General features: G+C 41.2%; 4 protein-coding genes and 1 pseudogene across 4 annotated transcripts; all 5 read right to left on the reverse strand.

Moving 5' to 3' along the window:
- Nucleotides 1–24317: 24317 nt before the first annotated feature.
- Nucleotides 24318–26180, reverse strand: LOC145973275 (uncharacterized). Its single transcript, XM_083102535.1, has one exon. It carries the CDS (start codon nucleotides 26178–26180, stop codon nucleotides 24318–24320), a length of 1863 nt encoding a protein of 620 aa, XP_082958661.1.
- Nucleotides 26181–26405: 225 nt separating this feature from the next.
- Nucleotides 26406–27860, reverse strand: LOC145973276 (uncharacterized). Its single transcript, XM_083102536.1, has one exon. The coding sequence runs from the start codon at nucleotides 27858–27860 to the stop codon at nucleotides 26406–26408; it is 1455 nt and encodes a 484-aa protein (XP_082958662.1).
- A 10-nt stretch (nucleotides 27861–27870) lies between these two features.
- LOC145973277 (uncharacterized) lies at nucleotides 27871–29325 on the reverse strand. The gene has a single exon (XM_083102538.1). The coding sequence runs from the start codon at nucleotides 29323–29325 to the stop codon at nucleotides 27871–27873; it is 1455 nt and encodes a 484-aa protein (XP_082958664.1).
- A 1918-nt stretch (nucleotides 29326–31243) lies between these two features.
- Nucleotides 31244–35024, reverse strand: LOC145973278 (uncharacterized; annotated as a pseudogene).
- A 21956-nt stretch (nucleotides 35025–56980) lies between these two features.
- LOC145972824 (uncharacterized) lies at nucleotides 56981–57601 on the reverse strand. The gene has a single exon (XM_083101810.1). The coding sequence runs from the start codon at nucleotides 57599–57601 to the stop codon at nucleotides 56981–56983; it is 621 nt and encodes a 206-aa protein (XP_082957936.1).
- Nucleotides 57602–72089: the final 14488 nt, after the last annotated feature.

The following is a 72089-nucleotide window of genomic DNA, read 5'->3' on the forward strand; positions in this document are numbered from 1 at the left end:
CTAGCCCCGTTTTTACGCGTATCGTAGCGTCGTTTTCGCGGAAATGTTTTTATGTTTCCCGGTTTCGGATGGAATGTTCTCGGGAACGCCGTGCCGACGAGAATTCTCGTCCGAGGTAGCTCTCCTCTCTACCTCGAGTTAGATGCACCGGCGTTTAGGCGGTCGGATGTTAGAACGATATCGAGATCTCTCGATCGAACCGGAGTGCACTCTGATTCGGTTTCTCTCGGTCGGAAGGATGCTCAGATGGAAGGAGCCTATGTCAAGAATCGAGAGTGCTCGATGGAGGAAGAGTTCTCTCTACCCCCGGATCTTGAAAGCTGGCTAATTCTTTGGAGCGATCTAGGTTTCGGATCGTTTCACTTGCGTCAGCGGATAGGAAAAATAGGTGCTTAATTCGCCGAATGCGGCCTTTTACCGGCTAATTACCCGCGTCGGTGCGCGGCGGTATTACCCCTTCCGAACGGGTTTCGGAAAAACGGTACGGTCGGACCCGTTCGGGGGGGTTCGGGAAGTGCGCCGAACGCGGGTTTTCGCCGGTCGGCGGTTCGGGCCGCATCGGCGACGCTTGGTTCTTTTCGGCTAATTTAGCCTAACGGCTGAAAGCCGTTTATGCGGTACGTGTTTAAAACGTTTAAAAAAATGTGGGCGCACCGCGCCCCTGCCTCTGCCCGGCGGGTGTTCTGCCGGGCGGCAGCTTCCGGCGGATCGCATGCCGGGAAAACGATGCATCTCAAGGGGGTACACGGGGTGCATCGTTACATCACCCCCCCTTAGAATTGTGCCTGAATTCGAGGCACTTTGCATGCTCGCTGTTCGGAGCGGCGGTCGGACGGATGGATCCGTGGACGGACGGACGGACGGACAAGCGGACGGCCGGAATCTTTCAATCAATTTTCCGCTTGTAACGGAGCTTTCCGTCCCTGGAAAAACGCAGGACGTTCACCGTCCCTGCGGCGTTCGCGGCTTGTAACGCCGGCTTACATGTACCGCGAAGTGCGGTACCTCCACGATGAGACCGGGCTCTATTTCGACCTTGATGGGCTGTTAAGGGCCTCATCGGTCGCAAGATCTCCTCCTTCGGCCCGGTTGTCGCCTTTGCTGGTGGTGGCGGTGGCCTCTCGAAAGGCTTCGTCGGACGCCTGGCTGGTGGTGGCGGCGGTTGTGCCAGGAAAATCTCCCGCTTCCTGGCGTTTTCTCGGTTGGAACGCTGAACTATCGTTCCGACTCGGGGCGGCCGCGACTGCGGCGGCTGCTGCGGCTCAGGTGGCGGAGCCGGTGGCGCGGGTTACGCCTCGGTGTCGGCGGATTCGCCGAGGTATGCCTCGATTGCTCTCAGTATGTCCTCGCTGGTCGACATGTTGAGCTCTTGTGACGCTCCGGCTCGGATTAGTTGTCGTTGTCTCCTTCGTTGTCGGTGTTGTTGTTTACCGTGTCGTCGTCCTCTGTGTCGTCTCCTTTTTCGGTTGCCGGTTTTAAATCTTGTGTATATGTCGCAACCACTTTCCTCGGTTATTTCGGAGATCCACGATTACCGGCGAAATTAGCCGACGGACCTCGTAAGGCCCGCTGTATTTTGGCGCCAGTTTCGCGTTGAAATTGTCCGCTTTTTTCGATAGGTGGTGGCTTCGTCTCCGTACCCACTCGCCCATTTTTGATTTCCAGGCTCTCCTCCTCAAGTCGTAGAAATGTTTCTGCTTCTCGAAAGCCCTGGCGAGGTGGATCTTGACTAATTCGTTCGCGTCTTGCAACTGTTTTTTGATCGTTTCGGGAGCTGGTGCTTGCTCGTTCGGCGGGTTGTTGGCCACTGGCGAAATTAGTTCGCGGCTGCAATTCAAAAACGCGGGTGTAAATCCCGTTGCGTCGTGTACTGCCGTGTTATATGCGAACTGGAGCGCCTCTAATTTCTCATCCCAGGTCCTTTGATCTTTCCCAACGTATTGGCTGACCATCGTTTTAATTGAGCGGTTAGTCCTCTCCACTGGGTTGCAGTGTGGCGCGTATGCTGGTGTAGTTATATGCCTTATGTTGCACTCTTCTAGGCGTTGCTCCAGTTGTCGTGAGCGTAATTGAGTGCCGTTGTCTGACAGGATGCTCTCCGGTTTTCCGTGTCGTAAGATTATTTTATTTGTTACCGCTTGTGTGACGGCGTCGGCGGTGGCTCGGCGCAATGGCGTGAGCTCTGTCCATTTGGAAAACCGGTCCTGCATTACTAGCAGCCACGTGTGCCCTTTTCTTGATCTCGGCATTAGTCCGATCAGGTCGATGCAGACCTGCTGCCAGGGGCATTTCACCTCGGTCGCGTGTAGTTTTCCCGCCGATTTTTCCTGGGATGCCTTGTAGCTCTGGCAGTTCTCACAATTTCGGACATATTTCGCGATGTCTCTGAACATTCCCGGCCAATAGTGCCCTTCGGCGATTCTGGCTATTGTTTTTGCAATGCCGAGATGTCCTGCTGTTGGCTCATCGTGATATATCCGCAGCACTTGTTACCGTACCGGTGTCGGAACGCACAGTTTCCACTGCGCATCGCCGCTCGTCTCCTTGAAGTCTAGCGTGTGTAAGATGTGTCTGTACAATTTTCCTTCGTGTATTTTGTACTCTGGTCTGGCGGCTAGATCCTGTCGCACCTCCTCCATAATACGGTCGTACCACCGGCAACGTCGGGTGTTGATTGCGCAAACTTCGGGGTATCGTGACAACGCGTCTGCCACGCGATTTTGTACCCCGCGACGGTACTTGATGTCGAACTGGTATTGTTGTAACTCGAACACCCAGCGTCCGAGTCGTCCGGTCGGTGAGTCTAGTTTCTGAAGCCATTTTAAGGCTTGATGGTCGGTTATTACTGTGAAGGCGTAGCCTTCCAGATAACTCTTCATCCGCCGGATTCCCCAGACGATCGCTAGGCATTCGAGTTCGGTCGCGGTGTAGTTTCGTTCTGCCGTATTTAATGTTCGACTCGCGTATGCTATTACCCGTTCGCCGTCTTCGTGCTGTTGCGTTAGCACTGCACCGAGGCCGGAGGTGCTTGCATCGGTTTGCAGCACGAAGCGCTTTGTAAAATCCGGACAGGCTAAAACTGGGGCGGAGACCAATTTAGCCTTTAGCGTACGGAATGCCTCGGCCTGTTCCGTTCCCCACGTCCAGCGCGCGTTCTTTTTCGTGAGTCGCGTAAGCGGCGCGGCGATTTCGGAGAAACTCGCAATGAATCGTCGATACCAAGAGGCCATCCCAATGAACTGCCGAATTTGTTTTACGGTTCGTGGTTCGGGCCAGTCGGCCACGGCGCTAACTTTTTCGGGGTCTGTTCTAATCCCCTCCCTATCGATGATGTGCCCAAGATATTTTAATTTATCGACGCAAAATTTGCACTTGTCTGGGTTCAGCCGTAGTTGTGCATTTCGAAGGCGGCGGAAGGTCTCGGTGAGCAGCTCGAGGTGTTCGTTGAACGTTTTACTGATAACTATAATATCGTCCAAATAAACAAAGACGTGATGTTCTAAATCCAGCCCGAGGACTGTGTCCAATAATCTCTGAAATGTGGTTGGTGCCGAACGTAATCCGAACGGCATTACCGTAAACTGGTAAAGCCCTTTACCCGGAATTGTGAATGCGGTTATTGGTCGGCTTTTCGGCGCGAGTGGCACTTGCCAGTATCCGCTCTTCAAATCGAGCGTGGACAAATAGCGTGCTTCCCTTAGTTTGTCTAACATCGCGGTAATTTGCGGTAGCGGGTATGCGTCTTTGTGCGTCACGTCGTTTACTCGTCGGAAGTCGATGCAAAACCGAAACTTTCCATCTTTCTTTTTTACTATCACGATGGGAGAACTCCACGGGCTATGTGATGGCTCGATTACGCCTTGTTTCAACATCTCGTCCACCTCTTGGTTAATAATGGCCTGCATGGCCGGATTGCGTGGTCGGTACCTTTGTTTGATCGGTGTACTGTCTCTTAGTCGAATGTTATGTTCGACCTTGTTGGTGGGCCCGCGGACCTCTTCGAATTTGCCGAGTTCTATTTCCAAAAATTCTTGTAGTTTCTCTTTCTCGTTTGTGGTTTGCACTGCCAACCCTCCGGTCGCACTGCATTTCGGCAGCCACTTCTTTATATATTTTGGCGGGGGCGGGACCCCTAATTGCAAACGGAACTGCAGGTCGATCCCGATAATCACCTTGTCCTCCATATGTGGGAGGATAAAAAAGTTGTGACTTATCGTTTGATTTCCTACTCGCAGCGGAATTTCCATATACCCGTGTGTCTCGCCCGTGGCCCCGTTTGCTAGACACACTGCCCCCTTATCTCCTATAATTTGGAAACCTTCTGTGGACAGGACTTCCGACGTGTGGTGGTTGATTAGCGAAATTTCCGATCCACCATCTATCAGGGCGTTGTATTTTCGTCCCTGCATCTCAATTTCTATGTGCGGTCGCGGTGTAAATTTTATGCGGGGCTCGGAGTTGTGTTCGCGGCCGCGTTTCCTCCGGCCTCAGAGGCGTTTCCCGCCTGCGGATGGCAGTTCTTCGTGAGGACTCCGTCCCGGCCGCACTGTGAGCAAAACTTTTTTGCTTGCCTCCGGCACTGCGCGCGCGTGTGTCCTCTTTGTTTGCATCGCCAGCAACAATCTTTTTTATTATACACCGATGCTACTGACGATACCGCGGTGTCTTTTTCTCGCTTCGTTGCCTCCTTTTGTTCCTGAAGTATATCTTCGAATTCCGCGGCCCGTGTTTGTAAATCCGCTATATTTTGCACGTCATCGATCCTCACGTAATGCTTATAAGCCGGGTTCATGTTCTCGTAGATCATGTCAAGCTCGTCCCCCGGCCCGACGCATCAAAGTCATCATAACCGTGACGTATTGTGCAAATTTTTCCGTCGGTTGTTGATGTCGCCCCATAATTTCACGACGTAATGTGGCCGCGTATCGGCGTGGCAAAAATTGTCTCCGGAAATCGCGTTCAAAACCGTCCCACGCATCCCAGGAATCTCGATAATTTCTAAACCACAGGAGGGTATCTCCTTTTAACAATTCCGGGAGCCCTTGTAAAAGTTGCGTCGGTGAGAACCCGTATGCCTGTCTCAATTCCCCTACCCTTTCCAAAAATGCGGCAGGGTCGCGGCCATCAAAGTGGCATCCCCATTTACGTATTTGATTTATTGTTTTCCCCTCGTACGAAAAACCTATATCCGTGGCGGTGGGTGTCCGAAATTCTACGTTTGCCGGTGGGGCTAACAGGCGAGGTATCGCCCCTTGGGCGCCTACTTCCCGCGCGTACGCCTCGAGTGCGTTAACTTGTTCAGGATGTTCCTTTGCGAATCGGTTTATTCGTTTGCGAAGTTCCTCCAATGTACTTGCGTCTCCTAAATTAAGCGCTTTCGCCATTGCGATTAACTGTTCTTTATTCAGTTTATATACCCACGATCTCATCCTTCTCACTCACACGTTTTCTCGTATTCCGGTCCTTAGACTGTTCGGGCGCCAATGTCACGGACGACTTCCGCGCGATTTGCCGTCGGATAGTCGGAGTCGGGATCAGAGTTCGGTGGGCGGTCGAAATAAACGAGAGCGTGTGTAAATGAGAAAAACAAAAGAATGATAGTTTATTAAATGTTACACTGTTGTTCGTGTCGCGTGGATATAATAGGCGAGCGCGAACTACTCGTTGATTCGTTCGCCTCCAATCAGTTTCGGTTCGCGACATGTGCGGCTTTAAGTCGCGTTCTGATATATCTCGCCACGCGTTCGCACGATATGATACTTGTATACCGCACGTGTTTACAATTCACCGCGGTCAATGACCGTTTGACGTAGCGCGTGTCCCGGCGGTTTTTGTCGCGCGTCTGGGCGATAGGTCTAGCCCCGTTTTTACGCGTATCGTAGCGTCGTTTTCGCGGAAATGTTTTTATGTTTCCCGGTTTCGGATGAAATGTTCTCGGGAACGCCGTGCCGACGAGAATTCTCGTCCGAGGTAGCTCTCCTCTCTACCTCGAGATGCACCGGCGTTTAGGCGGTCGGATGTTAGACCGATATCGAGATCTCTCGATCGAACCGGAGTGCACTCTGATTCGGTTTCTCTTGGTCGGAAGGATGCTCAGATGGAAGGAGCCTATGTCAAGAATCGAGAGTGCTCGATGGAAGAGTTCTCTCTACCTCCGGATCTTGAAAGCTGGCTAATTCTTTGGAGCGGTCTAGGTTTCGGATCGTTTCACTTGCGTGAGCGGATAGGAAAAATAGGTGCTTAATTCGCCGAATGCGGCCTTTTTATGCCGGCTAATTACCCGCGTCGGCGCGCGGCGGTATTACCCCTTCCGAACGGGTTTCGGTAAAACGGTACGGTCGGGCCCGTTCGGGGGGGTTTGGGAAGTGCGCCGAACGCGGGTTTTCGCCGGTCGGCGGTTCGGGCCGCATCGGCGACGCTCGGTTCTTTTCGGCTAATTTAGTCTAACGGCTGAAAGCCGTTTATGCGGTACGTGTTTAAAACGTTTAAAAAAAATGTGGGCGCACGGCGCCCCTGCCTCTGCCCGGCGGGTGTTCTGCCGGGCGGCAGCTTCCGGCGGATCGCATGCCGGGAAAACGATGCATCTCAAGGGGGTGCACGAGATGCATCGTTACAAAGAAATGGGCCATGGTGCAGAAGAGGGAGGAGGAGCTCGAGTACGAGCTAGCCGAAACTCCTACCCAGGGTAGGAGATATCGCCTCCAGGATGGTGGAGCAGTCGGTCAAAATCTTTAAGATTGCCGACTGCTCCAATAGTATGAAAGGCAGCCTGGTTAGGGAGCTGCCGGGGGGCTGTAGCACTGGTTCGGGCAGCCACCAGTGTTTTGGCCGCCAGGACCAGAGAAGTCCGTAGGGAGGGAGACACTGATGAGCTCCCCAAGATAATTGGGGAGCTCAAGGCTGAAAACACCCGGCTCAGAGGGGAGATGGAGTATATAAAGACTCGTGTCCCCCCTCCGATTGTTCCCCCCCGCTCCGACAATGGCTCGGCAGAAGCACTCCTCCGCTGCAAAGAGGAGAAGGGTTGCCGAATTGACGGACTCGGAGGGGGAGGGAAAGGGTAAGACCCCCCTCCCCTGGAGAATATGGTGGCCTTCCCTCTTCTACCGTAGAGAGGGGAGAGGAGGAGGGAGGATACAGGAAGGGGAGCCCCCCAAAAGAAAAGGCCGTTCGTCAGAACGGGTCTGACCCTGAGAGGGGTAGAGAGGCAGGTGGACCCATATCCACCTGGCCTCGAAGAAGGGAAGAGGGCCGAACACGACGCGCTGATGTCGGCTCTGACTCCTGTCTTGGAGATGAGTCTCCAAGGCAACAAGGAGGGGTATAGGGTGTTGTTGGCGCAGTTGAACTCTCTGAAGAGTCAGCTGTGCGCACTGAAGGGGGAGGATTATACTCCCTTCCCGATGCCCACAGACACGGCATCGTATGGCTTCGGCCGGGGTTCACTCCCGGCCGGGCCACCAACCGAGTCCGCTCCAGCCAAACCCGTCTCCCTGACACTAGAGCAATATGTGTCCCCCTCGGTCATCGACCGGGAGGCCAAAGCCTCCAGGTCTCAGAGGGGGAATGCACAGATGCAGAGGGAGGCGGGGCCTCCGGTGCCTACCGTCACATTGGCGGAGGTACCAGTGGCGGTAAGAAGAAAAAAAAAGGAAGAAGAGGGGTAAGCCAGCTGCCCCTCAACCCGGTCCGGCCGGCCGGCCAGAGGAGGGGAGGGAACCAAAGCCCCCTCAACCCTCCAAAGGCGACCAGGGACCCGGGAAGAAGGCAGGAGAAGCCCCCTCTCAGAAGGGTGGCAAGACGGCTACCGTCGTCAAACTGGACCCACCGCCCCCCATTAAGGGGAACAAAGAGTGGACGACGGTGGTAAGGAAGGGAGCCGGTAAGGGGAAGGCTCGGGCCGAGGCGGTACGCGCCGGTGACGCCCCCGCTCAGACCAAGCCTAAAGAGGCTGGGAAGCCTCTCCAAGCACAGGCTCAGCCCCTTGCCCCCCCTGCGAAGAAGGGGGAAGAAAGGGAAGGAAACGAAGGACACCGCGCACGGCCGCGATCGTTATCACGTGCCTGGACGGGAAGTACAAGGAAGTCCTCAGGCTGGCTATGGATCAGGTCGATCCGGCCAGCCTGGGGATAGAAGGAATGTCGGCACGTAGAGCCGTCACGGGGGCCCAGATCTTTGAGGTCGGGGGCCCCCAACACCAGGAGAAGGCCGACGCACTCGCCAAGCGCGTCAGCGAGGCCCTTGCCGGGATCGAGGGAGTTAGGGTGACGCGCCTCTCTCCCACGGCGGAGATCCGTATTAGGGATCTCTGCGATGCCGTGAAGGAGGGGGACCTGATCAAGGCCATAACCTCTGTCGGCAAATGCGCCCCTGAGCAAGTCCAAGTTGGACCCATCGGGGCAACCGGCAGAGGGTTGGGTACGGCCTGGGCGAGATGCCCCCTGGCGGTGGCCAACATCTTGTCTGCCGCTGGGAGGCTCAAGATCGGGTGGACGAACGCCCGCGTCGAGGCACTGGAGGCCAGGCCCCTCCAGTGCTTCCGATGCCTTGGCAAGGGCTATGTGAGAGCCCAGTGCCCGAGCGACGTGGACCGGAGCGCGCAGTGTTATATGTAGGTGCGGACGGCCCGGTCACGTCGCGAAGGACTGCGCGCGGCCGCAACAATGTCCGGTCTGTTTAGACCTAGGGCGACCGGTCGGACACCGAGCTGGATCGAGGGCGTGCAACGCCCCCAAAGGGAATAAGGGGGGGGGGGTAAAACTCAAACGAGTAAGCCCGCCACCTCCCGCAGGGGGAAGGACCATAATCCCCCAGCCCCCGAGAAGGATATGGCGGTAGCCTCCACCTCCTCCACAGTGGAGGAGAAGATGGAGACGGAGCCACTCCCGCTCAGGGAGGAGAAGGAAAGGGGCGCGAAGAACGCGCCCGAGGAATGCTTTCCACGCATCGACGTGGAGGGCACCCCCATGGAGGTGGCAATGGAGGAGCCGTGTAATCGCGCGTAGATATGGCCACACGGATCCTCCAGGCCAATCTCAATCACGCCCGTCAGGCGCAACATCTCATGATGCAATGCCTGGCAGAGCGTGGTTTGGGATTGGCGATTGTCGCCGAGCCGTATCGGATCCCCGAGGATAACCCATATTGGATCGGGGACACCAGCGGCACGGCGGCGATCGTGAGGGCGCCGGTCGATCTCTCCCCCCTCTCCAGACCATTGGGAGAGGGGAGGGATACATCGCAGCGATGTGGGGGCCCTATCACGTAATATCGTGTTACGCCCCCCCGAGATGGGATTCCAATGGGTACAACGCGCTCCTTGAGCGGGTGGGGGTGATCGCTGATGACATCGTCGCGACACCCCCGATGCCCTTATCATAGTGGCCGGGGACTTCGCGTTGAAGTCCCCGGCCTGGGGCGATACCCGCCGGAATCCCAGGAAGCAGCCCCTGGAGGATTGGATCAGTGATGCAAGATCTTCTCCGCAAGCAACATGCCACGCGTAGTGGAGAGGATAACGGAGATGTGAGCGTAAGCGTACGTGTGAGCTCGGCGCTTCGGCGAGCTTCGGATAGAAGAAGAGGACAGAATACAGTTTTCTGTTTCTTTCTTACCAAGCAGGCAACGAAAGCGACGGGCGCTGCTCGCTCTTCGATATCTCAATATGTTTCTCTCTCACAACTTTTCTTTGTTTTATATTTTTGTTACAAATATATATAAACATGTACATACATAAACGTATAATATATTTATAATGTATATATTACATATACAGGGTGTCCTAGACCACCCGTACACCCCTTTTCTTTCAAAAACTAAGCATTTTAAAGAAAATTGTTTCAGACAAAAGTTGTTTGGTTTTGAGGGGGCCATAAGATGGTACCATTGGTTTGACCTTGAAGAGTCATTTGAAGGTCACGTGAAGGTCACTTCAATTTTTTTAAATGGAATACCCTATATATTTTTGCACATTCTTGTAGCTCATCTCGAGAGCTTTCCAAAACACTATAATTAAGTTAGTTTTCATTAAGTACTTTCCGAGTTATGAGGCTTGAAATAATTTCTTAATTTTACGTAAATCATAAAATAACTTGTAAAATATTCATTTTTCGATTATTTTACCTTAATACTTTTATGTACAAAATAATAAGAGGAATCAATTGGTGTAAAAGAAACACAGTTATTTTTAAGAAAAAATATGTAATTGTTAATTACAAATTACATATTTTTTCTTCGAAACAACTGTGTGTTTTCTTTACACCAATTGATTCCTCTCATTATTTTGTACATAAAAGTATTAAGGTAAGATAATCGAAAAATGAATATTTTACAAGATATTTTATGATTTACGTAAAATTAAGAAATTATTTCAAGCCTCATAATTCGGAAAGTACTTAATGAAAACTAACTTAATTATAGTGTTTTGGAAAGCTTTCGAGATGAGCTACAAGAATGTGCAAAAATAGATAGGGTATTCTATTTAAAAAAATTGAAGTGACCTTCACGTGACCTTCAAATGACTCTTCAAGGTTAAACCAATGGTACCATCTTATGGCCCCCTCGAAACCAAACAACTTTTGTCTGAAACAGTTTTCTCTAAAATGCTTAGTTTTTGAAAGAAAAGGGGTGTACGGGTGGTCTAGGACACCCTGTATATACACACACATACACACACGTTTTGTAATATATTAAATATAATTAATTTTTTATATAAATTATTTAAAATATGAAATTAAGAAAAATAATGAGGGCCGACTTTCCACACCACCCATGAGGTATCACCAATGGCGCGTTAGGTTTTTTATGTGGACCTTCGCCTGAAGCCCTATTATACCACATTGTTTTATAATATATTTTAGGAGGAAAAAAGGATAAAGGAAGAAAGTATGGGAAAGTAAAAATAAATACTCCCTGAATTATTTTTTGTTAGTTATTTAATAATTATGAAAATATTTAATATAATTTATAATTTAATAATAATAGTAATGTTTAATAATGGTCGGGCCTCCTCGGCCTCGGCCGCCTCTTCGGCCTCGTCCGCCTCCCCTGCCTCAATTATTTCGGGCGACGCCCCATCCGCCTCTGGTGCCCTGGTTCCGCCGGGCATACCACCGGGCATGGGACTGGCCGCCTCCTCTTTTTTTTTGGATTATTTTCTGAAAAAAATTAATAAATTATAATAATGCATATATATATATATATATATATATATATATATATATATATATATAATTTGATAAAATATAATTTAAATATATAAAAAAATAATATACTATTTTGCTGCTGCGGCGGCTGCGATGGCTGCGGCGGCTACGGCGGCTGCTGCTGCTGTTGCTGCATGTATAATTGCAGTTGCTGATGCATCAATTGTTGCTGATGCAACAATTGATTAATGTCCCAATTGATTAATGTCCCAATTTATTCACTCTAATTTTAATGTTAATTTAACAGAAGGCAAATATGTAAATAAATAACACAAGTAATATGTAAAAAATTAACACAAAAATGTAACATTTGAACGTTATTGTGTTGTTTTAACTCTTAGAAATGGTGAATATTAACTCAATGCAGAAAAGTCAAAATAACACAACGACAATATGTTACATTAACATAAGAGTATGTTAAAAATTTAACACAAAAATTTCTACACAAGAAAAATCTACAGAAATACAAAATGTTTTTTACCGTGTACAAATATATAATGATTTACTTACGAGCCATTATGTTGACGTTCAGTCCAAATCCGTTTATCACCGTCCTTTCGTGTACTGAGAATGAGGCACACTCGGCATTTGTTCATTTGTTTATATACGTGCCTTGTGAAACCTTGGTGTTCAAGAGACTATCACGATCCCGATTGTGAGTTATTATTTAAAATTTCTATATATCTTTATCCTTTTGACCCTTTATCTTCTTTTATTCACTCTTCTTTAATTCTTTGTTTCTGCCTATTTTTTATTTCATAAAAATGTGCGATGAATTAAAAAAAATCTAAGCGAAGCTTTTCAGAGTATTGGCTCAATGATGAGCGAATTAAATGTTGGATACGCAAAGTATCTTTTGATGAGAGCTTGTATCATTGTACAATATGTAATAAAAATATTTCGTGCAATACACATGTTTTGAGACATGCGAATTCTGTGAGTCATAAAAATAATATTAAAGAAAATACTTCATCTTTAAATACTGATAATAACAATTCAGATAAAAAAACATCAGAAAAATGTAAATTTAAAGAACAATGGCTAGATATTGAATTATTTAAGCCATGGCTACGCAAAGTGTCACATGACGTAAATTTATTTTTTTGTTTATTTTGTGATAAATCCATGGTTGCTGATTTGTCGAAAATTTATCGTCACGCAGAAAGCACATATAGAAATATGTAAAATTAAAACAGAAACAAAGAATACGAACGAAAATGTAAACGTAGTAGATGATTCACTTTTGTCGTTTGAAGAGCGAAAGAAAATAGCAGAAATTCGGTATGCTGCATTAATTGCTGATAAAAATATTTCGCATCAAACTGCAAAAGAAATCCTCAGTTTTTTTCAGCATATAGGAGAAGATCCTAATGTGTTAAAAAGCATGAGCATGAGCCGAACAAAATGTAAAAACATTATTACAAATGTTTTGTGCCCGGTCGAAACAGATCGTGTCGTCAATAAGCTTCAAAATACAAAATTTAAAATTTTTATTGACGAAACATCTGATGTAACAAATAATAAATGGGTGACTTTTCTTGATTGATACGTTGATCCAGAGACATTAGATATTCACTCACAATTAGTTAAATTAATCAATATTGATGCCAAAGATTCAAGCGCAGAAAAGTTGTTTGAGGCATTTAAATGTGAAATGTGGAAATTACAGATACCGTTTATAAATATCGTAGCCTTATCATGCGATAATGCTTCTGTTATGACAGAAAAACATTTATCGTTTAAAAAAAAATTGGAAGAAATATGTCCACATTTATTAACATTTTCATGCCCATGCCATTCTTCTGCATTAGCAGCGCATGCTGCTTGTTCTAAAATGCCTGCATATTGCGAGGAATTTCTAAAAAAAATTGCTACTTATCTCAATAGCAGTCCAAAACGTACAGCTTTTTCGGGAATTTTGTGAGTGTTTCCAAGAAACAAATCGCAAAATATTGAAATTATGTGATACACGCTGGCTTTCGCACTATTTATGCATCGAAAGGCTTCTTGAATCTTGGGATACAATTAAATACTTTCTTACTGAAATGGTTGTAAGTGAAAAAACAAATTCTGGAGAATATCTATTGTCTATGATGGACAACGTAGAGATGAAAGCTTATTTCCTGTTTTTAAAATACGTTTTAAATTTCTTTAATGCATTTAATGCATTCTTTCAAGCATTAGAAACAAGGATTTATTTATTACATCCAAAATCTAGAAACTTTCTTTTCCAAATCTGTCGAAATTTTTTAAAAGAAAAATATTTAAAACCATTTTTTACAAATATTATATTCTCACTAAAAGAAAATCAAAAAGTTATAAATGAAATTATTTTGGGATCAGAATGTGAAGAATATCTAAACGAATTAACACTTAAAGGTCACATAAACATAGTTAGAATTGTTCAAGAGAACTGTTTAACATTTTATGTGACTGCTGCGGAAGAAATTCGTAAAAGATTACCTATAAATAACATGTTTTTATCAAAGTTACAAGTTTTTCGACCATACATAACTTTATTTGATAATAATAGAGAAACATCATTCAATGGTGTTTCTTTTATAGCTAAAACTATTGGCGGTTTTGATGAAAATGGTTTAAAAAAAGAATGGATTGCTTTACCATTAGATTTTACAATGGAAGAAAAACAAAGCTTTTCTAAATTAAATTTCGACAGCATGTAGAAAAAAATTTTATAAAATCGACACAATAATTTTACTAAATATTCTAATTTAACAAATGTTATAAGTACTATAAGATCTCTTCCAAATTCAAATGCCGATCCAGAATGTTTTCTTTTTTAAATAATTTAAAAACGAAAAACCGTAACAAGTTTTCGTCAACTACTGTTAATGCTATTTGTGTATTTAAATCGGCATTAAAAACGAGGGGCGAAACAGCTATAAAAATGAAAATTGACAAAAAGCATTTATCTCTTATGTCAGCGGACAAATTATATGTTCCCGCTGCTATGAAAAATAAAAGTATTTTAAGGATACATGCTGCGGATACTAACATAGCTGGCCCCTCATCTCAATAATAAATTTATTAAAGACATTACGCTTGTAATAAACATCTTGTCTGTCTAACAGACACCATACTTGTAAGAAGCAAGAATATAAAATATATCTTGTCTGTATAACAGACACCATATTTGTAAAAGCAAGAATATAAAAAACATCTTGTGTGTGTGTGTGTGTGTCTGTCTGTATAACAGACACCCAGATACTTGATTAAACTAAAGTATAAAAAATATTTTGTCTGTCTAACAGACACCATACTAGTAAGAAGCAAGAATATAAAATATATCTTGTCTGTATAACAGACACCATATTTGTAAAAGCAAGAATATAAGAAACATCTTGTGTGTGTGTGTGTGTGTGTGTGTGTGTGTGTGTGTGTGTGTGTGTGTGTGTGTGTGTGTGTGTGTGTGTGTGTGTGTGTCTGTCTGTCTGTCTGTCTGCATAACAGACACCCAGATATTTGAATAAACTAAAGTATAAAAAATATTTTGTCTGTATAACAGACACCATACTTGTAAATGACAAAATAATGCAATGTGTAATAGGGCTCCAGGCGAAGGTCCACATAAAAAACCTAACGCGCCATTGGTGATACCTCATGGGTGGTGTGGAAAATCGGCACTCATTATTTTTCTTAATTTCATATTTTAAATATATAAAAAAATTAATTATATTTAATATATTACAAAACGTGTGTGTATGTGTGTGTATATATATGTAATATATATATTATAAATATATTATACGTTTATGTATGTACATATTTATATATATTTGTAACAAAAATATAAAACATAAAGAAAAGCTGTGAGAGAGAAACATATTGAGATATCGTAGAGCGAGCAGCGTCCCGCGTCGCGCATCGCGCGTCGCCCGTCGCTTTCGTTGCCTGCTTGGTAAGAAAGAGACAGAAAACTGTATTCTGTCTTCTTCTATCCGAAGCTCGCCGAAGCGCCGAGCTCACACGTACGCTTACGCTCACATCTCCGTTACCCTCTCCACTACGCGTGGCATGTTGCTTGCGGAGAAGATCTTGCATCCTTGGATTGGATGAGCGGGCACGGCCACGGCTTATTAAACACGAGCCGTGCCAGCACATATGTGCGGCCGCAGGGGGAATCATTCATTGACATTACGATGGCCTCCCCAAGTGCCGCGCACAGAGTCAGCAGCTGGCGCGTGATCGAGAATCTGAGGGCGGAAACCCTCTCAGATCATCAGTACATCGAGGTAGTCTTCGGGACCGCGCGTCAGCCGGTGCGACGCCCACCCTCCGGGGGCGAGAAACGTTGGGCCCTCACCAAGTTCGATGACGAGAAATTGGAGATCGCCCTCATGGCCACCACATGGGGATTGAAGGACGAGGAGGAGGGAGAGTGGGACATCCACCGAGAGGTGGACTGGCTGCGGGACACAATGCATCGCATCTGCGATGATGCGATGCCCCGCGCCAAGTCCCACCCCCCCAGGCGGACCACCTATTGGTGGACCGACGAGCTGGCGGAGCTTCGTCGCTCGTCGGTCCAGGCTCGCAGGGCCCTCTCGAGGTTTCCGAGAAACGGGGACGAAGACGAGAGGGAGGAGGCCCTGGCTGCGTTCAGAAGAGCCCGATGCGCCCTTAGTAGCGCTATTAGAAGGTCTAGGGAAAAATGTTGGGACGAGTTACTCTCGTCCCTAAACACGGACCCATGGGGGCGTCCATACAAGATTGTATTCAAAAGGCACAGAGCCTGGACGCCCCCGGTGACGGAGACCCTGGAGCCGCAGCTCCTCGGCGACATCGTGGATACCTTCTTCCCACGTTTGGTGGAGGGGTCCACGCTAGAGTGGGGTCCAGATCTAGACGGACCCCACGAATTGACCGAGGAGCAACTGGTCTCCGGGGTTAAACTTTCCCGGGCCGTCCGGAGGATCGGGCCTCGTAAGGCCCCAGGTCCGGACGGCATACCGAGAAAGATATGGGTCCGTGCCCTAGACTTTCTGGGCGCACGTCTGGGGCACATCTTCGACAAGTGCCTCAGACGCGGGCAGTTCCCCCAGCAGTGGAAGAAGGCCAAACTGGTCCTTCTTCCCAAGGCGGGCAGAGAAGCGGGTACCCCATCGGCATACAGGCCGATATGCCTGCTGGATGAGGTGGGTAAGATTTTCGAGAGGATTCTCGCGACCCGCCTCATCCAGCACCTGTCCCGGAAAGGAGACCTCCACGAGGAGCAGTACGGCTTCCGCGAGGGGAGGTCGACTCTAGGGGCCATCAAGCGCGTGAGATCCCTCGCGGAGGCCGCGACGTCGGAGGGCAGGGTGTGCATGGCGATATCGCTGGATATCAAAAATGCGTTTAACACCCTGCCCTGGGACCAAGTGGGGGACGCCTTGCGCGAGCGCGGGGTCCCCTGCTACCTCGTGGGGGTCATAAAGGAGTATTTCCGGGACAGGAGTCTGGAGTATGTCGGCCGGGATGGCCGACATACCAGGGGTATCCGCTGCGGCGTCCCGCAGGGGTCCGTTCTGGGACCCCTACTCTGGGACCTCGCATACGACAAGGTACTCTGCCTGCCGCTCCCCCGCGGCTGCAGCGCCATTTGCGGATGACACGCTCATTGTGGCCGTGGGGGATAGCTGGGGGGACGCAGCGGCCAGGGCCGAAATTGCGGTGGCACGCGTGGTGAGAAAGATCACTGATATGGGTCTCCAAGTGGCGGTGCCGAAAACGGAGGATCGCCTCCGTTCTTCCATAACAAAGCCTCCGGAGCACTGTCGCCAACCCATATCAGTGTCGGTGAAACCTCCATCCTGGTGGAAGACCGATTAAAGTATCTCGGTCTCCTGCTGGACGGTACATGGACGTTTGGGCATCACTTCAATGCCCTTGCCCCCAGGGTGGAGAGGGTCGCGGCGGCACTTGCCCGACTCCTTCCAAACCTTAGGGGTCCGGATGGTCGAGTGCGCCGAATGTACATGGCCGCTATTAATTCAGTGGCCCTGTACGGCGCACCCATATGGGCGGCAGACCTGGCGGCCAGACGGCAGGCGAAGGATCGCCTTCGCCGTATGCAAAGATGCATGGCCGCCAGAGTGGTGAGGGCGTACAGGACGGTGTCGCACGCTGCGGCAACCGTCCTGGCAGGATGGCCCCCCCTGAAGCTTCTCGCTTCGATGTACGCCGAAGTATATCGGTGCGAGCGGAAGACTCTAGGGGCCATAGGTGGAAAGCTGCCGCCCAAGGCCAAGAAGATCATCCGGATCCATGCCCGGCGGTCAATGTTGGAGAGGTGGAACACTCTCCTCTCCGACCCGCGTACAGCGGGTCAGAGGACCGTCGGGGCCGTCCGGCCCTGTCTTTCCAAGTGGATCGACAGGGCTCAGGGGTAGGTTACATTCCGGTTGACGTAGGTGCTGACGGGGCATGGTTGCTTCGGCAAGTACCTGCGTCAAATCAACCGGGAACCCACCACGGCGTGCCCCATCCTGTGTGACACGGCGCAGCACACCCTCGAACATTGCGAGGCGTGGTGCGAGCAGCGCCGTGCATTCAGGGTGATGGCCGGGGAGGACCTCTCGCTGCCGGTCTTGGTAGCCAAGATGGTCGGCAGCGAGGAGGTGTGGAGGGCTGTCGTCGCCTTCTGCGAGGAGGTGGTGTTGCAAAAGGAGACGGCGGAGCGTATCCGCCGTCGGGAATTGGCAGCGCCACCAACACCGGCGGGGGGCGGCGGCAGCGGTCGCGGACAGTAGCGACGAAGAAGAGGGGGAGTCCGAGGGGGACGAGGGGGTTGTACGAACACCCCCCCTCCATCCCCTCCGGCCCCAGCAGTCAGGAGGAGCCAGAGACTCGCGTTGAGGAGGGCTATGTCCCTCCCAACACAGGGGAGATGAGACGCGGGGGGAGGCAGCGTAACGCCTCCTCCGTAGCCTACTCCCCACGCGAGCGCCGATCTGCACCCAAGCGGGATGGCGAGGAGGTGAGAAGAGGACCCAGTCCCTTCTCCCTCCTCACAACGTCAGAGGAGCGGCGTTGGAAGAGGAGAGGGAGTTACGGCTCCCTCGACCCCGAACAAAGGGCGGAGTTAGCAGTAGAAGGGGGGGACCGAGTACCTCCCCTGGAATGCACGGGGGGCGTCCGCGGACGCCCCGCTGTGCGATTCCCTCTGGACCCGGTCGCCGAGGGCGGGGTCCCGAGGTGACCAGGCGGGTCCACGAGGAGGGTGGGAGAATGGTATGGCCCCATCCCCCCACAGTTAGGAAGGAGGGGGGGAGGGCTACGCCCTCCCCCGGGATGGAGACCTGGCGGTCAGCACCAAAAAGGCCGCCGGGTCCTAAGCGCGGAGGGGAGACCAGTCGGGGATGCCGATGAATTGCATCAGCTAGTCCCGGGTCCCCGCTTGCCCCTCCAGACGCGCGGAAGGCCATCCCTGGGGTTTTAGCGGGTAAACTGGCGTTTATGGCCGGGAGTCCCGCATAACCCCCACCCCTCCCCCGAGGGTGCGGGGGTATGCATAAAGCATTTCCCCAGGGTTACCAAAAAGAAAAAGAGATTCCCATCTTAAGGGAATCCCTCAATCTATCTTTTTTATCGACAAAACACTGTAATTTTTAGGCATGTGCCATTTTTTGTCTACATAGAATTAAAAATCCTTTTCTACGGTTGAAGTAGAGATGCAAACGGACACGGGGAGGCCAATTATATACTGAGAAAGAAAAAAAGTATAAAATTATATATTTATCAACTTCTTAGATCAACATGGCGTCTAAAGCTATCACCTCATAAAAATATTAGCCTTGTATAAATGTTTTGTAGCTTTTATGCATAAAACAATAGCATACCCAATAGCGAACTGCACAATAAAAACTTGAGGAACTGTGAAAATTGAGTTTAGTAATCTAATTAATAAATGGCACATGCCCAAAAATTTCGGTCCGTATATACCTGAAATATCGGTAAAGTAGAGTAGAAAAAGCAGTGCATCTTCTTTATAAATAACGTGATAGAGAAAGATACGGGATGAGGATTAGATGAGGGCGCTGTAATCGTGTAAGAGTTCGCCGTTCAATGAGAGATCCCCTTAAACGGGTCATTAAATTTAAGGGCCAGCGCACAAACATTGCAGTAGCGCCTTACGCCACCTTACGTAAGAACCTTATGATACATGACACGTAAACCAATCCTACGGCAACGCACAAGAAATTCTTACGTTACGTTAATTACGTTAATTAACGTAACGTAAGAATTTCTTGTGCGTTGCCGTAGGATTGGTTTACGTGTCATGTAACATAAGGTTCTTACGTAAGGTGGCGTAAGGCGCTACGGCAATGTTTGTGCGCTGGCCCTAAGGGTTGGCTGGAGTGACGAGCAAACTCCGAATTGATATTGGAGACCTCAGGCGGTGACAATGCAAAACTTCGGTTTCAGGATTATCAACTTGAGAAATAAATTCTAGGTCTCTATGTAGAGGTGTATGTCCGTATACGTACAAATACCATTGCATTGCTCGCGCGGACGCACCGTAGAGAAGAAAGAGAGAAAAGGATCAACAATCATGCTATCTTTGTTCTAGCATATCGTTTTACGGCCGAGATATGGCCTGAAAATGCTTCTGGCCTCTCGTGGCAGTAATGCAATAAGATTAACGAGTGCTCACTTTTTGTGAATTTTATATTTGCATACATACATATGTGTATAAATATATTTAAATTATAGTTAAAATTGTATATATACGATTAGATAATATATGTTGATGATTAATAACAATAGGCTTATAGATAATAGGGTGAACAAATATACAATATGTAAGGGTGACATCCGATTGACCACGTCGCCAATTGGCCAATTCAAAATAGGACTCTCTGACTGGTCAATCGTTGCTGGTTAGGCACAGGTCGATATAATTGGCTGTGGTCAATCGCAACGTAGTCAAACGAGGCACTTCCAATATGTAAGACACGGGTGTCTATTAGACTTGGTAATTCGTTGCTTTCTCACATTATCGATACTTCGCATATCATGTCAGTGGTATAGAGAGATAACATGATATTAATTTTTATTTTATATTATTTTTACTCCCGACTGCTGTCAACAATAACATAACGTGAGAAAGAATCTTTTGCATAGCCACATAATTATGATTATATAGTATTTCTGCAATCATAGAAGTTTATATATTTGTTGTGTAGCCAAGAATCATTGTAGAAATATCTAATCATGATTATATGGCTACGCAGAAGATTATTTACTCTTGCATTGTTATATTATTTATGTAAATGTTTATATATTTGTAGCGTAGCCATAATAATAAATAATACAACAATAATATAACATAATGTGAGAGAGAATCTTCTGCGTAGCCACATAATTATGATTATGATTATATAGTATTTCTGCAATCATAGAAGTTTATATATTTGCTGCGTAGCCAAGAATGATTGTAGAAATATCATATAATCATAATTATATAGCTATGCAGAAAATTATTTTCTCTCATTACGTTATTCTCTCATTATATTATTTATTATTATGACTATGCTGCAAATAAAATAATTATTATTATGACTATGCTGCAAATAAAATAATTATTATTAATAAATAATACAACAATAATATAACATAATGTGAGAGAAACCTTTTGCGAAGCCATAAATGATGATATGATTATGATGGTATGATATTTCTACAATCATTCTTGGCTATGCAACAAATATATAAACTTCTATGATTGTAGAAATACTATATAATCATAATTATGTGACTATGTAGAAGATTCTGTCTCGCATTATGTTACATTATTAGATACAAATTATTACATGCATATTATATAATAATAAAAACAAAATGTAAAAAATATAATTGTGAAATAATAAAAAAGTAATAATAATATATATAAATAATAAATAAAAAAGTATAAAATAGAAAAAACAAAAATAATAATAATGATAAATAAAATAATAAATAAAAAAAAGTATATAATAAAAAACAAATAATTTAAAATAATAAAAAAAATTAATTTAAAAAATAATAAAATAAAAACAAGTAAAGAAGTAAATAAACTACAGCTTTTAAAAGAATGAAATAAAAAGTTTTTTAGAAAAAAAGTACTCCCGACTGCTGCCAACAAAAAGTATAAGATAAAAAAAAACAAAAAAAACAAAAACAAAAAAGTAAATAATAAAAAACAAGAATTTAACAAATATTTAATAATAAAAAATGTAAGATTAAAAAAGTTTAAAATAACATTAATATCTATTTGTGAGTACTAATAATTAATAATTAAATTCAAATTAATATTAAATATTACATTTAAAAAATTATACATGAGGGAAGTAATAATTATTATTATTTCAATTTATTCATATTTGAATTTACTCTTTCCACATATAATTTATTATTATTAATTCCACATTTTACAAGAGCAGTCGGGAGACGCCGCGTTAAAGCTCTAAAACATATTTAAAGTTCGTCAAAATTGGTGATCGCACTACTTGATACTCCTCTTGTAAGGGTGTTCCGTATGTGTACATGAGTGTATGTATGTATGTGCGTATGTTTTAAATCTAGCGCGGCGTCTCCCAACTGCTCTTGTAAAATGTGGAATTAATAATAATAAATTATATGTGGAAAGAGTAAATTCAAATATGAATAAATTGAAATAATAATAATTATTACTTCCCTCATGTATAATTTTTTAAATGTAATATTTAATATTAATTTGAATTTAATTATTAATTATTAGTACTTACAAATAGATATTAATGTTATTTTAAACTTTTTTAATCTTACATTTTTTATTATTAAATATTTGTTAAATTCTTGTTTTTTATTATTTACTTTTTTCTAGCAATCATAATCATGGTTTTATAAATTAATAATGATATTTTTTCAATTATATCGATGTCATATAAACATATATACTGGGATATAAATATTAGTAATATAAAACAGTTAATGAGTAACACGTAATGGCGAGGTGTAAGATGTTCAGTCTATCATCATGTAGACTTAAGTTCGAGTCCATGTACGTCAGAATTTTTGTGTAATAATTTATTTTAAAAAATATTTACTTTTTTGTAAATTTAAAAATAATTTTTAAAACATTGAAAATATTTTTGCTCATTATAATTATTTATAATTATATATATATATATATATATATATATATATATGTTTATATAATACTTTTTATTTTTTGAATTCCATTAATGTATCTTTGATAAGGTAATAAATTGATAACAACTGTAAAAAGAAAAAGATATTAATATTATAAATATTCTTTTTAAATTTATAGTTTTTCCAGAGAGAATACCTTTTAATATATTTTAATTTATTTTTTTTATATTTATATATTCAAATGTATTATTAGTAGTATAGCTAGGCGGGTTCTAACCCAGGTCCTCTCAGGAGGGGTGAGGCGCGAGGGGAACCGCGGCGCGGGGGGAGTGACGTCACGCGCAAGGAAGGAGAAATTGCCGCGCGCGGTGAGTGACGTCACACGCGGGGAAGGGGAAATCGCGGCGCGACCGATAGACGAGGGAGTCCGCGAGGAGAAGGGGGGATCCGCGGAAGGAGAACGGTGCGAAGGTGTGAGAACGATAGCGCTACGTGTGGGAAAAGGATAGCGCTACGTGTGGGAAAAGGATAGCGCTAAGTGTGTGAAGAGGACAGTGCGACAAGGATAGCGTCAACGTACGACAAGGATGACGTCAACGTGGGACAAGGACGACGCATTGTAGGATGGCGCATAGGTGGGAGAAGGACGACGCAAAGGTAAGTGAGTGAGTGATAGCGACGAGCATATGAAAGAGAAAGAACGATAATAGCGCAAGACAACGCGTGCGAAAGAGAGAACGGTAGCACGTACGAAAGAGAGAACGATAATATCGCGAGAACAACGCGTGCGAGAGAAAACGATAATAGTGTGAGACTTATAACTAGCGCGAGAGAGATAGCGCAAGGGATGGGAGCGCAAGGGAAAGGTGTGTAAATAATTGCAATTTTTTCAATTACAAATATATAAAATTTATTTGTGTGTAAATACATTTTGTGTCATAACGCGTGCGAGAGAGATTACTATACTTATTCTATCTAAGCGCGAGAGAAAGAGATAGCGCGAAAGAACAATGACGAGTGCCGAAGATAGAGAGACTTATGATTAACGCGCGAGAGAGAACGCAACGAAGATATCGCGAGACTTACAACTAGCGCGAGAGAGATAGCGCAAGAGATGGGAGCGCAAGGAGAGGCGTATCAATAATTGCAATTTTTTCCTTTTTTTTTTAAATTAAAATATATAAAATTTATTGAAATGTGTGTATGTAAAAATGTGGCGATCCTGCCAGGATTGACCGGGAAGTGAGCGCGGCACGATTGAAAGAGAGCGATAAGTCGAAATATATACCTATGTACAAAGTTTTTATTCTGTTTCACAAATGTAAAGTCTAAATATATTTACAGTCTTTTTAATTAGCGGACAAAAGAATAACTATTTACAAAGAAAAGTATAACTATAATACGATAAAAAATTCAAGCTGAATTTTTTGAAACCGCAAGCAACGGAAAGATTTGATCAACTCCGCGAGCAACGGAAAAGCACTTTTAATATCTGAGAGCGAGACTGAGCGCGTCGGAGACTTTTTAACAAAAGGCGCAGCGCTCGTCGATCGCATCAATTTATACTCAAACCCTTCTCGAAAGATCCCGATTTTTCACGAACTCGACTGTGGCCGAGACAACGGTTAAATTTTAAGATCTAACGTGCTATTTGTTGCTGTTAGATCTTTCGAGAAGGGCGAGTGTTGTTTTGAATTTTTCGCTGACAAAGCGATATCTCGCGACCGGCTGCCAGGGCCGCCGAATAAACGGTCGGGCCCAGAATTCTCCTTTTGATCGAATGCAATTAGATTTTGTTGGAACCTTTTGACCTATTTATTCATTTTTGAACATTCCGCCCGCCTCGTATAGTGACCCATACGACCGCGACAACTCTTTCAGATCGGTGTAGTGTCTCTCGGTAGTAGTGAGTGAACAAAAATCGGTAAGTATATTGTGTGAAATTAATTAAGCAGGACGTTGTTTAATTAGAATCACTCCTCTCTTCCCCTTTTTTTTCTACGAATTGTCGCCTCTCATGGCGTCGGAGCTGACGGGGAGGAGCACTAGTTTGTTCACCGGACGTGTTAGGCTTCCGGTAGAGGTGCGGACGTCGACGACTCGTATGTGTCCGTCTCCCCCAGGGTAGACGTACTCGATCCTGGCTAGGGGCCACTTGTTGGGAGGCGACAACTCGCAACGGAACAGGCAAAGGCGGCCGATGCGGACTTCCTCGGCCTTGAGCCACTTCGGTCGATGTGCCAGAGAGTGGAGATACTCTCGCGACCATCTGGTCCAGAAGTTGTCCCGCAGCTGGTTAAGCAGTTTCCATCTGGTGAGTAGTGATCTAGGTTCTACGGCTGGCGGTGAGGTCGGGATGGCGTTGAGCGCGGTGGCTACGAGGAAATGGCCAGGAGTCAGCGCCTCTAGGTCTTCTGGGTCGTCGAACATGGGTTGGAGCGGGCGAGAGTTCAGGCAGGATTCGACCTGCGCGAGAAGGGTGGCCATCTCCTCGTAGGTTAATTTGGCGTCTCCGATCACACGGCGAAGGTGATGCTTCACAGATTTAACGGCTGCCTCCCAGAGACCGCCGAAGTGAGGAGCGGCTGGCGGATTGAAGCGCCACTCGATTCTCTCATCGGCGAGGTGGGCGGTGATGCGTCGTCCTTCCTTGCTGTTGACGGAAAAGAGGGCGCGGAGCTGTTTATCGGCGCCCACAAAATTAGTTCCGCGGTCGCTGTAGAGGACCTTACATAGGCCGCGACGACTGATGAACCGACGCAGGGCGGCCAGGAAGGCGTCGGAGGTATAGTCGGAAGCGACGTCAAGGTGGACAGCGCGGCAGCTTAGACAGACAAAGATAACTAGAAACGACTTATACGCACGATGGCCTCTGCCCTTGGTGGTGCGCAGCCAGATAGGTCTGGCGTAATCGACGCCAGTGTGCAGAAAAGGCCTTGACGGGGTGACCCGCGGGGCGGGCAAGTTACCCATAGGCGGTTGAGGGGTTGCTGCCCGCCAACGCACGCACGGCAAACAGCGATGAATAAAGTTCTTCACCAAAGCTCTCCCGCGGGGCACCCAGTACTCCTGGCGCAGGGCGGCCAGAGTCAGATGCACTCCTCCATGCAGTGTCCGAAGGTGGGTGGCCTTGATCAGCAGTTGCATCAGTTGAGAAGTGCTGGGAAGTAGTGTCGGGTGCCTTGCCTCGCGAGGGATCGAAGCATTGATCAGCCGTCCGCCGACGTGAAGGATGCCCTTGGTGTCTAGAAATGGACCTAGTTTGGCTAGCGCACCTTTTGCAGGGAGTGGCGCGGTTTTTCTCACTAACGTTAATTCCTTCTTGAATTTGATAGATTGGACTACCCGAATCCAACCAACCAGCGCCTCATCTAGTTCGGAAGGTAGCAGTACGATCGCTGGGAGATTGCTGCCGGTGATCCCCCCAGATCCACCGGTCTTCCGAAGGCGCAACCAGCGGCGGCACCAGGTGATCCTCAATAGGCGGTGCAGCTCGGAATATTGTGTTAGGAGCTCCGGTTCTTCGGCCGATTCATTGTCCGTAGTGGTTCGGTGGACGCAGAGGCGCCGCTCAGGCAGGTCGGCGCCGTGGGTGTTGACCGGATTGAGCGGCCATTTTTCAGGACCCTCTTGCAACCATAGGGGGCCGCTCCACCAGAGTGGGTGGTCTTTCAATTCTGCAGGAGACAGGCCTCGGGAAGTACAGTTGGCTGGGTTGTCCCTTCCAGGAGTGTGGTGCCACACGACGTCGGGTAACGTGGTCTGGATCTCGCTGACCCGGTTAGCCACGTAGGTTCTCCAGGACGCCGGGTGGCCTCGGATCCATCCTAAGACGACGGTGGAGTCGGTCCACAAATGCATCGGAGTAGTCAAGGCATCCAGCGCTGGTCGGATGTGCGCCACGAGTCGTGTCAGCAGGGTGGCAGCGCACAACTCCAACCGAGGCAAGGTAACCTGCTTAAGAGGTGCGACTTTAGTTTTGGCAGAGAGAAGAGATACCTTGATCTGATTGTCTTTGTCCCGCGTAAGCAGGTAGACTACTGCGGCGAAGGCCTTCTCAGACGCGTTGACAAAACCGTGGATCTCCTAATAACAGTCGGTCGTTCCGGACGCTAGCCAGCGAGGAATCCTGATATCTCCTAGGTGCGGGAGCTCCGACTGCCAGTCTCTCCATTGAAGGGCGTCATTCTCGGGCAAAGGGTCGTCCCACTCGACGCCTAGCAACCAGGCGGCTTGAATCCAGATCTTAGCCCGTACCGTCACGGGGGAGAGCCACCCCAGCGGGTCAAACAGCCTTGCCGTCAAGGAGAGGACTGTGCGTTTTGAGAGGACGTCCAGCTGTGGGAACGTGAGTGCGAAGGCAAAAAGCTCTTCGTGAGGATGCCAAAGCAAGCCCAGAGTCGAGTGACTCTCCCCGGGTAGCCACCACTGAGGTTCGCGCTGCAGCCGATCTTCGGCAGGTACCTCGTCGAGTAGGGCGGCGTCGTTGGTGGACCACTTCTTTAGCGGAAAGCCGCCCGCCCTGCAGATCCCGGTCAGCTGCCGTAGAAGTTCCTTGGCTTCATTAATCGTGGACGCGCCGGTGAGGATGTCGTCCATATAGACATCCTTGAGAAGGACCGCGGCTCCGAGCGGGTAGCTTGACTTCTCGTCGTGGGCAAGCTGGTGCAGCGTACGGATCGCCAAGAAAGGTGCGCAGGCTAATCCGTAAGTTACCGTTCTTAGTTGGTACTTCCGGACGCCCTCCTCAGGGTTTGATCGCCACAGTATTCTTTGCAGGTCTCTGTCTTGTTGGTGGACCTCGATCTGCCGGTACATCTTCTCGATTTCTGTGGCGAGGACGTAGCGATGGCGGCGCCATCGAAGAAGCACGTCCGCTAGAGTCGGCAATAGGTTGGGTCCACAGTGCAGGTATTGGTTCAGCGAGGAGCCAGTTGTCACGCTCGCCGAGCCGTTAAAAACCACGCGGAGTTTAGTCGTGACGCTAGATTCCCGCAGGACTCCATGGTGTAGTAAATAGCAGACTTCCGTGCCGTCAGCTGGAGCTTGCATCGGCGTCATGTGATCGAGCTCCATGTATTGCTGCATAAACTCCCGGTAAAGAGAGCAGAAAGAGGTATCCTTAGTAAAGCGAATTTCCATTCGTTTTAGGGCGCTAAGAGCAATACGGCGAGTTCCGGAGAGGTCGGGTAAGGAGGCGGCTCGAGGAAGTCGCACAACATAGCGGCCGTCGGGCTTCCGAAAGTGGGTACGAACGTAGTGCTCCTCGCACTCTATTTCGGCCTTGGAGAGTGAAGGCGTGGCGGAGGGTAGCTCCTCCTGTACCCACAGGCGTCGCACCATCTCGGAGAGGTCGTCGTCGACTTGGCACTGGTGAGAATGCACTGTTGTCGTGGAAGGGCTGCTAGCGGCGGCACCGGAGAGTATCCAACCTAAAGTCGTGTTTTGTACCACCGGTTCGTGACGAGTGCCCTTCCGTAAGCCTGGCAGGAGGATCTCGCCATAAACGTCGGCACCGAGGATGAGATCTACTGGGTCCATAACTTTATAGTCAGGATCGGCGAGTGGTACTCCTTGGAGGTGCGGCCAAGTCTTGGAGCCGAGCGCCGGAGTAGGCCGTGAGCTTCCACGAAAGGACCAGGGCGGCTAGCTCGATTGGAGGGCCCTCGCCTCGAGCGGACAGGGTAAGTGTGACTCGGCCCCGCGACGTGCCCGTCTTCTGGCCACCGACCCCGAACACTGCGACCGCTATCGGAGAGCGCGGTAGATTTAATTTTTTCGCGAGACGATTGGAAATGATCGACGATTCGAAGCTTTGATCGAGTAGAGCGCGCGCGGGATGCCAATTACCGTATCGGTCGGCTACGCGAACGCGCGCGGTTGCCAGGAGAACGACGGAGTGAGTCTCGGTGGATCGCTGGGCTACGTTGGTGCTCGTAGCGCTCTCGGTTTCCCGGAACGCGTCGTGTAAGGAGGTGTGATGCCGATTTCCGCACGCGGTGCAGTTCTTTTTGGAGTGGCAATCCTCGACCTTGTGGCGCCCGAGGCAATTAATACACAAGTTATTGTTCTCAATGTGTTGCTTACGGTCGGAGGCGGTCTTCTTCTTGTAGGAGTCGCACAACATAACGAAATGGTCTTTCTGACAGAGCGAACACCGCCCGCGAGTTTCCTCCGGCTTCGCCTCCTGCTTTCGCGCGTGATGGCTCTGCGTTCTCTTCGGTTCTGATTTCGAGGACGTGCGGTCAGCCTTATTAACCGGCAACTCGACCGCGAGATAAACGAATAAATCCTCGCAGCTTGAGATTGGCCGATTTATGCTTTCGAGCGAGCTGACTACCGACTTCACTCCGTGGAACACTTTGCGCAATTCAGCAGCCAATTCGTTTTTAATCTTTGGGAGCGCGAGAAAGCTCAAGAAGTAGGCGCGCACCAGCAGTCTCTTATTTTCATAGTATGTGCTTAGCGTGTCCCAGGCTCTAACGAAATTCACGGAAGTCGTGGAGAGATCGCGGATCAATAGTTCCGCTTCGCCCTTCAAACAGATTTTTAAATAATGAAGTTTTTCTACCTGCGTTATAGAGGCATCCCTTTCAATTATGGAGTGGAAAGGGTCTCGGAAGGCAGGCCAATCCTCGTACTTCCCAGAGAAATGCGGCAGCTGGATCCGCGGCAGCGTAGTGCGAAGAGCGTGGGATGACGGCGAGGAATTGACTCCCGCAGCCGTTTTTGACTTCGCTTTGACAAAGCTCTGGAGGAACTCCAGGAGCGCGCCCTTCTGCTGAAGGTAGGCTTCCTCGGCCAGGAAAGGTACGTCCTGCTTGTAATACTCATGTTCTTGAAGCGCGTCTCGGTGAGGAAAGAGCTCGTCGTCTTGCTGATCGAACTTGTTCCACTTCTTTTCCAGGCCTTGTAGGCAAGCCTCGACGACCCCCTGAGTGGTTTTTGCTGACCCAATTTTTCGGAGGTTCTCGCCCGTGCGAGTGATCTTACCGAAAAGATTCATTTGAGCGTCCGCTAATTTTATTACCTCGCCACTCACTCTCACTTGCTTCCCTTTCAGGCGGTGAACTCCGAAGCACAGAGAAAGCACACGTGAAGTCAGGATCACGCACTGCACAAGCACTGTACATCGGGAAAAGTATCCGGCTCGAAGGATCAAAAATGTGGCGATCCTGCCAGGATTGACCGGGAAGTGAGCGCGGCACGATTGAAAGAGAGCGATAAGTCGAAATATATACCTATGTACAAAGTTTTTATTCTGTTTCACAAATGTAAAGTCTAAATATATTTACAGTCTTTTTAATTAGCGGACAAAGGAATAACTATTTACAAAGAAAAGTATAACTATAATACGATAAAAAATTCAAGCTGAATTTTTCGAAACCGCAAGCAACGGAAAGATTTGATCAACTCCGCGAGCAACGGAAAAGCACTTTTAATATCTGAGAGCGAGACTGAGCGCGTCGGAGACTTTTTAACAAAAGGCGCAGCGCTCGTCGATCGCGTCAATTTATACTCAAACCCTTCTCGAAAGATCCCGATTTTTCACGAACTCGACTGTGGCCGAGACAACGGTTAAATTTTAAGATCTAACGTGCTATTTGTCGCTGTTAGATCTTTCGAGAAGGGCGAGTGTTGTTTTGAATTTTTCGCTGACAAAGCGATATCTCGCGACCGGCTGCCAGGGCCGCCGAATAAACGGTCGGGCCCTGAATTCTCCTTTTGATCGAATGCAATTAGATTTTGTTGGAACCCTTTGACCTATTTGTTCATTTTTGAACAATGCAATTACACAATTGTGTGTGTGTACTTAATATATAATATATAAGAAAAAATATATAATAAAAAATAAGAAATATATACAGGGTTTTCGAAAAGTCTGGAAACGGTCGAATATCTAAAAAATAAAGCATTTTAGAGAAAAGTGTTTCAAATAAAAGTTGTTTGGTTTAAAGAGTGCTATAAAATGGTGGCAATGGTTTGACCTTGAATAGTCGCTGGAAGGTCACATGAAGGTCACCTTGAATTTTTCAAATGGAACACCCTATTTATTTTTGCACATTTTTGTAGCTCATCTCGGGAGTTTTCCAAAACACTATAATTAAGTTAGTTTTCATTAAGTACTTTCCGAGTTATGGGGCTTGAAATAATTTCTTAATTTTACATAAACCGTAAAATATCTTGTAAAATATTCATTTTTCGATTATCTTACCTTAATACTTTTATGTACAAAATAATGAGAGGAATCAATTGGTGTATAGAAAACACATAATTGTTTCGAAAAAAAAATGTAATTTGCAATTAACAATTACATTTTTTTTTTTCGAAACAATTATGTGTTTTCTTTACACCAATTGATTCCTCTCATTATTTTGTACGTAAAAATATTAAGATAAGATAATCGAAAAATAAATATTTTACAAGATACTTTACGGTTTATGTAAAATTAAGAAATTATTTCAAGCCTCATAACCAGAGTTGGGAACGTTACTTCATAAAAGTAACTCGTTACCGTTACTTATTGTAAAAAGTAACTCGTTACCGTTACCGTTACCGATTTTAAAAAATAACTCGTTACCGTTACCGTTATTCAATAACTAACGAATCGTTATTATTTTCGTTACTTTGTTTAAAATGCTTATTTATTATATACTATACATTTAATATTAAATTAATATAGTTAAAATATTAATATATTTATAAGACCAATTAAAATAACACAAAAAAGTTTATATCTTATAACTTTATTAATTTATAATATTGCAAATATACTCTATAATATAGTACTTAACTTAAATATATTGTAATACATATAATATAAATTCGAATCACATATAAAATACATAAACATAAATTCAAATTATTTTTCTTATTATTAATAAACTTTACTAAAGTTTAAACTTAAAAATGAAAACATTTTATTAAAATGTTTTATTTATTTTTAAAAGCAGTAGATGCTCCATGGAATCATCATTTAGATTGCATCTTTGCGGCCTTAATATATGACCGCTAATGCTAAATAATCTTTCGACTGATGCACTGCTTGGCAACGCAGTGTTGTAATTAATGAAGTGTGTTTTAAGTTTAGGAAAATCATGTAACATTCCAATATTACACGACTTCGATTTTAAATATCGTTGTAGTTCTTCTCCGTTGGATTCATCCATTTGTTCGTGAGACTCAAAAAAATTATCTTGATTATCGTCGGTTTTATCCAAGTTTGGAATAATTTCATCAGGTTGAATTCCCAATAATTCTTCTAAATAGTTTTCGGCTATTTTTTTATTTTCTCCGATCAACCAATTTAATTTGAACTTTGGGTGTAAACAGCTTGCCATAATTAAATCTTTCCTTTCAAATATTGTGAGGAATCTGTAATTATATAAATATAGAAAGTAAATACATATAATTATTTCATATTTAATATATTATAGTAATTAAGTAATATAGTAATTAAATAATAATAATTTATTAGTATAATTAAAATATAAATAAATATCTTATTATTTAAAATAAACGAACACATATAATAATGGTTAGATTAGTAAAAAGATTACCTTTCATTTAAACCCCTCTGAAGGGCTATAACTAATGAATGGCAATATGTAAGTCTGTTTTTGCTTAGAGTTTCCAGTTTTTGTTGTAAGGTGCTCAAGACTGGCAATAGGTATCCCATGTACATTCCAGAGTCACCCTGTAAAATATCCAGTGCACGCGCCAAAGGTTCCATTACCTAATCCAAATAAATAAAAAGAAATTATATAAACACTATAGAATTGTAGGCCACATTTTGTTGAAATAGAAGTAATTTACCTGGCAATATTCTTCTAGAAATTTGATTTCGTTATCTGACAGTCTTTGTAAATTGCAGAAGTCTAAACATTAGTTTACTCTTTCAGATTTATTTTTCAAAAGTGATACTAATTGAGAAACAGAATCGAAAGTAGAGTTCTACCTATCAAAATAAAAAATGAACCTTCGTTAGTAAAATATTTTTGGAGAATACTTAAATCTAATAGAAATGAATAAAGACAGAAATGAATAAAAACATAATATAAAAAAGTAAATGTTTTACCTAGTGATAACAGGAGTTTTTAAGTAGATACCGCACATTTCTTTAATTTTATCAGCAACTTGGGTCGATTGTTTCTGCTTATTCCATAACTTAGTTAGTTTAGCAAATGTCGTTCTATATATTTTTTTTGTATTGTACGTCTGTACAATGCTTTTTCAGAATCTTTGGCTGCAATGAGATTCAATGTATGGCTTGCACATCTTTGATGTGGTGGAAGAATCAAATCTTCCAGACCTGCATTTTCTGCATCACCCGTAATTAACAATTCACTAATATCGTGAAATTCATCAGTCTTTTGAATCGTCACTTTTATTTTTCTCGAAAGTTCTAAAAAATTTATAATTATTAGTTTTAAGGCTTTCGCGCGGCCACTGATATCAATGAAAAGGCTTCCGGATGGATGTCGCATGCTGGAACAGTGTAATGCCAACGCTTCGCAAACGTTACACGTTACAGTGCATTTTCAGGGCTAGGAGCTCTAATACTCATCAAAATTCAGACGTCGACATTATATACGCTATTCCAGCACGCGACATTCATCCGTAAGCCCTTTTCGTTTATTTGTAAATATCATTTATTTGTAAATATCATTCATTTGTAAATATCATTTATTTGTAAATATCATTAAAAATAACACATGTTAATAAGAAAAAGAAAGTATTATAAAATCTTACCGAAATGCCTTAACAAAGTTTGACCCATTATCGGTTGTTGTGCAGCATATTTTGTTTTGTATATGATATTCCAAACATATAGAATGAATGGCCTTCGCCAAAATATCATGTGTATGCTTTCCTCTGATTCTCCGGCAAGCTAATGCAGCTGACTCTCTTTTTAGAGTTTCGGAATTAATCCAGTGAACTGTCATTCCTAAATAACTTCTACAAAAAATACAAATTTTAATGAATTGAAAAAAACCCTAAAGGAAAAATATTTATAATTAAATTTTTGTACATTTTTATTACATATATATTATACATATTTATAATAAAATAAAAATATTAAAAATTGTATTAATAACCTTTTTGCTTTACTCCATAAATCTGTCGTTGTTGATACTATTTCAACTTCTGCCAATTTATTTTCAACAGCAGTTTTCATTTTAAAATATGCTTGATCGACTTTTTCTTTTAATGTTTTTCTACACATTATATTAACATTTGAAGGTATTCCAATTCTAACCAAATCAACAAACGTTGAACTGTCTACAATTGAGAAAGGCAGAATGTTTTCAACAATGAACCGCAGTATAGCGGTATCTAATTTTTTTTGAGTGACTATAGAATTTCTGGAACTCCAGTTTTCTAATATTTTTTGTTTCTTTGTTATACAATTAGAGGTATCTTCATTTTGTCGTTTAGTATTTGCAAGTTCCATTTTTGCTTTCACAATATTTTTTAAATAATGTGGATGCTTTGCCTATTAATTTAAAATGTACATAATAAAATAATATATATTAGAAAAATCTTGATTAAATAAATAACTAATAAATTTCATGTTTTGTTAGATATAATAAAATGTAGAAAAGAGTAGATATAGTAAAACAGAAAATAATGCATATTTTCTACAAGTTATGTGAAGTCTAATAAATTTCAAATAATAAAGAAACATATTTAGAAACATGAGATAAAAAATACATGTATGAAAAACAAAAAATCAATTACAGTCTTGCAAAAAAAGATTAAAACTTGGAAAGCGCTATTAATACATTCATTCACATTTACACAAAAAAATCTTGATATGTAATTGATTTTTTACAATTAACAATTTTCTTATTATTAAAGTACAATTGTAATTAAGGAAAAAGTGCTTTTGTTATTTCATGCAAAACATGTCTTTCTTTTATACCTACTCTTTTATGTTGCATCTTTGACTCAAAATATTTTTCAAAATTGTTTGGATTCCTTGAAAAATCTAAAAATCTGAAAATCTAAATTCTTTTTTATATATTTTAGTTTTATTATGTATTTTATTTTATATACTTTCTATATTTAGATCACGACTTTCGGTATAAAGAAAAAAATAAAAAAATCATTTTTGCATATATGTAAATATTTTAATCACACAAAAAACATTTAATATCTAAATCATGTGTTTTCCATAAAAATAAATTATTTAAGATATTCTAAGTCTTATACTTTAATATCATATATCATATTCTCAAGTATAATTGAATAGAAAATTCTAATAAAAAAGATCAAGATTACAATATTGTCTGAGTAGATAGCAGCACAATATAACTTGGACGCACATAAAATAGTAATACTTATTAATTTCAACTTTCTTATTCAGAAGCTTGTGGTTTTCGTATTATAATTTTTTACTTTAATTAAGCAGTAGAGTATATCATTATCATTTTATCATTATATGAGTTTTGAAAGTTATACTACTTAAATATGAATATAACTTACATTTATGTGCCTTTTTAAATTTGCAGAACTTTTACTTGCTTGAATGATTTTCTTGCCTATACAAAGTTTACATAAAAAAGCGAAGTTTTTATCTTTACAGAGTTTTGGTTCAAATTTGTAAACTTCAGAATATGCTGGCCATGGCATTTCACATTCTTCCTCGTTGAGTAATTGAGATGCATCTCTCTCCTCATTTATTGAATTGCTTTCTGTCATTTTTTTATTTGTTTTGTTAATTATATTCTTCGTCGAATAGAATTGCAATATTTTTTTATACTTCCTTTTTCCTTTTATCTAGATAACCACCTGTTGAAATAGATTTCGCAATATTTATTACCATTTTTTAAATAATAAACTAAAAATAAATAAATAACACCAAAATTTTAATAGTAACAGAATATTTTTGGCATGTAATTATTTCTTAAACTTATGAAATATATTCAACACAAAACGCTATTTACTAATAATTAATAATTAATAATATATACTTACTTTACGACAATAATCACCAAAATGACCAATAAATTTGATCCACAAACCGGTTATTACCTAACCCTAACCACAAACTGATTATTATTATCAATCTACATGAACACGTGTGGTCTCTTGTTTTTTCCACTGTTTAATAATCAGTTTGTTACGCAGATACTCACTTTACGACAATAATCACAAAAGACCAAGGAATTTGATCCACAAACAAAACCAACTAATTACTACCGATCCACGAACACGTTATCTCTTACCGTTTGCGTTTCCACTGCTTAACGGTTAATAAACTCGCTCCCAAAATTGTCACTTTCTCCGCTAACATTAACATGAAACATGAGTCATGAGATCTTAACAGAGAGGGCATGTATAAAAGTGAATGCGTGTCCATATGTATCACAGGCTTCGATCATTGATATTGAGCACATATTACATATAGAATGGCCGCGTTAAGCAGAATGATGAGTTGTCATTTGTTATCTTGTCAACACTAACACTCGACATTGATTTGTTGGTTCTAAAAGTAAGAACCAATCACGTTCGATTGTTACTCGCTACTAAGCGGTTTGTTTTGCCGTATAAAGTAACGATAAAAGTAACGTTAAAATCGTTACCGTTAGCGAAAAATTGTAGCGATGTTACCGTTACCGTTACAGATAATAAAAAGTAACGCCGTTACCAATTCGTTACTGAAAAAAAGTAACTGTAACGGTAACGGCGTTACAAGTAATGAGTTACTTCCCAATTCTGCTCATAACTCGGAAAGTACTTAATGAAAACTAACTTAATTATAGTGTTTTGGAAAGCTCCCGAGATGAGCTACAAGAATGTGCAAAAATATATAAGGTATTCCATTTCAAAAATTCAAGGTGACCTTCATGTGACCTTCCAGCGACTATTCAAGGTCAAACCATTGCCACCATTTTATAGCTCTCATTAAATCAAATAACTTTTATTTGAAACATTTTTCTCTAAAATGCTTTATTTTTTAGATATTCGACCGTTTCCGGACTTTTCGAAAACCCTGTATATATAGGGGTGGGGGGGTGCACCGTGCTAAGGGGAGGCCGCTTCTGGAACAGAAAAAGGATATTGGATTAATACAAGCGTAGTTACAATAAGATTTATAAAAAGAAAAAAACACTTACATCTGTCAATCCATTCCTCTTCTCTTTCTTCCCCTTGTCTTTCTTCCTCTTGTCTTTCCTCATCCTCCTCTTCATCATCCTCCTGTTCCTCTTCTTCCTGCTCCTGCTCCTCCTGTTCTTGTAGAAAAATATATGTTTGAGTATTCGCGGGTTGGGTCGACATAGGTGGCATTGAAGTTTGAGACGGACGTGACGTCACAGCTGCGCGCGCTACCGTTTTACTTTTCTTCTTACTTACCTGTGCGAGATCCGGTTTCTATGCCATACTGCGCGAGCATGTGCTCTCTACTTTTTGTTGTAATCTCTGCTAATCTCTCATGTAATATGTGCAATATTGAATAAACACTTTATAAAACAACAGGTTATGGGCCCAGGTGCGTGCCCCTGTGCATATTTTTGAGTATATATAACTTTCCGTGAGTTTTCGTATCGGCGAATCGTGAATTGACATTGAGGTTAACCGGCCACGTGCAAAAGTGTAATAATACCAAGATGGACAACGAACTAGCGAGGATCACTAAGCTTAAAGGGCTAGAGAATTGGGGAACTTGGAAGTTCCAGATCCGCATATTAATTCTCGCCAGCGAAGCGTTCGAAGTCACGACCGGAGAGTCTGAAACCGGAGTTAGCAGACGGGGCGAACGCCGCTGCAGTTGCTGAGCATGAGAGGAAACTCAAAGCATGGAAGAAGTTGGATGGAGTGGCGCAGAAAATTATAGTTACAACGGTAAGTGACCAGCCTCTTCTCCATATCATAAATTGCCAGTCTGCGAGGGAAATGTGGCAAAAACTGCACGAGATTTTCGAAAATCAGAGTGAGACTGCGAAGCACATGCTTCAGCAGCAGTGGTACTCTGTAGGGAAGGATCCGGCAGATGACATTGCCGCACATATAGCAAAAATTAAGGATCTTGCCCATCGTCTCAAAGTTCTAGGAGAGCCAACAACGGACAGTATGATCATGACAAAAATCCTCATGACGTTACCTCAAGCGTACTCACATTTCCACACCGCATGGGAGTCAACGAGTACTGATCAGCGCACCATGTCAAATCTTGTTGCTCGGTTGAGTATGGAAGAGCTGCGAATTGGAGCCAGCGGCACACAAGGTAATAGTGCATTCTATATGAAAACTAATTCGCAGGATCCAGAGAAGAACTCAGCCAGCGGCAATCCAAAGAAACAAAGCAAGTATTTCAAGTGTGGTAAGCCAGGTCACTGGAAGAGGAACTGTCGCAAGGGCCTGAAAACTCAAGTGACAGCGAGAAGAAACAACATCGAGGAGCAGCCTTCGTAGGAGAAGTTCTCGCTGCAACAAATTCAGAGAAGCAGCAGCTTTCGGCAGAGTGGTACCTTGACTCAGGTGCCAGCCAGCATATGTCACCAAGGAGAGAATGGTTCGTAAATTTCAAAGAATTATCCACACCGAAACCTGCGAGAGTTGGCACCGGAGAGGTAATTTTTGCAACTGGAAAAGGAGAAATAGATCTTCTGGCTCATGACGGAGTCAAATGGGTGAAAAATTACCTGTCGGAGGTCCTGTTTGTACAGAAATTGAAATATAATCTTTTTTCGCTATCCTCAGCATTAGATAAAGGATTGAACCTGGCATCAAAACGAACATACCTGTTTTCTGAAAAGAAAAGACAGTGTGGTTGCAGTGGGAGACAGGCATGGCAACCTTTACAAGATGAGGATCAAAACATGTACTCCGGAAACCAAAATCGAAGACTACGCAGAAGCACACTTACACATCGGAGAGAGTGAGAAACTGAGACTGTGGCACGAGAGACTTGCACACCAGAACATCGCACACGTCACCAAGACACTAAAGCATTGGGGAATCAAGGTCAAAACCGAAAAGAATTGGTTCTGCAAATCGTGTACGCTTGGAAAAATGTGTCGCAAGCCGTTTCCGAGAAGCCAGACACAGTCGACGGGTCCAGGTGAACTCATCCATGCTGATTTGTGTGGCCCCATGGAACATCTCTCAATAGGCAAGTCAATAGCCAAAATATTTCTTGTTGTTCAAGGATGATTATTCTCATTACCGGAGCATCTATTTTTTGAATTCAAAGTCTGAGGTCAAGGAACGTTTTGAAGATTTTCTCAGAAGAGCCGAGAATGAAGTCGGAGTAAAAATCAAAAAGCTAAGGACTGACAACGGACTCGAATTCATAAACAAAGAGATGGAAGAAATAACTCGTAAAAATGGAATTAAACATGAAAAAACTGTTCCTTATTCTCCTGAACAGAACGGTGCAATTGAACGAGAGGATAGGACTGTGGTGGAAGGCTTCCACTGGAAGCAGCGAGAACCATGCTTCAAGCGAAGAACATCAGCCTACATCTGTGGGCAGAAGCAACAGCAACCGCAGTCTACGTGCTGAATCGGACCGGCACCAGCAGTATAGCAGGAAAAACACCCTACGAGCTATGGTTCGGCAAAACGCTGAACAACATAAATTTTAAAATCTTTGGTACAAAAGTCTATACCCACATTCCAAAGCAGAAGAGGGGAAAGTGGAGCTCAAAAGCAAAAGAAGGTTTTTTTGTTGGATACGACGAAAATACGAAAGGATACCGAGTGTGGTTTCAGCAAGGAACCAAGCTAGAAATACATCGAGATGTATCCTTTCCACCAGAAATTTCCGGAGAATCGTCAGCCCAAGAAGAAATCGAAGATGAAGCCGAAATTCAAGTCCAACAAATGCAACAAACTCAAGAAAATGAAGAGGAAGCTGAGAACGACAACAATGGTTTGGAGCAAGTCGAAAAGAATCACGTCGAAGAACGCGAGGATGCGGCACAGGAGCCGCAAATACCGGACGCAGGACGCGCCGAAAATCAGGTCTACGAGCGACACCAGCCAGCTGAACAAGCGTACGGACTTCGTAATCGAGCTAACCTTAACAGACCAGCAAGATTCGACCAATATATAGTAGACATTGCTGAGATCTGTTTCGCTGAAGGCCAGGACCCCGTGACGTATGAAAAAGCAGTTCACTCCAGCGATGCCGACCTCTGGAAAAACGCCATGAGTGAAGAAATGGATTCGCTGATGGGAAACAAGACATGGCAGCTCGTGAAACCGCCGGCGGACGCAAAAGTACTCCAAAACCGATGGGTTTTTAGAAAGAAACCCACGCTAGATGGTTCAAGCACAAGGTACAAAGCATGTCTAGTCGTCAAAGGTTTCAGTCAAAGGCCAGGCATCGATTTCGAGGAAACTTTCAGCCCTGTGGCCAAATATGCATCTATTAGAGCGGTTCTATCATTGGCGGCAGCATCGGGAATGCATTTGGTGCAGTTTGACATCAAAACAGCTTTTCTCAACGGTGACCTAGAAGAAAACATTTTTATGGCTCAACCTAAAGGTTTTGATGACGGAACGGGACGAGTTTGCAAGCTCGAGAAAGCTCTTTACGGTCTCAAGCAGTCTGCACGATGCTGGAATCGAAAATTCGTGCACAGCTTGGAGAAAGTCAACCTAAAGCCCAGCGAAGCCGATCCATGCATCTTTACTGCAGAAAACGGTGGAGAAAAACTCATGCTCGCCATCTACATTGATGACGGTTTGATGGCCACGACATGCAAACAAAAGGCAGAAGAACTTCTGAACTATCTGAAGACTGAGCTCGAAATCACAGTCACTCCGTTACACCTGTATCTCGGAATGGAAATCGAACAACTACTTGATGGATCTTTGTTTGCAAATCAGAGCAAGTACACACAGAAGATACTGCGGCGTTTTCGGATGGAAGACGCACACACGGTTGCCATTCCGGCTGACCAGCACCAGGATCTGAGGCTGCAGAACATCAACGACGAGGAAGAACCAGTTCAAGCGCCCTATAGAGAAGCTGTGGGGAGTCTCTTGTATCTGGCAACCGTTACAAGGCCAGACATCGCGTACACCGTACACGCGGTTAGCCAGTATTGCGAATCGCCCAAAAAGGTTCATTGGCACGCAATCAAACGTATCCTTAAATATATAAAGGGAACAAGCGACTACGGGCTTTGGTTTCCGTACAGTAAAAATAAAATGAAACTCGAGGCATACAGTGACGCGGATTTTGCGGGAGATAAGACTACGAGAAAGTCAATAACCGGGTTTTTAATTAAATTTGGCAAAATTCCGATTGTATGGGGCTCGCAAAAACAAACGTCGGTGTCGATGTCTACTACGGAATCCGAATATATAGCAGCTAGCGAAACAGTTAGAGAATTGATCTGGGTTTTGAGGCTCTTCCGCGGTCTAGTCAAAGATAAAATCGAAAAACCGATAATGCTAGTCGACAACCAAAGCGCAATAAAACTTGTAAAGAACCTGGAATTCCATCGTAAGACAAAACATATAGAAGTAAGATACCATTTTGTTAAAAATGCGCACGAAGAAAAGGTTTTTGACTTGGCTTATATAAATACGAACAATCAAATCGCCGACATTCTGACGAAGCCTCTAAGCAGAGATCGTTTTGAATATTTACGCACTAAACTTGGAGTAATCGCGAAGAAAGAAGTATGTCAACCCAAAGTGGGAGTGTAGAAAAATATATGTTTGAATACTCGCGGGTTGGGTCGACATAGGTGGCATTGAAGTCTGAGACGGACGTGACGTCACAGCCGCGCGCGCTACCGTTTTACTTTTCTTCTTACTTACCTGTGCGAGATCCGGTTTCCATGCCATACTGCGCGAGCATGTGCTCTCTACTTTTTGTTGTAATCTCTGCTAATCTCTCATGTAATATGTGCAATATTGAATAAACACTTTATAAAATAACAGTTCTCTTTCCTCCTCCTGTTCCTCTTCTTCCTGCTCCTGCTCCTCCTGTTCTCTTTCCTCCTCCTCTTCCTCTTCAATGATCCATTCCTCTTCTATTTCATCGTAGGGCTCTTCCCCGAAGAGCCGCCGCAGGTCGAAAATATCTTCAACCTGGCGACTCTTCGAGGTGTCGCCCCACATATAAGAAAAATGTCCTCTCCTTGCCCGGCGCACCGTCCGCACCTATATATTGCCTCCGTTCAATGTTTATGAAGCCCGGTATCCAGACTTCATCCTGGAACTACATAAAAATATAATTAATATAAATACACAATTTTTAACAATTTTTTACAAAATATTCACAAGAAACGATACTTACATTCCACATGAACGTCAGCTTCAGGAACACGATGCACAATAGGTTAAAAAATTTCCTCTTCCACTCGGGATAGATATTTATGCGATCCATTTTTTTTAATTTGACTTCTTGACTCGCGCACTGTTTGCAACTCTGTGACGAGGCAACGAGGTCTCGGCACGAGATTTTATAGTAGAGATGTAGCATTATCACCATATCAAAAACGCGTCGTAAGACAAAAGTATACGCGGTCCCATGCAACTCAGCATGGTATAATATAATATTAATATTATCATATCGCGACTTTCTGAGGAGACAATCGTATCGGTACGAAACTAGAATAGGGACGTATCATTATCGCTTTACTAAAAACGCGTCGTAAGACAAAAGTATGCATGTTCCCATGCAACTTAGCATGATATAATATAACGCTATAATATAATGCGTCAACCCTGATCGAACGCCCGTCGAACGAAAACGAACGACCGTCAAACGGCTATCGAACGGAAACGAACGACCGTCGAACGGCAATTGAACGGTCATCGAACGGAAATGAACGACCGTCGAACGGTCATCGAACGGAAACGAACGACCGTCGAACGGCTATCGAACGACTGTTGAACGGCTATCGAACGGAAATGAACGCCCGTCGAACGGCAATTGAACGCCCGTCGAACGGAAATAAATGATCGTTGAACGGCTATCGAACGGCTATCGAACGATAATTGAACGGTTATCGAACGGCTATCGAACGACATTGAACGATTATCGAACGGCTACCGAACGGCTATTGAACGGAAATGAATGGAAATCAATAGCTATCAAACGCAAAACTATATTCAATTATCAAACAATTATTTAAATGTATTACCATGAATCGAAATACAATATCTAATGACAGCTGTGTCACGTACGGAAACACGATATTGCCCACGTGCATAGATAAGGAAAGAAAGGAGAGAATAAGAAAGACGATAAAAATATATTGCATCATCAATTTATTATAAATATGGATTCGATGAATCATTATCATGATGTTTCAACTACCAATTATAAATCTTAAATACACTCACCCGCAAAAAAAGCGGTACACCTAAAATTTGAGAAAATTTCATCAAATTTTAAATGATCATAACTTGGTAAATAATGATGATAAAAATATGTTTAAAAAAACAAAATGAAGGCTGTAATGTCCACTTTAAGAATATTTAAGTGGCAATTATGCTCAGCCATTGTTTTCAAAATGGCGGATAAGGAAGTGAAAGGATGTAAAATTGATTATTAAAGGATCGAGTTTGGGACGGTGCACGGCGTAAATCAGGTAACGCAGCCCAATGAGACCAAATGCTCGTGAAAGTGTGGAGTGTTATCTTTAAAATGTTTTTTTACCGAGCTCGATACGATGATTTTTCGCTGAGTTATTCCGAATTTAATTAAAAACGCTCTTTTTTCTTCTTCAATTTGCAGCTCAGCGAATAATTATCGTATCGAGCTCGGTAAAAAAGCATTGTAAAGGTGATACTCCACACTTTCACATGCATTTCGTCCCATTGGGCTGCGATACCTGATTCACGCCACGCACTGGAGCAAAGCGGGAACCTTTATTTATCGGTTTTGTATGCTTTCATTTATCCGCTATTTTGAAAAAAAATGGTTGCACATAATTTCAATTTAATTTAGGTGTGTGTGTGTGTGTGCTCGTTTGTATACCACAAGGATAAGGACCCCGTGGTTCGTCAGCTCCACAGTATTTAAAGACTCCAAACCCTCCTTGTGGCGTGTGTGTGTGTGTGTGTGTGTGTGTGTGTGTGTGTGTGTGTGCTCGTTTGTATACCACAAGGATAAGGACCCCGTGGTTCGTCAGCTCCACAGTATTTAAAGACTCCAAACCTTCCTTGTGGCGTGTGTGTGTGTGTGTGTGTGTGTGTGTGCTCGTTTGTATACCACAAGGATAAGGACCCCGTGGTTCGTCAGCTCCACAGTATTTAAAGACTCCAAACCCTCCTTGTGGCGTGTGTGTGTGTGTGTGTGTGTATGTGTGTACGGGCGCACGCATGTGTGTATTAATAGTGGGTATGACCTCCTCGTGTGCGTATTACCTCATTCATACGATCAGGCATACTCTGTATTAGTCTTTTTATTTCATCCTGCGTAATTGCATCCCATGCATTTTGAAGAACTCTTTGAAGTTCTTGCAGTGACTGAGGTGCAGGTACGTGATTTCGTACTTTCTTGCCGAGATTGTCCCACAAATGCTCAATGGGATTTAAATCCGGACTACTTGCTGGCCAAACAAGTCGATTTATGCCAACTTCATCGAGGAAATCAAACACTCTTCTCGCAGTGTGTGGTCGAGCATTGTCTTGCATAAACAAGAAGTTCTCTCCGATAAAGGGTGCATACGGAACAACATACGGAAGGAGTATGTCTTCCACGTATACATCTGCGTTCATGTTCCTGTCAAAAAAGTGCAAATCTGTATGAGCGTCCGCTGAAATACCTGCCCAAACCATCACAGAGCCTCCATTGTAGCTGTACCTTTCACTTACAGTACAATCTGCAAATCGTTCTCCACGACGACGATAAACTCGTTCTCGTCCATCTGGAGAATAGAGACAAAAACGAGATTCATCGCTAAAGAGTACTTTGCCCCAGTCTGCGTAATTCCAGTCTCTATGCGCAACTGCAAAATTGAGTCGAGCTACGCGATGACGACCTGTAAGAAAAGGTACAGCCGCTGGCCTGCGCGAAAACAGATTTTGTTCCGCTAATCTTCTCCGAACGGTGTCAACGGATACATTGCAATTGTGGACATCCCTTAAATTGTTTCGAATTTGAACAGCTGTTCGATGTCTGTCTCTTAATGAATTTAAAACAATAAATCGGTCATCGTTTTCATTGGTACGTCGAGGGCGCCCAGAACCAGGCCTCCTCTTGAAAGAATTGGTGTCTAAGTACCTGGCATAAGCACGTTGCACAGTTGACACTGACAGATCAAGTGCCTCAGCAACGTATCTTCGACTTCTGCCATCTTCAATTAAAGCAACAACTTGAGCAGCTTTTTCTGGAGTTATCGTTGCCATAATCGAGAAGTAATTTCGAGAAGAAGTAATTAATTATGGTTTCAATAGATGAAGTCGCAAGGAGCAACGCGTCTAGAGAGCTAGCAAATCAATCGCATAACTTGTACTATAGTCTTTCAATGTACCTGGCATAAGCACGTCTCAAACGGAAAAAACATTGAAAGACTATAGTACAAGTTATGCAATTGATTTGCTAGCTCTCTAGACGCGTTGCTCCTTGCGACTTCATCTATTGAAACCATAATTAATTACTTCTTCTCGAAATTACTTCTCGATTATGGCAACGATAACTCCAGAAAAAGCTGCTCAAGTTGTTGCTTTAATTGAAGATGGCAGAAGTCGAAGATACGTTGCTGAGGCACTTGATCTGTCAGTGTCAACTGTGCAACGTGCTTATGCCAGGTACTTAGACACCAATTCTTTCAAGAGGAGGCCTGGTTCTGGGCGCCCTCGACGTACCAATGAAAACGATGACCGATTTATTGTTTTAAATTCATTAAGAGACAGACATCGAACAGCTGTTCAAATTCGAAACAATTTAAGGGATGTCCACAATTGCAATGTATCCGTTGACACCGTTCGGAGAAGATTAGCGGAACAAAATCTGTTTTCGCGCAGGCCAGCGGCTGTACCTTTTCTTACAGGTCGTCATCGCGTAGCTCGACTCAATTTTGCAGTTGCGCATAGAGACTGGAATTACGCAGACTGGGGCAAAGTACTCTTTAGCGATGAATCTCGTTTTTGTCTCTATTCTCCAGATGGACGAGAACGAGTTTATCGTCGTCGTGGAGAACGATTTGCAGATTGTACTGTAAGTGAAAGGTACAGCTACAATGGAGGCTCTGTGATGGTTTGGGCAGGTATTTCAGCGGACGCTCATACAGATTTGCACTTTTTTGACAGGAACATGAACGCAGATGTATACGTGGAAGACATACTCCTTCCGTATGTTGTTCCGTATGCACCCTTTATCGGAGAGAACTTCTTGTTTATGCAAGACAATGCTCGACCACACACTGCGAGAAGAGTGTTTGATTTCCTCGATGAAGTTGGCATAAATCGACTTGTTTGGCCAGCAAGTAGTCCGGATTTAAATCCCATTGAGCATTTGTGGGACAATCTCGGCAAGAAAGTACGAAATCACGTACCTGCACCTCAGTCACTGCAAGAACTTCAAAGAGTTCTTCAAAATGCATGGGATGTAATTACGCAGGATGAAATAAAAAGACTAATACAGAGTATGCCTGATCGTATGAATGAGGTAATACGCACACGAGGAGGTCATACCCACTATTAATACACACATGCGTGCGCCCGTACACACATACACACACACACACACACACGCCACAAGGAGGGTTTGGAGTCTATAAATACTGTGGAGCTGACGAACCACGGGGTCCTTATCCTTGTGGTATACAAACGAGCACACACACACACACACACACACACACACACACGCCACAAGGAGGGTTTGGAGTCTTTAAATACTGTGGAGCTGACGAACCACGGGGTCCTTATCCTTGTGGTATACAAACGAGCACACACACACACACACACACACACACACGCCACAAGGAGGGTTTGGAGTCTTTAAATACTGTGGAGCTGACGAACCACGGGGTCCTTATCCTTGTGGTATACAAACGAGCACACACACACACACACACACCTAAATTAAATTGAAATTATGTGCAACCATTTTTTTTCAAAATAGCGGATAAATGAAAGCATACAAAACCGATAAATAAAGGTTCCCGCTTTGCTCCAGTGCGTGGCGTGAATCAGGTATCGCAGCCCAATGGGACGAAATGCATGTGAAAGTGTGGAGTATCACCTTTACAATGCTTTTTTACCGAGCTCGATACGATAATTATTCGCTGAGCTGCAAATTGAAGAAGAAAAAAGAGCGGTTTTAATTAAATTCGGAATAACTCAGCGAAAAATCATCGTATCGAGCTCGGTAAAAAAACATTTTAAAGATAACACTCCACACTTTCACGAGCATTTGGTCTCATTGGGCTGCGTTACCTGATTTACGCCGTGCACCGTCCCAAACTCGATCCTTTAATAATCAATTTTACATCCTTTCACTTCCTTATCCGCCATTTTGAAAACAATGGCTGAGCATAATTGCCACTTAAATATTCTTAAAGTGGACATTACAGCCTTCATTTTGTTTTTTTAAACATATTTTTATCATCATTATTTACCAAGTTATGATCATTTAAAATTTGATGAAATTTTCTCAAATTTTAGGTGTACCGCTTTTTTTGCGGGTGAGTGTATATTTTGTAAAGCTCAATTTTTTACATGATTTTCACAACGCACAGTATTCTTAACATCTAACTTATTTAAAGAAGCTACATCCTCATAGTCTGCATCCAAAGTTTCGATAATAACATCGTTTCTCGCATCATCGTCCAGTATATCGGCCAGCCATTGTCGTTTTTCGTGCCCTTTAACGTATACGAGAGGTGACGCATCATCATCCTCCTCCGTTGCACTCATCACCGCCGTCGTAATTAAACGTTTCGATTTCCAATATGAAACGTGTCCATCATCCCACGATAATCCATGGTGATATTTCATCAGCCATAAAACCTGGCATTTCAGATTTTGTAAGCATGTGCCATGGTTCGGGACATGTAAAAATGTAATGAGAAAGTACGGATCCCTTTCTTAGAACCGCAGCTTCCTTCACGACAAAATTTTTCCCAACGATAAATCCTTGTAGATCCACAAACGTTGGCGCAGCCATGATGACAAGATCCGATCGCAGACTGATGTCGATCGTCAAACATCTCAATCTTTTATATTTTTCTTCATGCGCATTGGAGGGGATATTTGCTGACTTATGTAATTTTGCGGACTACATTGGTCAATGGATTATATTCGACAACCCGATCGTGCAAGATGAGACAATAGGCGGTAGTATTCGCCGGTATATTTTCCCTGCATTCAAACTCTATTCTTACGTCCACGGTAGCAGTTTTGACAGACTCGTTTTGTCGCGAGCAATCAATGACCGGGAGAGGACCATAATGTAGAAACTTTGGAATGGTTAATAGCATGGTGCTGTTATCGCATCCGTAATAAGATTTGCGAAAACGAGAGTACATGTCGAAGGACGGTGAATCTATTTTTTTCAAAATCTAAATTTAAATCATCGTAGGGATAAAATTCCGAGTTTAAATAGAGTTTAACGTTGGTCAATTTGCAGTCATCGAATAATGTAACATCTTGTGACACTGAATTCTTTTTACCAGTTTGCAGTGCAAAGATCACGTATCGTGGTTTCTCTAGTTGGGAGGCGGCTTTCACGATCCACGAATGCTTAGTCGTGCTATGTAGCAGAGGAAATTCGTGTAGATCCCAAGATCGGAAACTCATGTTCAAGTATCGTCCGCTTTCCAACATTCGTAACATCGACAATTTATTAATCTCGTTCAATATTACATGAGGCATACGCCACTGTATCTTGAGTATTTCAATCTCAGCTTCCGACGATGGATGTCCGAATAGACAATTATTATCGTTGCGCGAACGTATCAGAATTAATTCGTGACGAGCGTTAATCACAACGCGTTTATAATCTTCGCAAAATCCCAGCAACATGTTGAGCGGTACGCAATAGTTGAAATAATTTTTGTCACCGTTGTACGTCAAATCCCACGCAGCGTTCTTCAAGTTTATACTTTTCTGGTGCGTTAGAGACATAATTTTTGAGCGTTGAAGTTATTCCAACATTTTTGTTACGATCAATCTCTACTCCGTCGAGTTCGTATCGAAGCTCATCAAACATGAATGCGACGCAATTGTTTCCCAATACAATCTTCATTTCGTCATTCGCTTTACGCACATTCAACTTTCCCTCGATGTAAAGAAAGCTTTCGCACGGTAACGTGTACAAATCCTGATGTTGTATAGGTATTCGTATCTCGTCGCTGTATCCAAGCGCCGTATTGGCGTACGGATTGTACGTATGAGTCTCAATCTTGACGATGCGATCGTCAAAGACTGGCTCACCTCCGATATTCAAAATATCAATCATTCTTTTCGTATGATAAATCCCAATGATTTTAAAAATTTATGATTCAACGCGCTCAGCTTCTTTTTAACGGCTATCTTATTATTGTCACCCGATACCGCAATAGTATTGTCCCTCGTAAAAGTATTGTCTCTCGCGTGCTCCGTTTCGTTCAGCACGAGCATACTATGTTTGTCGCCGCCGTATGCAATCTTACGTAATTTCCTCTCCTCGAAAATCGAGCAATCGACCTCTTTAATCCACAATGCGTATCGTTAAATCCGTAATGCTCCGTACGATGATCGGCAGATAAATGATCTGTGCCGGCGTTTCCGATATCTTATATCCTGGCGGTACGCTCGGTGAAAACTCATGTATCGTGTGTACGCGCATGCCATTGCTGTACGCACCAGTAGTCACGTTACATTCTATACGAATAATATTTACGTTTATAATATTAACCGGTTCGTCCGATTCGTACCACTTGCGAGGTTGCAATATACGATTCGACGAGAATCCAAGCAAGGATCCTACATTGTCGGGTTTGGTAAAGTTTATTCTGTAGGCACATTTGATTTCGCTCTTTAGCGTGCTATGATTGGCGCGGAGCGCTATTGGATATTCCTCATTATAATCGTTTTCAACATCTCTGGAAAGGTGTTCGTCTTGCAAAATTGCGCGTTTGAGATAGTCATTTATAGCGTGCAATTCGTACGATCCTTCGGGAATCGTAATTTCTTTGTCGTCGTTGCCAAAGTAAAATTTATTATTCGAAAAATTTACGTTCGGAATCGTATGATAAGTTTCAAAATACGTTAATCCGAGCTCGTAATCGGCATCGGTCAAATCTATAGCGGGAAAATAGCTTACAGCGAGAACGCTACTTCTGCCAGTTAACGTAAGTGTCAGTGACATGTCGAATACTGAGTCGTGACGATGGATTGTTAGGCTTTAAATTGATCGTCCACTGTTTGAAGAAATTTTAAACACAACTGTCCACAGATACTTTGATTGTAACTTTGATAAGATGTGTAATTGTATTCAATTTTCACTCGTCCGAAATATCGCACAAGTTCCTTGGGCGGTCGAAGATTTCCAAAACTGTCGAAATATACGATACGATCTCCCCTCTTTGCGTACGCTACCCAATGAGTACCGGGACCATCAACGTCATTCAAATTGACGATATCGCTCTCGTTTCGTCGTACACCGCTTATCGGTAAATTATTGCGCATGAAAACACCTCTAAAGAAAGGTATGCGCATACGTTTCGCCAATTGTTCCAATTGCACGTTAGTTGTCGCACCCGTAGGCATTTTTAATGTTTTTTCGACGTTTTTTTTTCTCTTAGACTTTGTTGAGAATCCCTGTCTACGCTTGTACGGAGCGAGATAAAGTCCGCGACCTTTCATAGCGCGATTGTGACGCTGCATCTCTTCCAGCTGACGTTGCGCCGCCTTGCTATCGTTTACCGCCTTTGCGATTCCCGCCGCACCGCCGGCCAAAGAACCGACAACTCCCAACAACGGTAAAAGTGGTAAAACACCACCGCGGTTGGCTACTGGAAGTATTCGTTTTTTCCTCCTCTTTGTCGTCGACGGCTTTTTCATCCCCATGCCGAGTTTTGTCTTTGCCTTCATTGCCGCCCAAACAGTCGTAGCGGCTGCTCTTTCGCCAAGAGTCGAATTCCTTGCGGTAATACGTTCTCGCGCTCTTGCAGCTAGTATGCGATCCGCGACGTGTCGTTGGCCGAGGTCGTTGCTTCGCGAGTAAGCAATGTCGTGCTCGCGACAAGCGGCGTCCAATGGATTGATACCTCGATCGCCTCTAGCCAATCGTTTCTCTAATCGAGTTCCCAGGCCGCAAAACTGATAACTGGGAATATGTAATTCGATGGGAAGCGCGTTTATCGCACGATTTAAGAGACCGCTACCTCTTACGATTCTCGCTGACATTCGTAGCAATCTTTTATTAACGGTGGCGGACCGTCGATGTGTGTTCGCTGCCACGGCTGATTGTAATGTCGCACGAACGATATTGTCGAACCTCCGAATATATTCTGGAAGCTTGTCCCACAATCGTTCCACGTAATCACCAAAATTTTGCAGTAAAACAATCTTTGGGATATACTGCAGTTGTTCGGCGGTAAGCCGGAGAATGTCTCTTTTATCCGATAGAAGGAGAAACATTTTTGATACTGAGCGGTTTCGAGTCGAGACACCTCTATAAATAGGTCTCCGCCCCCTCGTGATCATTCGCAAAATTGATTCGAAAGAGAAAACATGCGATTTGTGCGACAAGCGCGGATAATCAAAGTATCAAATTTCGACGATAGACTAATATCGGAGAAAAAAGTACGCAAGCATGGAAACATGCTACCGAATACTATGCGCGGTATCGTTTGCGGCCCTTCAAACTGCGGTAAGACAAACGTGTTGATTAGTTTGATAGAAAGTCCGTACGGTGTACGTTTCGAGAACGTGTACGTATACTCGAAATCGCTTTAACAACCGAAATATAGATACTTGGAAAATTTACTAGCACCTATAGACGAAATTGGTTATTTTACATTCTCTAATAACAGCGATGTCATTCCACCGAGCGATGCGCTTCCGAATTCCATCTTTATCTTTGATGACGTGGCATGCGACAAGCAAGATACGATAAGAGAGTACTTTGCAATGGGTCGACACTCGAGCGTCGACTGTTTCTATCTTTGTCAAACGTACGCCAAGATACCTAAGCATCTTATACGCGACAATGCGAATCTTTTGATTTTATTTAAACAAGACGGCACAAATTTGAAACATGTGTACAACGATCATGTAAATACCGACATGTCTTACGACGATTTCCGCGCATTGTGTCAGAAATGTTGGCAACGCAAATATGACTTCGTAGTCATTGATAAAGACAGTACATTGATCAATGGACAATATAGAAGAGGATTTAATGATTTCGCGATACCGTAAAGCGATCAGTCGTCATCGACACATCGATCGAGCATCATGAACGGCGATCGTGAAAAGATTGCGAGAGAGATTGCAAAAACAAGCGAATCAATTCGCAAAAAACATCGCGTTTTGAAAACTGGTAAAATGGAGGAAGACGTTGCATTGGAAAGACAATTTAAGCCAATTACCGAACCTTTAAAACAGCTTGTCGAAAATACTGTGGAATCTGATGCGTCGAAAATCGAGCCATTGAGTTTGACGTTCGGAGAGAAGCACGAGGAAAAAATAAAAGAGTCAAAGCAAGGAATAAAGCGAGCACGGATAAATATGCCGATAAAAGATTCGCCGATATATTCGACACCGAATCGATCAAAGCGAAGGAAACAATTTTCTAATATGGCCACTGTTTCTACTCCGATAAAAGTACAACCGTGTCAAACAATGCCATCACCGTCCGTCGAAGAAATTTACGAGACCACGCCCGATTCGTTTGTAACATCGGTCCGACACGAATTAGAAATGTCCGAAGGTCAGAAAACGTTCCGAGATCATTTTGGTCCACTAGCGCAAAAATATATAGGAGCTATCATGAGTGTTGATAAAAATTAGAGTATGGATTACGTCTATGGTGTTAAATTTACCAGCGAAGGAATGATGCTCGGTGATAAACGTTTCGATGTAGACAAGGATGATAATATAATTATCGATGGAATAAAATATACGGGAACCGGAAGTATCTACGATTTGATTTTTAGAAAATTTCCCAATCATAAAAAATACACTCAAGACGATTTGTATAAATATCAAAGTATATTAAAAACAACAAATGCGCATAAACGTAACAACAAAGTTAATAATCCTATTAAAAGTAATAAAGGATACAAGTATAAATATATAATTGCGCCATTATTCCTTGATAGAAAGGTGGGAAAAGGTATAGACGTGCCGCGCACCATGACGCTAAGCGACAACATGATCGATTATGTGCATTGGAACGATCCCAACGAATTGGTAGATCGTTTGCGATTGCTGGACGCCTCGCATCGAGCCGGCAACAATGCTCATGACAATGAAATCTTGTCAATTATCGAAGAAATTCGCGAGGCCGGCATTATTATAAATTAAACTATGCGTCGACGATACGTATCATTCAGTCAATGTTCTCGGTACCGAAATGTCGATTAATAATTTGGATTATCGCTCGGAACGTCGAATAATTTGTACTATCAATGGAATGGATTATTGAGAAATTACGTTCGCGATAACGCTCTCTGCCAGACTACTACCGGCTTTGACGCAAGGTCGCGCAAGATTCAACGCGTAGCGCAACCGGAAACTGATACTGACGCCGTCAACAAACGATACGTGGATAAACTTTTGAGAGATCGGCAGGGAGAAATTGAGCAAAAAATTATCGCGCTCGAAACAAACGTGCAGGCGCTACGAATAATGATGGACGAGATAAAGAATGCTGAGATATGCAACATCTGACTCGGCACAGTAAACGAGACATACTAATATCGCAATATTAATTATGCCTCGATCAAACATGCGAAAGAAGAAAAACACTTCCGAAAAGCGACAACTAGTCGAGGAATTACATGCTCCGGCGAGAAGAAATTTTCCACGAAGACGCGTCATTGTACGCGGATACGACGATCTGTGGCAGGCGGACGTGGTCGACATGCGTTCGTACTCTCGACTCAACAAGGGTCATAAATACATACTCACAGTTATCGATGTGTTGAGCAAGTATGCGTGGGCCGTACCGCTCAAGAGCGGAAACGAAATGTCCGAAACAATCGCAAAGATTATTGGAGATGATAAAAGGTGTCCGAAAAATTTTCAAACCGACAGAGGAAAAGAATTTTACAACGCGACTGTGCAGAAACTCATGAAGAAACACAACATTAATCATTACATATTCCGTTATGAAAGCCTCGGTCGTGGAACGATTCAATCGTACTTCGAAAAACAATATGTGGAAAATGTTTACGTTTAATGGAAATTACAAATGGATCGACGAGCTATCTCGACTCGTTGCAGAGTACAATACGCGAAAACATCGCACCATCGGTATGAGACCTGTCGATGTCACTCCGGCGATCGCCGAAAAACTTTTAAATACGGTGTATAGCAACGTAAAAATTGCGGCTCCGACAAAATTTAAAGTAGGCGATTCGGTACGCGTGAGTAAATACAAGACCATCTTTGAAAAAGGTTTCACACCTAATTGGACGAGCGAAGTTTTTAAGATTGTCAAGGTGCAGAAAACTAATCCTGCGACATTCATACTCGAAGATTCGCGTGGAAATTCCGTCGCTGGATTCTACGAATACGAGTTACAATGCGTCGCTAATCCCAATGTACCTGTATATCTCGTGAAAAAAATTTTGCGGAAAAAGGGTGATGACGTATACATAAAATGGTTGGGAATGGATAAATCACACAACTCTTGGATACATAAAAATAATATATTGTAAACATTTATTAAAATATATAAAATATATAAAATATAATGCATAAAATATAAAATGTATAAAATATAAAAATATAAACAATATATACATGGTTATATATGTACAAAATATACAATTACTTAATAAACAAAATATACATTTATTTACAATGGTATCCTATAATGTCTCCACGGTAGCGTATCAGTGGTTTCGGGTACGATATATCGCTTGTCGTCGTACGGACTCAGAGCAATTTTTGTCTCGCGGATTGTGTATACTTGATGTAATTTCGATCGTATACACGATTGCTGACGCGTCATTTCAACCTCTTCGTTCAAGCACCGCGTGTAATCGTCAAACGTTATCGTTCTTGCGACAACGTTGCTCTTGACGCCTTTAACTTTCTTCGTGTCTTTCTTACCATCGACTCGTAACGCGTACATTTTTGCTCTCAGCCCGACAAATTCGGTCATTATGGCACCGTTGTTTTCATCCTTCATTAGACCCGGTACCTTTTTATTTACAAGCGGTATACCGTACGCATTGTCTACCGCATAATCGTTCGTGTCGAATCTGCTGACATCGCGCTTCATATTCTCGTACACGTCTTCGCACTTAACGTGATATATGAGACTGTCGGTGTCGGTGTACATGACTACCTTTGTCGCGATACATTGGCGCCATATACTCGTGATGAAACTCGTACAAACATGTCTTGGATATGTCGAGTATACACATATCCACGTAGATTGGTTTGTAGAATTTCACCTCGAGATTTCGCAATTCCACAGCTATTAAGTTTTCCGAAAAGACGCTTCTGCTGTGGAAATTTGGCTTTGCGATCATTGCCTCTGCGCCGTACCGCCCGTCCCAGTGCGTTATGAACCTAACATCTACACGATTCCGCACATTTTCCATCGTTTTGCCAAATACCGCATTATTCATCAATTTGTATAAATTTTTTTCGAAATCGTTTTTAGCTAGTGTTCTAAAATGTGTATTTAGTTCTATGTAATTTCGATGCCAGGGAGATTGTAAAAACTGTAATATTCGGTGTATTTTTCTAACGCGAAGACCGTGACGCGTACACTGCTGCAGGTTGCGGTAGTGTATCACATAACGCTTCTTATCGTATAATGTTGCGAGCAGCTTGAGCTCTCGCTTACCAGGTGGTTTGTCGCGTGTCGGGCAAAACGGTAGGTCAGTGTGCGCATCGTAAAGATGTTGCGGGTACTCGAGATCGACTTCGAGGATATAGCCTGTAGGCGAATCTAGCGCGATCGATGATACATCAAAATTGGACACGTCGTCGACCCATCGAAAATCGGCATAGGGCAACGGCTGACACATTGCCCATCCGTACAAGTTATTTACATCGAAATACATCAAGTATGACGATGGTTTCGATGGATCGTACGACTCCATGTACTTGTTATTAGTACGAGCGTATCTGTTGGAACATTGACTCAGACCGCCGCGTATACCACGTTCGATGAACATAACCATGTCGATGTTGGTAAGCAACTCAAACGTAATTTTCGTATGCTTCAACATGGCATCCCACGTGTATCCGGGAGAGTATAGTAATACGCGGGATCGAGTCCGTAACTTTCGATACATTTATCGCGAAAGTTTTCGAAAATATCGGCTAATAATAAGACATCGATTTTGAGGTATAAATCGCTATATTCGCCTAGCGTCCGAATGGAGAATCGCTTCCAGATATTCTCGGAGTGCGCGTAATCGGTCTCGGATACAGTTTCACCGGTCAAAGAACTGTAAAATGATTCGCGCGGTGGTAAACATGTATTTTGCAACTTGTCAACGGAATCGATATATTCGTACGGACGCCTTTCCGTGTTAATAAATTGAAATGTTCGGTGGATAAATTTTGAAATTCCGATTTTAAAATTTTGAATTTATCTTTATCTAAAAATGATGCCAATTTGTCGAGACTCGATGCGAGAAAGAATGAATCGATGAAGCGTAATTTTATTTGATTTTTTGATTTTTCTTCCTTAAGATCGACATTTTTAGTAAACGAAATATATTTCTCTTTTGTTATCGGAAGTAACTCGATTTTCCCTTCGAACGCTGTGGCTATTTCCTTGATAATGAAATGTGAATCATAACCGGATAAATTATGAAAAACTATGGGAATGCAAAAAGATTCTTTATAATTTAAATTACAATTTGAATGGGCGGGACCTCTGTACCGTCCGGTCAGATGGCAATGATCACGTACGCGTGTATCGTTTTCCGCGAATGGTTTTTCACATATATGACATTGAGTGGCGCTATGGAATTTTTCCCACTCCTCGGGTGTTAAATCTACCATGGGGACATTAGTAGTTAAAATACTTTTTACACGCAATGCTAAATTTTTAAGGTCTTCGACGAACCATGCTATACAATCGGCACTGCGACGCGAATAGTACGCGGATAATGATTCGTCGTACGAACAATGTACATAATATGCGATACTAAATACCCTATGGTGTTGATACGCGTTCTTATCTTCCTCCATCTTGGCCAGAACGCATTCCAAATCGGCGTATACGATGAATGGAAGCTGCTCCTTCCGATTAAAGTTGTTAAACTTGAGCTACTTGTCCTTGTCGCTCGGTAATCGGATAGCGCAACCATTCATCTCACGGCAGTCGACCGTATGCGACTGCAACTTGTCGTCGGAACTAAAATAATGCAGGCATCTGTAAAAGAAAAAAATTTTTTAATTAAGATTTGAACTGTGTTTTTAATTAAGATTTGAATTTGTTATATAACTTATAATTATTTGAATTATATAAATTAAACTTACCGGTCGCAGATATATTTTTGATTCTTGTGTTTGCTTAGTTGTGAGCTCACGAGCCGGGATAAATTTTTGATCTAAGCGAAATGTTCAACGTTGTTGCCATCTTCCACGTATAGCAGATTCACATGCTTATCCCGCTTTTGCTCCGTAAGACGTATCGGAACAATGCCTTCGTTTTCAATGCTGTACACATTGATCGAAACGTTGTTAACAAGTTCAAATTTCTTAATCTGATTCACAGTCACTGGAAATTCAATGTCCAGGAGATTCAGCACTGTCGCGTAATGCGGATACGAGAATTCCCGTTCCGCCTTTCTTTCGGCGGGGTATAGGGCGGCGACCACTGCCCACGCGAAACACGCATTGTCTTTTGATTGCATGTTAATCACCGCTCTTTTCATCATAATCTCCCGCGGTAATTTAATGTGACATCCCGCGCGCATAGGATTATACTTATTTATATTTACAGTCAAGTTTAATATTCGCGACAATGCCCACCCGCTGTCGCGTTCCTGAAACTCTTCGAGCGATGCTAGGGTGGGCTCGATAATGCGCCGTTCGTACCACTCGCGTAAATCGGATGTGCGAAAGAGTTCATAGTTTCTCGTATTGATACTTTTATTTGCGCGTTTATTATCCGACACGAATTCACCGTTAAATATAGTGTTCACTTTCACATTATAATGTTTCTTCATAATGTTCTTCACATGTTCTAATACAATGTCTTTGGCGTCCTCGAGAAATTGTCGAGGTTCGATGTGATTATAGTTTATCACCGCACCAGTCAATATACGACTCTCGAACGCCGTATCAATCTCACGCCACACAAGTCCATTTCGACGCGCGCTACATCCGGCACCCGCGTGTACGAAACGTCCGCGTAACGAATTTTTCAAACCTTCGAGACGCGCGATCCGAGCAATCAGCGATTGTCGATTTCCGATCGATAATCGTGGTCGTTTGATCCGACTTTGCTCTTACAACGACTCGATATACGTATCGCATCGTTGCTTCCACACAATGTAGTCTTCCAATGAATTCACCAAAGTGGATTGCTCTAGCAAACTTTGTTCCTCCATATTGTATCAGACTTGCGAAATGCGCTTCCCAATGATAGTTCTGGATGTACTTCAGCGAAAATACTGGCGGGGTGTGCCTCTTTATCATGATTTATATACTGTCTCGTGCATATCATCGAACATTCTAGAATCATTTCATCTTAAAAAATTCCACGGAATAGCGTGTGCAATTTAACCTTGATAATTTCGCGTTTTGTCACGTACATTTGAAAAATCTAACGTGATTGCATCAGGACCAACCGTATATCGGCGCTTGCTTTTAACGCATTCAGCTAAATCTTTGTCTAGGGGTGATGTGCGTTTTAACCTTGACGGTTATTTTTTTCGCGTTTTGTCACGTACATTTGAAAATCTAACGTGATTGCATCAGGAGCAGCAGTACGTCGGCGCTTGGAAGTTTAGTGCACTCAGCTAAATCTTTGTCTAGGGATGATGCGCATTTTAACCTTGATGGTTATTTTTTTCGCGTTTTGTCACGTACATTTGATTGCATCAGGAGCAGCCGTACATCGGCGCTCGATTTTAGCACATTCAGCTAAATCTTTGTCTAGGGGTGATGTGCATTTTAACCTTGGCGGTTATTTTTTTCGCGTTTTGTCACGTACATTTGAAAAATCTAACGTGATTGCATCAAGAGCAGCTGTACATCGGCGCTCAATTTTAGCGCATTCGGCTAAATTTTTATTCTGATGTTATTCTGATTTTATTCTGAATTTAACCTTGATAATTTCGCGTTTTGTCACGTACATTTGATTGCATCAGGAGCAGCCGTACATCGGCGCTTGAAAATTTTTGTTATATTCAGCTAAATCTTTGTTCTGGGGATGATGATGTCACCGCAGCCGTACATCGGCGCGACAAAATTTTAGAGGAAATTAAAATGTTGCATCAGCAATAATCCCCTCTACATCACAATTTGCGATACTATTTGAATTAGTAATAATTCTAATACGATCAGTATTACATCAATCGCCCGTGTGAGAGGTTCACTGAAGAAATCAACATGAATTTTTACGTTCCGATTCGAAACGGCGAAACTCCACTGTGTAAGAAGCAAAAATGCGACACGTAAGTTTTGATTGTTTTAAACATTTTGTTATTTATTAAAATGTTTTAAAATATTGGTCTAATTATTTATATATTTATATAGCATTCAGCCGCGTCGTGCGACTCGCATACTTACAAGGAGATGCCACGAACTGCGAACTCTACTTTCGAATGAGTTATAGTGCATTCGAAAGGGGAGGTCAAATCATTAAACCGTGTCAGAGGTTTTGGGTGTATGGACCTTAGTTTCTAAGAAATGTAATTTGCGATTAACAATTGCATTTTTCTTTCGAAATAATTATGTGTTTTCTTTACACCAGTTGATTCCTCTCATTATTTTGTACATAAAAGTATTAAGGTAAGATAATCGAAAAATGAATATTTTACAAGATATTTTACGGTTCATGTAAAATTAAGAAATGATTTCAAGCCTCATAACTCGGAAGGTACTTAATGAAAACTAACTTAATTATAGTGTTTTGGAAAGCTCTCGAGATGAGCTACAAGAATGTGTAAAAATATATAAGGTGTTCCATTTAAAAAAATTGAAGTGACCTTCACGTGACCTTCAAATGACTCTTCAAGGTCAAACCAATGATACCATCTTATGGCCCCCTCGAAACCAAACAACTTTGGTCTGAAACATTTTTCTCTCCCGGGCTTGGTTTTCGAGATATTCGACTGGATGGATTAAAATGGGCCACCCTGTATAAAGTCGCTATTATTAATACAAGATCAAAAATATAGTAACTATTTCTATCACTTTAATTTCTGATAAGATTCACAATATTAAACTGATTGGAATCAATAGGATAAATGGAAAATTATTCATTTACTGTCTATTTGAAGCATAAAGGAAGAATTTAATTCTAAATAAATTATATCTCAAGTTTTATAAGTTAAATTTAGTTATTTTCACCATTTACTTTATTATTAATTTAATTAAATTGAGTCCTTTACTATATGAGATATAACTACGATATTACATATTACATATTATATGTTGTATTAGAAGAAAATTGTAATTAACCGATAACTCGCCGATAATAGTCTTATTTAACATCTGTAGTAATTAATTTTATTGTATTTATATTACTTATTTATATGAATGACCAGAAGCTGCAGATTCTGCTCGGGATTTGCTGCCAATCTGCCGTCAGGTTACGCGCGCGCAGATCCTGCTCGGTTTCTGCCGACAATTTGACATCAAATGATGTTAGCAGATCCTGCTCGGTTTTTGCTAACAATCTGCTGTCAGATTCTGTGAGCAGGTTTTGCTAGCAAATCATGAGCCTATTGCGGACATAACGGATGCCAATCTGTTAGCAACTTTTGTGGAAATCTGTCGCCAATCTGCTGGCAAATTGCGCGCATTTTGCTTACCGGGTATATTGTAGAAGATATAAATAAAAATCAAGAAGTAACTGCACTTACAAACTGAGAATATGCAATTTTATTCTTCAAAAATTCGTTGAATGATTCAAATGATTTTTCATCTCGTAATGGAAGGAGAGGACAATTTTCAAGTCTCTACGATAGTTTCACCAGGAAATATTTCATTTAAAATGCGACGTTGATTCATTAATACTATATCAAATTTACTTGATACATCTCGAAGCAAATCTCTATCAAGATTAGATACAACCGGTCCTGTAGAAATACAATAAATTAATAATCAGAAAGTACATGTAACATATATATATGTACACACACACACACACACACACACACACACACACACACACACAGTATGTGTGTGTTACACTTATATATAGGTCTGTTCTTTATGGCTGAACTGGTTGCACTGGGCTGCACTAGTTCAGAGGTTATCCTTTTTACTCTACATTGGGAGGAAAAAGATAACCTATGAACTAGTGCAGCCCAGTGCAGTCAATTTAGCTATAAAGAACAGACCTATATATATATATATATATATATATATATATATATATATATATATATATATATATAGGTCTGTTGTATATGCTGGGTATATATATATATATATCCAGCAACACAGAATATAAATGTTATATAACTCAGGAATAACATGTAATATAACAGATGTTACACTGTATTTATATTAAAGTTATGTAATTTTATTTTATGTATGCAATATATCTAAGTTATAAATCTGTTATATTACGCCGTTATTTATATATTATAATGCACAAGCAGTTATATAACTGCAATATTACGTGTTAAATGTAACAATTGTTATATTTATATTACATTGATATTATACAATTTGAATTGTATGCGCGGTACTTTAATGGCCGTTACTACACTTTTATGGTAGAGCAGGGAGCACAGACTTTTACATAAGCGCATAACCATAAGCGTAAGGAAATTGATTGGTCTACAAGTATATGAATAAGAAAATGAACCAATCAATTTTCTTATGCTTATGGTTATGTGCTTATGCAAAAGTTTGTGCTTCCCGCTTAAGGCATGCGCCATGATGGCGCTAATGTACTTCATAGAGTGCGTTGCTATCTACATCATGATGACGTAATGCGTTATGATTGGCTGCGGCGATCGTGCTGCAGGGGGCAACGACCACCGGTGGAAGGTGGAGGTGGAAGTTGAGCTATAACCGTTGGGAACGACACGTGTATCGTGCTCCGCATAGCTTCGCATAGTCTGCATTTATTCTGCTTTCTCGTGTAAAGTGTGAGGTATTCTCACTCAAGTGGCTTTCGTGTTCAATCTTTATTCCCTCGCGGTCATGCTCGATTCCGTGCATATTCGCGTGTTAAACTTTTTGGCCACGCCGCTTGACTATTTTCTCGCGTTCCGCCATTGTACCGTTACGCGTTATCTCTTGTGCGTATCATCATTATTACAGACTGTAGTGAGTGCATTAAAATAGAGACTGCATTCCAACATTTCCATAACAGACTGCTCTTTTAAAAGAGATATATTTTATGAAAAAGAGATATATAATGTGTTAAAAATAATATTTAATGTATATATAGTTCATAATTCTTTATCATATTAAATGAGCTTTATTGAAAAATATTATATTATTATTTGTTTCCTTTACACTTATCTTTTATTATATAACACAATTCTCAGAAATATTAAGTCCTTGAATTAATTTTAAATAAAATTAAACGAAATATTTTCTAAGTAAATTTTCGTTTAGTTTTATTTAAAATTAATTCAGGGACTTGATATTCCTGGGACTTGTATTTGCCAAAATGAATAAATATAATTATATAACTGTACTATAATTATTTTTATAACTGCTATGTAACAATAAAATAATCATTCATATTACAATAATATAACATTTGCAACAATTTATATAACTATTCTATAACAGTTATTATATTATTAGGTTCCCGTTATATAATATTTTTGTTACATGTTATATTATGGTTATATAATTGCAATATTCTATGAGTGGGAAATTATAACTAACGTGGGTGTTATATGTAACGCACACGTTATATTACTTGTTACAATCTGTTTTATTATGGCAATGTTACAGTTATTTATCTGTGTTTGCTGGGTATATATATACAGGGTGATTCAAAATAACCCCTGTGTCCCTGAAATGACATATTCTTGAATCAATTCTAAGACGATTTTTCCTTCGGCAAAATTTCGTCCGAAGCTTAGTTTTTGAATTATTAAAGGAAGTAGTTAACATATGACGGGTCGAATACAAGAGGCAGGCAAGGGTGGCGCGATTCACCGTCAGACGCGGGTGCTTACGCGGGGCGCCTGCTGCGATCAGCTGGTCGCTATACACATACGAACACATACATTCTCTCTCTGTCTGTCTGTCTGTCTGTCTGTCTGTCTGTCAGTCTGTCTGTCTGTCTGTCTGTCTCTCTCTCTCTCTCTCATTCGCTCACTCACCTGTAATTTTTTTTTTTTTACGAGAGAGGGGAAAATGCATTTTATGCATACCCACCGGTCGATCCAGTGAGTTATGTGGGACTCGAGTACCAAGTCGAATTATCAACTCGGTACTCCCTACCCACTAAAAACCCCTCTCTTTTCACGAATTTCCTTTGACACACTGTCCCTCTGACTTCCCGAGATCTGTTTTCACATAACGTCAAAAAATAGTTATTATTACCTTGTTCGATGACTTTTGATGTATTGCTGTAATTGCTTGAAGGAGAAATGAATTTTCCGATAGATCGTACGTTCTCAAATTTAACGTAGATATCACGTTGCAAAAGACAAGAAATCCACACTAAATTATTAACTGAAAGTTTTTCTTCTTTCATGAACTGTATTCTTTTATAAACTTTAACGTAATTACATTTATTTACTCACTCGATGAGATAAGAAATTTACTAATGACTCTATCACTGATCACTATTAATCACTGTCGAATAATAACTGTTGGCGATTAAAAATCACTCGATGAAAGAAACACGCGCGGACACGTTACTACACGACGCGACGACGCGACAATGCGACGATAATTATTCGGCGACTGCAAGCAATTTTTTGTCATGGTAGGTTGCGGTAGGTTAAGGTACTACTGGCGCTATCGAACGCGATCATGTGTTCGATTGAAGAATGCGGTAAACATAATAAACATTTAACGTATTAATATTATTATTATCATGAATGTGTGTGATATCCATACATCGTATGATATCTATTTAAAAATTAATTAGATTAAATAAGTGTTTTTAAAATATTTATTACTTTTACTATTATCTTAAATAAATATTTAATATTAATATTTTATATGATAATAGTAAAAGTAATAAATATTTTAAAAACACTTATTTAATCTAATTAATTTTTAAATAGATATCATACGATGTATGGATATCACACACATTCATGATAATAATAATTAACCTACCGCAACCTACCATGACAAAAAACTGCTTGCAGTCGCCGAGTAATTATCATCGCATTGTCGCGTCGTCGTGTCGTGTAGTAACGTGTCCGCGCGTGTTTCTTTCATCGAGTGATTTTTAATCGCCAACAGTTATTATTCGACAGTGATTAATAGTGATTAGTGATAGAGTCATTAGTAAATTTCTCGTCTCATCGAGTGAGTAAATAAATGTGATTACGTTAAAGTTTATAAAAGAATACAGTTCATGAAAGAAGAAAAACTTTCAGTTAATAATTTAGTGTGGATTTCTTGTCTTTTGCAACGTGATATCTACGTTAAATTTGAGAACGTACGATCTATCGGAAAATTCATTTCTCCTTCAAGCAATTACAGCAATACATCAAAAGTCATCGAACAAGGTAATAATAACTATTTTTTGACGTTATGTGAAAACAGATCTCGGGAAGTCAGAGGGACAGTGTGTCAAAGGAAATTCGTAAAAAGAGAGGGGTTTTTAGTGGGTAGGGAGTACCGAGTTGGTAATTCGACTTGGTACTCGAGTCCCACATAACTCACTGGATCGACCGGTGGGTATGCATAAAATGCATTTTCCCCTCTCTCGTAAAAAAAAAGAAAAAAAAAATTTACAGGTGAGTGAGCGAATGAGAGAGAGAGAGAGAGAGAGAGAGAGAGAGAGAGAGAGAGAGAGAGAGACAGACAGACAGACAGACAGACAGACAGACAGACAGACAGACAGACAGAGAGAGAATGTATGTGTTTGCATGTGTGTCTGTATGTGTATAGCGATCAGCTGATCGCAGCAGGCGCCCCGCGTAAGCTCCCGCGTCTGACGGTGAATCGCGCCACCCTTGCCTGCCTCTTGTATTCGACCCGTCATACGTTAACTACTTCCTTTAATAATTCAAAAACTAAGTTTCGGACGAAATTTTGCCGAAGCAAAATCGTCTTAGAATTGATTCAAGAATATGTCATTTCAGGGACACAGGGGTTATTTTGAATCACCCTGTATATATATATATATATATATATATATATATAAAAGTAAAAATACTGCAATTACATTAATTAAAATAAGAAAAATTCATTACCATGAAGTTTCTTCAAATGGCTTAATATCGTTGTCAACAAATCATGCTCTGCCTTCGATAAACCTAATGAACATAATATATTACAAAAAAGATATATATGTGTATATGTGTAATAATCACTTCCCAAGAATGAGATTATCAGGAAAATTATATTACCTTGTAATGATGGTGAATTTGGAGATGTTTGCTTTTCATTTTCTATTGACATAAAGGTCCTTTCTTCCCCTAAAATGCCATCCCCACTTTTATTTTTTAAAGTTTCGAAGTGTATTGTATTAATAAAGTTCTCGTTGTGATTGTTGTTTTTATCATCTAAATCAAAATTAGGATTGTTATTTCCATTTCCAATATTGGCTGAATAAGACAGCATCACACATAACAAAGAAATAAATTCACAAATTATTATATTTATAAAATCAATTTTAAAAATTTTAATTTAATTTTTAAAAAGAGGAATAATGTAATTGAGAAAGAGAGAGAATAATCTACAATATATAATTAATTTTAATTTAAATGCAAATGTATTTAGAAAATTTTTGAGAAAATATATAATAAAATTTACGATCATCAAGAGCCGGAAATGACTTCGCTTCGTGAACGTTTCTTACACAAGAATTTTTCCTTCCTAAGAGATCGTGCTGCATGTGTATAGACAATGTGTTTGAATAATTGTCTGATGTTGTAGGTTGTTCATTATTATGTATAGTCAACTGAGGAGAGAAGCACTTTTGAGAAACTGTAACAAAATAAATTATAGAAACAGGATAAATGAAATCATATTGTAATTAATATGAAAAATCACTATTGTAGAGATTAATTTTCTTACTATCACAAGAATTTTCTTTGTCTAAATGTTGAAAAGAATTTTCTTTGTCTAAATGTTGAAAAATTTTATGCAATTTTCCGGGAGGCTTCTTTAATTGTAATGGTTCTGTGGTTAATTTTTCTGATATTTGTGTGCTGCAGTCTTTAGAAGATAAAGATGTCTGTTGTACAACAAAAATTATAAAAAGATGTAACATTATAAAAAACTGTAAAAAAAGTTATTAGAATTTTAAAGATACAAAAAGAATTCATATCAATTCATAATAATTCGAAACAACAAATATAAATGTACACGTACATACCCTCACTCGATAAAGAATGTTGCTTTATTGAATTTTCATCTAATGTAGTATTATGAATTAATTTTAAAGAGCTTAAAGATTTATCTCGTGAATCATTACGAGAGAATATTTTTCCAACAGATGTATTTTTTTGTTGACATATGGCTGATGTTTTCATAGATTTGTTTTTAAGAAGTACTTTTAATTTATTTGGAAGTAGAGAATCTGGTGCAAGTACTTCATTGCTTGTACAACAAGGGACGTTTGATAAAGAATTATCCGTTTCTTCCTCTTCTGATGAAGATGAAATATATCTTTTATTCTTTTTTCTCTTTCTTGGTTTATTATAATCTGTTTCTACTTCTGTCCGTGCAACTTCTCCTTCTAGAACAGCTTTAGCTGCTTTGAGAGCAGTATTGTAGGTACCTACAGATGAGAAAATACATAAGAATGTTATATAGATGCACATAATACTGAAACTTATTTCTCAATAAAATGCAATTACATTTGGAAAAAACTAAATATGCAAATGCAAAATGTGTAAAACATGTTTCTGAAAGTTACAAACTTACTGTAGTGATGATGAAATTGAAGATTAATATCCCAATCTTGTCCTGGATCCATTTTTGACATAACTAAACGAGTAGCTTTAAGTTTATCCTTTTTAGAAGGATATTTGTATTTGGTATTATTATCAAGCAGCCATTTAGAAGGAATAACTTCTACTAGTGTTTGAGATTCATCAGATGAATCTTCAAATTCTACAACTGCAAACTGAAAAGAAAAATAAAATATTAAAGTGCAAGACAATACAATTTGTAGAATAAAATATAATAAAAACAGAAAATATTCGTACTAATTTTCTAGTAATTGTTACAGTGTAGAAGAGGAATACACACAAATTCTTCATCATTGTCAGGAAAAAGAATACATTTACAAAAAAGTGTTTAATTTTATAAGTGGTTGTATGACTTAATAAATGAGAAACTTTTATAATTCCAAGTTCAGAAGATGCGATAGGAAAATTATAATAATCTTCTTGTTTTGTAAATCTATATCCTATTAGAAAAATCTGATTCTGAGGTTTTCGAACAACATTGTTCAATATTACAATATTTCCACATTTAGTTTTGAAGCAGCTGTTTGCCTCGTTTTTTGTAAGAGTAACACCGCATAAAACGATAGTTTGAAATTGTTCTTTCTCAATATCTTCAATATTATATTGTTTTTTTAATAAAATTTTATTAGGCTTATGTATGTCCTCTGGAACGAGTTGTCCTTTGGTTTCTGCATCACGTCTAATTGGTGTAAAGGCTTATAAGTAGATCTCAAATATCGTTTCATAATGCGCATAAAATTTTCGTACTTAAAAGCGCTAAATGATTTCAAAGTTCCATGGTTTCGGCATTCATCGACTAAATGAATCAGACAATGAACGTTGTAAACAACGAAACATTTATCAAAAATCTGAGAAGAGTGTTTTACAAATTCTTTTAAGATTTCTTGAACAATATTGAACATAATTGGATTTTGCACTAGAATTGGACTGGACAATATATATATATATATTCCACTATGTAGAAGTAAATAATTCTTATATGTATTCGGAGGTAGTGTGTTCTTAAAAATTCGCACACCGTCGTATAGTAGGATACGCCGCAATTCCGTTGATTTATATTTAAATATTTCATAGAAAGATCGAGGTCGACGATTGAATTCCATAGGCACCCAAGGACTACAATGTAACATTTCTTGAGATAACTTAAATTTAGCTCTATTATTAATTGTGCCTGTTGTTACAATCATTCCAAAGAGAAATTGTAACCATCGCTTAAAAACTCCTGCATATACAAGATGCATCGGATAAAGTCTGAATGCAGATACCATTCCGCATTGTAAATCACGTTCTAAAGGTGAAGTGTACTTATGATGTTCTGGTTGATTTCTATTTCGAAATGACTCATCCGTACGTATAGATGCATGATGTAAAAATATCTGATGATTTCTATGTCTAACACCTTTAATTATATACTTCGCAAGAAAATGCACTATTATGATTATGAATGCCCTTGACAAATTGTCTAGCTGGGGCATCTAAAATATAATTACCTATGTTGAAAGTAATATTTTTACCATGGAAATCATAACCGTTAGTAGTTAAATCCTTAACTTCTTCAATAAAATCAGATAAATATTCTTCTAAATTATCAGGTTTTGAATTCCCATACCATACGCCAATTATAAAAGGAAATCTATCACCATTCAAACCTAAAATTGGCCAAAATTGATCATCTGCACTCTTATGTAATTGGACACCATCGATATTAATGTCCACTACAATGTGATTATTGTTTTGCAAATAGTCATCAGTTAATCTTTCCTTAAGATTAAGCTTAATACTCTTATACCACATTAGGCCATAGCCAACTTCTTTAATATTAATAATACGAGGACTATTAAGAATTGTTTTATATGATTTTGGCAAACCAGGGAAAATAACTCGCAATCCTGCTAAAAGTTTGTCTATTTTTTTGAATGATATGTCTCAGGCACCCCATTTTTTTAAGAAATTCAATAAATATACTTCTATGTCATGAGCAGGACAGTTTCTCAAATATTCATTATCATTTTTAGCTTCGTCTTCTAATTCAGCATTGCTGCTTTGTTCATTATCTTCGTCTTCTAATTGTTCAGTATCGTCTTCTAATTCATCACTGCTACTATACTTTAATGTCTTCAATGTGATAATTTGGTGGATTATGTATTAATATATCTTTTACAATTAAGTCATTATCCTGAACATTATTGTTTTCAATATGTACAGCAGGTGAAATATGAGGGATATTACAGCGTGCTCTATATAATACATCTAATGTATTTTCTATCTCAATTAATTGCTCTTGAATTTTAGCTTCACAGAAACGTTTGGCATTGGCTTTAAAAGCCTTAGCATATAATATTCTTTTCGATGATTCGATGTATAGCTTAAAATAAAATATATTAATTAATATTGTAATCCATTTAAAATTGAATTAGCTACTGCACATTTTGTTTGCGTTAATAAAAAAAATCAAATAGATATCTGCTTTTCACATTTCAGAGGAGTAAATTAAATATTTATTAATACTTCTATTATGAAAAGTTTAGTGTATCTTAATGTAAATATATTACTTTGGTGAAGACAATTAAATTATATTTAATAATTAAAATTTAAATATATTTGAGATCACGCATACACAAATATAACCTATAAGAATGGTAAAATATTTCTTGTGAACTAAAATAGGCTCGAGTTGTGTAGATAAATAGGAAGAAAATAGTTTTAATTTTATATAGGAAAAAAATAATCTTAATTTTTTTCCTATATAAGTCAAGAATAAAACAAATGAACCTAAAATCGAGATCCACTTACCTCTTTCTTAAATTCTTTGGACATTTCAACACTATATATATATATATATATATATATATATATATATATATATATATATATTGTTTTAAATCCTCTGGAAACACCAGCCACACGTCGTCACACTTCACAAACTGCTTTTTTGAAAATGTCCTAACTTTTGTAAAAAGGATCGTGGGTCGTGCACGTGTGCATCATGTTGGATACATGACATGCGCACATTATTATAAGCGCATTCAGCAGAACGAGCCTATTGGCTATTACTTTTAGAAGCAACAAATCAACATTGAGTATCCAAAACGATAACTTAGTTGTTCTGTTAAACATGATCAACTGATTGGTGACGAGAGAGAGAGAGAGAGAGAGAGAGAGAGGATGCTCGAATAAAAATATACGATGGTCCATATTCTGAATCGTTTTTTATCGATAAAGTGGTTTATAAGCCTTCTTTGATTGCCTATAAGTCACTTTTAGAAGTACTTTTATCAATAAAAGAAGATTTAGAATATGGGTTGATGTATATCTAATTGATTAAATCCTGATCTTTTTTTGACTATTTTTATATCATATATTTAAATTACTTTTTATAATAATAGATATATGTAGCCTAGAAACGTATAGCACATTTTGTAAAAATAAAAAAAATAAAAAAAGAAGTCAATATAAAATCATTTTTAAGTCATTTAAGATCGGGATTTTTATCATGACCAAAACATGACGTAAATTTGGTCAATATGATGTCAAATTGACATTATTTTGATTTTTGTGTTCTCCTTGGGCATTTACCCCTTCAATGAAGAAAAATCTGTTTAATGTTCTGAATACCAACAAGGGATACAGATTATTAAACAAATTATTTGTTTAATAATCTAGATTATCAGAAATTTAATAATCTAGTTTATCAGAAATTTAACTGACACAAGACAAGAAATATAGTTACTACATTAGGCCTTATGTCCACTTTAGATGAAAATTCGAATATGAGTTAGTTACCCAGTTAGCCAAGTCTGCTCGAACAGATTTCGCCAAGTGCTTGCTAAAAATTGTTGTCAGCAAAAAGGCTACAATTTTGCTACAAGAGTTGTTATTACCTGATTAAGCTGGCAGATTGGCGGCAAAAACCGAGCAAAGCTTGCTGACAAAATCCGACAACAAATTGGCGGCAAAAAGCAAGCGAAGCTTGCTGCATTACTTGACGTCAAATTGGCGGCAAAACCCGAGCAAAATCTGTGCAGGAAAGTCTGATGACAAATTGTCAGCAAAAAGCAAGCAAAGCTTGCTGCATGACTTGACGTCAAATTGGCAGCAAAAACCGAGCAAGATCTGCGCGCATAATTTGACGGCAGATTGGTGGCAGAAACCGAGCAGAACCTCCATAATCGGTATTTAAGTACCTTGATTCAATAGTTCCTTCGCTTTCCGCTACGCGATGCACGCTTTCTCGCAATCAAATTTCTGTTAGAAGTAGATATAAAGCCTGCTAGTGGCTATTAATAAAAGATCAAAAGTATATTTCTATTGGTTTAATTTTTGATATCTCATACAATCCTAATATGGGAATATTAAATTGATTAAAATCAACAGGATAAATGGAAAATTATTCTATTTGAAGCATAAAGCAAGAGTTTAATTATTGTATAAATTATGTCTCAATTTTATAAATTAAATTTAATTATTTTCACAATTTACTTTATTTATTAATTTAATTAAGTTGAAAGATAATTTGCTACGTGAGATATAACTACGATATAACATTACATTTCATAGTTATTTATGGAAAGAAAATTATAATTTACCAATAAAACTTATTCTGTAATATTAAATTTTATTGCACTTTGGTCAAAAGCAGATCATGCTCGGTTTCTACCGTCAATATGCTGTCAGATTGCGCGCGCGCAGATCTTGCTCGGTTTTTGCCGACAATTTGACGTCAACATGTCAGCAAGCTTTGCTCGGGTTTTGTCACCAATTTGCTGTCAGGTTATGTCAGCAAGGTTTGCTAGTAAAACACGAGCTTAATGCGGACACAGATGGCTATGGATTTGGTGTGGAATTTTGATTAAATTTGCTGCCAATTTGCACGCAATTTGTTAACATTTTGCTTACTGGGTAAGTTTGGTGTCGCCACATAGCGGCAAGTAAAGAAACACATTTTATACATTTTCGCTATGTTAAAATGTTGCTGCAACATTGCCAAAGTAATTCTTCTTCTTCTTATTTCTGGCACGGAACAAGGGGGTTCTCGTTCATACTGCCATTTAAAATTCTTTATGTAGATTTTAGTATTGTTGAGAGATAATGTACTGTAATCGTGTTTGCATCAGCTTGAGTAGATAAGTGTTAAATTGTTAAATTACTTTGGTTAAGAAAGGAAATTAAAGGTAAAATAATTTTGAAAGAAGATTTTTGTAGCAGCTCGAAAATGTCGGTGCGGGGATCTAAATTGAGATTATTTTGTATTGATGATAAGAGAGAAGGTCGATGAGAGAGGAGAATTGGGCATTCCCAGATGATATGATTAATGTCTTGTGTGGGATATCCACAATCACAAGCGGGAGATTGGACCAGATTGCAGCGAAAAAGGCTAGTTGAGGTTGTAGTGGTTGGATCTAAT

This window comes from Camponotus vicinus, unplaced genomic scaffold (assembly GCF_025532165.1).
Source record: "Camponotus vicinus isolate PSW18456_S1 unplaced genomic scaffold, iyCamVici1.0 SCAF_6, whole genome shotgun sequence".
NCBI classification, from domain to species: Eukaryota; Metazoa; Arthropoda; class Insecta; order Hymenoptera; family Formicidae; genus Camponotus; species Camponotus vicinus.

Coding starts and splice junctions, on each gene's coding strand:
- LOC145973276 (XM_083102536.1), bottom strand. CDS start 27,860: ATGGACCCAGTAGATCTCATCCTCGGTGCCGACGTTTATGGCGAGATC.
- LOC145973275 (XM_083102535.1), bottom strand. CDS start 26,180: ATGCATTTGTGGACCGACTCCACCGTCGTCTTAGGATGGATCCGAGGC.
- LOC145972824 (XM_083101810.1), bottom strand. CDS start 57,601: ATGAAGAAACATTATAATGTGAAAGTGAACACTATATTTAACGGTGAA.
- LOC145973277 (XM_083102538.1), bottom strand. CDS start 29,325: ATGAATCTTTTCGGTAAGATCACTCGCACGGGCGAGAACCTCCGAAAA.